Source organism: Nylanderia fulva, unplaced genomic scaffold (assembly GCF_048542155.1).
Source record: "Nylanderia fulva isolate GAGA-0341 unplaced genomic scaffold, ASM4854215v1 Scaffold219, whole genome shotgun sequence".
Lineage (NCBI taxonomy): Eukaryota > Metazoa > Arthropoda > Insecta > Hymenoptera > Formicidae > Nylanderia > Nylanderia fulva.
In genome coordinates, this window is record NW_028190284.1 from 1,930 (window position 1) to 74,018 (window position 72,089).

At 36.5% G+C, this 72,089-nt stretch overlaps 2 protein-coding genes, 1 long non-coding RNA gene and 2 pseudogenes across 3 annotated transcripts; 2 read left to right on the top strand and 3 right to left on the bottom strand.

The window, feature by feature from the left end:
- The first annotated feature begins 15,550 nt into the window (after nucleotides 1–15,550).
- LOC146723220 (uncharacterized) lies at nucleotides 15,551–15,755 on the top strand. The gene is made up of 2 exons (XR_014924679.1): nucleotides 15,551–15,621; nucleotides 15,694–15,755. It is a non-coding gene; the product is annotated as an uncharacterized LOC146723220 (long non-coding RNA).
- A 1,871-nt stretch (nucleotides 15,756–17,626) lies between these two features.
- LOC146723221 (uncharacterized) lies at nucleotides 17,627–18,856 on the bottom strand (annotated as a pseudogene).
- An 80-nt stretch (nucleotides 18,857–18,936) lies between these two features.
- Nucleotides 18,937–20,519, top strand: LOC146723222 (uncharacterized; annotated as a pseudogene).
- Nucleotides 20,520–34,101: 13,582 nt separating this feature from the next.
- LOC114930941 (uncharacterized) lies at nucleotides 34,102–40,081 on the bottom strand. The gene is made up of 4 exons (XM_085482742.1): nucleotides 40,069–40,081; nucleotides 38,642–39,959; nucleotides 36,092–36,219; nucleotides 34,102–34,388 (listed from the first exon to the last, which is right to left on the bottom strand). Exons 1-4 carry the CDS (start codon nucleotides 40,079–40,081, stop codon nucleotides 34,102–34,104), a joined length of 1,746 nt encoding a protein of 581 aa, XP_085338868.1.
- A 13,359-nt stretch (nucleotides 40,082–53,440) lies between these two features.
- Nucleotides 53,441–57,851, bottom strand: LOC114930942 (uncharacterized). Its single transcript, XM_085482743.1, has 2 exons — nucleotides 54,069–57,851; nucleotides 53,441–53,899 (listed from the first exon to the last, which is right to left on the bottom strand). Exons 1-2 carry the CDS (start codon nucleotides 57,849–57,851, stop codon nucleotides 53,441–53,443), a joined length of 4,242 nt encoding a protein of 1,413 aa, XP_085338869.1.
- Nucleotides 57,852–72,089: the final 14,238 nt, after the last annotated feature.

The following is a 72,089-nucleotide window of genomic DNA, read 5'->3' on the forward strand; positions in this document are numbered from 1 at the left end:
CGTAGCGCGTAGTATAACATTCGACTATTATACGCGCTGTCCTTAATGAAGAGATTGAAATAACGCGTCAGCAGTCATGTATAAGATCGAAATTGCATAAAGTGTATACCATCAGCGACACGAAAATTGCTCTAAGTCCCTACGACGACAAGCGGTATGTCGTACCAAACCAGCGACATAAATCATCTGTTTCGGGAAAAAACTCCTCAAAACATCACAATTAACGGTACCACAAAACCGTTCCGCCGAATAATTATTTTCATGAGCATGCGCGGCTTATCCACGGGCGCCTCTTTTTCACCAATAATTATCGCGATCGCCCGCTCGCGCATGCCTTTCTGCCAGCCGTCGTCCGTTAATTTTTGGACAGCGGCCAATTACGCGTAATGCGCTCAGGTCACATCGCGCAACGTTTAAAATCCGCAAAACTATTGGCGCTTCACGCGAAGGTGGGCTCCATCCTACAAATTATAAAAGGAGAGCTCACACCCGGTTTAAGGGCCTTATCGCTTTTCCGCCGTGAACCGCATAACGCAAACCGCATACTTGATAAACCGCTAAAAATTTGTTGACGACCGCCGGCTTATTCCGCACTTTGATTTTTGATTACGATTTCAATGTAAAATAATTAACATTTGTAAGAAGTTTGGTAAAGTGTATTTGTCATTAAGTGTGTTAGAGAATTAAATTCTTTTGACAGAAAAGTGACTCATCCTTTGTGCCGCGCGACCTTTTCTTACGCAGCGCGTTCGCGAACAACTTTTTAAAATGATTAAATCACACTCTTGAATGAATGAAACTATTTGCTTTGGCATATAATTCTCTGGCAATACTTTCACATTTGTTGTCATAAATTGTATATTTATTTTATAAATTTTTTGACCACAATTAAAAATATTAACTTTACAAATGTAATTGTAATTTACAGAAAGGATCTAAGCACATTAGAATTAGTGTCCTCAACTAATCAAAGATGTTTATAGAAAAAACATAAAGAACCAGTTCTTGAGCAGTTTGAGGCTCTTCCAATAAAAACTTTTTGTTGTGTAAAGCAGAATAGACTGCCTGCACTATCAACAAACCAACAGGCTGTAATTAGAAATAAACTAATAGAATGTAATAGCGAAACTGCAGTAGCTAAGCACAGGTAATATACCACATAACTTAATTTAAAATAAAAGTTTATATTATAAGTAGATATATGTATATAAATAAATATAATTTAATTTTTTACATAAATTTATAGAAATCGCAACATAAATGTATCCAGAACTCCATTTCAACAAATCCAAAATCAAATGTCTACTAATGCTTGTAGTGTTAAATCACCGCTAATTTTTCATACAGTTGATAATAACAAAAATACGTGTTCACCAAATGATATGAATGCTAACTGTGCTTCAATTAGCTCGCAGAATGTTGCTCAAGATTTTATACATAATGTGAATAATGCTATCAAGTTAGACATTATTTCATTGGTAAATGATGTAACAGTTGTTTTGGATGATTGTTGTAGAAAAACTTATAATACTGCAATAATATGTGATAATGTATTGCAAATAGCGATCAGTACAAAAGAATCTAAATATAAATGGAAAAAAAAAGAAAATATAGGGTAACAGGAAACAGGTAATATATTTTTATTAAATACAGTTATGAAACAATTTAACGAACAATTTATTAAATACAATTTTTTTTTTAATTACAGATGTTATAATTTGTATACGTATTCAAAGGATAACTGGTCAGAAAAAGCGTGCAAATATTTTTGGTAAAAAGAATTCAAAAATATATATACGATTCATGGCAACAAATATGAAAGTGTAGCTAGGGAATTATATGCCAAAGCAACAGCTTTATTCGTTCAAGAATGTGGCTTAATCGTTTCACAGAGTAAACAGTGGCTAGCACATTCGCTTGATGGCGTAGTTATAAAAAATTTTAGTCTGTGGAGATTACTAGAAATAAAGTGTTCTTTTGAATTACAAGAAACAGAAGAAGAAACATTGGTAAAGAAATGTAAATTTTTATGTTTAATAAAAAATGAGTTAAAGCTCAAAACACGACACCAGTATTATGCTCAGATACAATTTGGCATGGGCTTATTGAACTTAAAATATTGTAATTTTGTAATTTATTCTAATGTTTCACATACCATAAAAATTATAATGGTTGATTTAAGTGAGAAATATGCATGTAATCTGTTAACTACTCTTAAGAACAATTATTTAAAAAAAAATGTTGCATGAAATATGCAAAAATTCAAAAATATTATAGAAAAGTGCAATATCGTTAAGTACAAAGTTTAAGTATTATTAAGTATAAAGTATTGTTACAAAATTTCAAGGTTTTAAAGCAAATTATTTAAGAAATAATAGAAGTATAAATGATTTATTTAATTAATTTATGTATAATTTTTTAATATAAATACAAATTTTTAAGAACTATAAAATAAACTTTGTTTTGTTGGTCATTTATAATTAAAATTTGTCATCAGCAAGAATAGAAGTGCTTAAATTAACCAGTCCACAGCAAATAAATATGTCGTCAATATAGTTATAAGAAACCAAGGAAAATTATTCAAAATTTGAAATTGTTTAATTCGCTGGTTCATCCTTTCAATATCCACTCTTGCACATGCGATTTAGCTATTTTGAAGTGCTTCTTCTTCTGATAATTGTTTATTTTTCAAAAAAAGGCAGTCTGATCAATTTAATCCTTCTTTGCATACACTTATCATCGATTAAAAACCCTCTATCTACCATTACAGCATCTCTTGTACTTTCTAAATTTTTAAGGATTTCACTGTGATTAAATATAGTTTTATTTGAAGCTCTTCCTCCAAATGCTTCACTAACATACACAATTATACCTGCTGAAGTCACTTCAGTCATAAATTTTACCGTCAAATCTCCTTTATAATGAGAGTAAAATTTGATACAACATTTTAAACATTTTGGCTTTTGTATTTTTATTTCCGTACAATCTAACACAGATGTAGTTGCTGGATATTTGTTAAAACATTTCGGCATATTCCGATTAATCTCTTCTTTCGGAACTCTTGAAATAACAGATTGTAAAATAGTTGATAGTTTTTATACTGTGTCATAAAAAATATTTCGAATAGTCACAACACAAACTTGATTAAATAAAACTGCAAGTGCATTAAAAGGTATATCTAATTTCAGCTTTCCAGTTGTTAAAATTATACTTTCACGAGTACTTAATAAACGTTTTTTTTTGAGGATATATTTTATTCATTTTTGTCAATTCATTTAAAATTTAAAAATTTGTTATATTACACATTGTGATTAAGTCTTTCTCATTTTTTATGAAAGCACAAAAGGAAATGTTAAAGTCACCACTAGTGACTTGTACACCTTTATCATTACACACCTTCTCTGCACTATTCTGATCTGGCATTGTATTATTTAAATTTGTTGCGACTTGTTCTAACTTATTATTTACTATTGACATTTCAGAATCACAATCCATGATTTTTAAATCACAATCTGAGTCGTGATGTTCTGGTTCAGTTTCAAATGTATTGGTTTTATTTATCTCTAAATAAGCTGAATTGTTTTGCAATGATTCTTCTTGTGAAAAAGTATCTGAACTTAAAATTGATTCATCAACTTTAAATATTTTTTTTAGCTTTCTCTTCAGTTTTCTACGTTTCTATAACAAAAAGAAATATAATTGTTCAGAAAATAGATTTTATGAGAGGATTTTATTCTTTCTTAATGTGAATTTATTAAATATTTAGACTAGATATATATAAGTACGTGTGTATTAGGCGACGGCTCTAACCCAAGTGCGAGAACCAAGGTGATCCGCAGTTTCGGAGCCACTTGTTTTTGCGTGATATCATCATGCACGATTCACAAACACAAAACAAGGTGGGGAGGCTGTGTGCGTCCCCTCTCATACTTGTTATATATTTACTAATATTGAACTTTTATACAATATAAATGTATCACACATTTCAATAATAATAATTAATAAAAAATAAATATTTTGGTTTATGTAAAATTAATTTAATATGCGTGTACATACAATTTTTTCTTGTCTTTGTAAATTTTCTGCTTGTTTGCATTTTGACATATTTACTGGCGTTGGTACAGCATCTTTTTTTAGGATTCGCAATTTAGCATGCTGATCTATAGAAAAAAATATTATAGTGATTATTATTACTTTATTACTTTATGTTTACTTTATGTACTAACCTGGAAAATAATAGTCCTTTGCAATAAAATGTAATGAACAAACTAATAGCTCCCTGTTATCATCGCAACATTTAATATTCTGAGCCATTTGAACGTTTATCCACAAATTCCACATTGCCAAATAAATTGGTTCTTGCGATTTTAGCACTTCCATATTTTGGAATTTGGTGAAAGCTTAAATTAATCAAAGAAAGGATTATGTTATATCTTTTGGAGCCACACGTTTTTTACGCAGGCAATTTCCAGTGGCTACTTTTTTTTATGCTGAGGAGAAAATTCCATTATCTTCTTAACAAATTTATTTTTTAATTTTTTACAATTTTTTTTCAAAGTGCTTATTTTTCCACAATTTCACTGAATATCGTACAATAAAACTATCGATGCGGTAGCCATATTGATTAGTTCACGCAGCGGCCGCCAGTGTCGCACTAAATATTTAAACTCCCAATACATAATTTTAGTTCTTGAATTTTATTATGTACATAATGGAAATTCACTAATTCTAATTTCTTATGTACATAATAGAAATTCAAGAATTCTAAATTAACTGAATTTCTATATATACAAAATTTGTTTAACAATTTCTATGTTCTTTTTATGGAATTGATCATTTGATAAAAGAATTGGATGGTCCACCAATTAATTATCGTATTGATTCTATGTTTATATGGATGACCCGAAAAATAATTAATGTATCGACCTGAAAAAGTCGGCTTGTGATACCAGTCAGTAATTAGTAGATTTCCGTTTCTAAAAAAAGTGGTGTTTAAAAAACTAATCTTGTTATTACTTTCCATTTTGTGTGTGAATTTTAGTTGTTTATGATAATTATTAAAAGTATTCAAAATCAAATCAATTTTATCACGAGGTATAACCGCGAAGATGTCATCAACATATCTAAAATATCGTCTAACATTAAAATCGAACCTTTCCAAGTAACTAGTTTCCAGGTCATCCATAACCATATCTGCCAATATGTTTGTAATAAAATGTTTTACATAAAAAAAGTTAATAACACGTTAAACACTCAAAAGGATATTGAAAATCTAAATATTATTTATGACAAGGTTATCAAATTAGTTTAAAATTGATTGTATTACATGAACACGCTCTTTTACTGACGAGAAGTCTTTTAAGACACAAAGTTTAATCTCAAAATATGTATATGTATATTTATGAAAAGTTATAAAATTTGCGCACTGCTGTACTTATGTGGTCATCTCCAATATTATGTAAGAATTCTGTGTAATTTTTTGTTGCTGCTTTTTATCTTAATTTATTGTAATAATACATAACTATATATAATTTTTCAGCTCATTTGAAAAGGATCTAAATCACAGGTCGAAACGTCATGACATTTTAATTGAAATAAAGCCTTTTTAGTCCAGTATTAGTCGTTTCTTTAATATTACATACTTTTATTTTTGGTTTTAATTTTATACTGGCGAATTGATTTCTCACACTAAATTAATTAAGACAATTTATATTAATAATTATTAATATAAAAAAGGAAGGAATACTATAGGCAACAAAAACCAACTATGACGAGCAAACCAAATTACGATGTCACATTATTAAAATATTAAAACATTTATTAATCTTAAAAAAACTTAAATAAAATTAAATTTAAATTCTTTCTCGACAGTCTTTCTCAATATAATATAATGTTAATAGATAATATAAATTTACATTAAGCCGCAGATTTGGTCAAAACATATTTAATTTTCTATCGATAAATTAACGCAGATTTCTAATTGCCTATACTCTCGCTTTTACAATTATCATTTTAATTAACATTATATTATATTGAGAAAAACTGCCGTGCAGTCGAAACGTATATGTACATGTAATTTAAATTTAGTTTTATTTAAGTTTTTTTAAGATTAATAAATGTTTTAATATTTTAATAATGTGACATCGTAATTTGGTTTGTTTGTCATAGTTGGCCTTTGTTTCTTATAGTATTCCTTTCTTTTTTATATTTATATTTATACGAGCTTAGTAGTTTTATAAATTTATACATCTTTATATTTAAAAACTTGTAATTTTTATATTTACTTATTCTTCTTAATTAATAATAATAATAATTATTATTATTATTATTAATTATTATTATTATTAATTATTATTATTATTAATTATTATTATTATTATTTATTATTTATATATAATTATATATATAAAAAATTTCTCCCGGGATGTGTGTGTGTGTGCCCTGCGCAATTAGCGGATAAATCGGGTGTAAGATCAAAAGCGAAACGTGTGTATCCTTTGGAATAACATCTCTATTTATGGAATTTTCCTCGTTCAAAAAATGAATATCGTGAAAAAAAAGTTTGATAAGCTTCGACGTAAAGCGGTTCTTCCAACGAGAAATTTGGTTGTAATAATCTATTAGGAATTTACATACCGTTGACGTATGTACAGTGAAAAGAAAATGCCGTAATTTTTAAAATGAAACGGATTTTTCTATTTCCATTAAATGCTTTATTATTAAGAAAACTGACTATTATTATTCGTTTGGATAATTGTCCGATTACGTTATCTAATATTTCACCCATAACACCACTGTGAATTGTGAATGTTTTAATCTCAATTTTCGTAAACGTATAGTTGGCTGTAACAACATTTTAGCATGGGCTAGTAGCATTCCTGCGCATATTTTCGCTCTTCTTACTATCAAGCTGGCGTCGAGGATATTTGATGCGTTGCTACTCTCCACAAGACAGTCTCTAATCTTTAGTCGGTTCAATTCTTATTTTAATTGAAGGATTATTATTATGTTCTGCAATTGTTAAAAAAATATTTACTTTAAACTCTAATTCCTATTTAAGAATTAATATTTTTAAAAATAATACATTAAAAAGTGTATTTATACATATACAATATGTGGCAGTATACGTCAGAAGTGCGGCGCTGCTTAGTTCCGCCGATGCCGCTAGGCGGCGCGCGCTCGGGAGACTAACCCGTAGTTGAAAGTAAGCGTGCGCGGCTACATATATGAGAGGCGTGTAGTACTGGACATGGCAGCATACAAAAATAAATATGTATAATAAAATGTGTAATAAAATATATTTTGAGAAAAAAAGGAATTTTTTATTGTACTAAAATTTAGGGATGTTTGATTCTTCCACAAGAATCGATTCTTGAATCGATCTACTTTAAAAAATCGTTAAATTTTTAAATTATTATTTTAATTTTAGTTATATTTTTTTTAAAACAATTATATTATATTGTATATTAATTTTTGATGGCGAGATAAAAATTGTGGTGTACTACACCGTGTCCTTTTTATTTCGTGAATGATGTAACACGAGTTTTTATAATATTAACATTTTATAATATTAACACATTTTATAATATTAAATATACATTTATATATAAAAAACACATTTCATAATATTAAAAATTCAGTCTTTTAATTGCCACTCTTTGGCTCTCAAAGAATTCAAAAAAAGTAATTGTAATGATCTGGAGAAAGTTGATTTCTGTCCTCAGTTAAAATATTTCTAGCTCGTGAAAATATTCTTTCCAAAGGTACTGATGTTGCAACCACAGGTAAATATTTTTTTTGCAACTTTGCTAAGTGTTGGTAAATCATTTTCTATTGCTTAGATCAATAGAGGACATTGGATTTTCTTTCAACTTTGCTGGTAATTGATATAAGTAATGGTTTAAATTGGTTGGCATTTTATCTTGATTTCTTTCATTTTCATTTGCAACTTGTCCTTCAACAAGATTCTCGTGAAATATCCAGAGATCAGATGCCTCATTTCATGACATTTGGTTCAGTCATCATCGTATCACCATCAGAAATATTTGCTTGGTCAATTTCTTCCATACATTTAGCAATATAATTGACTGATTGCGCACATGCTACAAGTTCGTTCTGTTGAAAATGCAATCGCATAAATCGAGAATCTAATATTGTCGAAATTGCAATAATTCGATTAACTGTTATGTTTCCAAATATTTTCGTGGATTTCAAATTGGAGACGATTTATTAAAGTTTGTGCAGTTGGCGTCTGCAAATGTATGCAAAGCGATTGAATCTTCTTTTTCAGGCAGATCATTAGAATCATTTTGCTGATCATGACATACTTTTCTCCACAAAGTTCTTTCGTTATTTGTTCAATTGATCGCAAAACTTCAAGAATTTCTTTTGCGAGTAGCAGTTCAGCTGCCATCAACATTGGAGGTGAGCTTAGTATTTTCAATAAAATTGATCCAACTGTATCCGCCAATAGAATAAAGCGTTCTAACATATAATATGTAGAATTCCAACGCGTATCAACACACTGAATTACCTTGAGAGCGTTGACCTTTCGTAGTTCACTAGCAGCAATTGAGGATTGTTTAAAGAAGGTCACAATTGTTTTAATCTTTGTCATCAAAACTTTTGCGTCATCAAAGTCCATAGTATGTGTAGCAACCAAATTTAATGTGTGAGCAAAACATAGAAGATGTTTATTACATTCCAATGTATCCTGAACTGCTTTTACAATGTTTGCTTCATTGTCTGTTATCATTACAACAACGTTGTCTATCAATGTTCCACTCATCCATCACATTTTTTATCCACTTATTTAAAACTTCAGCTGTGTGCCGTTCCGTTACTTCAGTTACACCTATCGTTGTGAATTGTAATTCGTCTTCAAACTCATAATGTGCTGTCATTCCTAAGTAACTCACGGTGTTGAATGTATCGGTCTAGAGATCAGATGTGAGCGAAACGTGCTGAACGGTATTTAGTCTATCTTTAGCAATTAATGATAAGTAATTGTATTTCTCTTCATGTATTCAGTAATCTATTTTCTTTCCAGGCATACTGTATAAAGGAACAGTAGTTTTTATAAGGTATTTGAAACCTTCTCTATTTACAATATTAAAGGGGATATTATCTTTGGCGATCATAACCAGTATGGCATTAATTATTTCTCCAGCTTTTGATTCTCCTTCTGAAAAAATCATAAATTTTTAATGTAATATAAAAATAATGTAATGTAATCTTATTTATGTTAAAATATTATAAGAAAGGAAAACAGGTTTTGAAAAAAAATTAATTTTACTTTAAAGAATCGTAATATTATTAATTATTGTATAGTGTAACAAAGAAATAATTGTTACTCTTGAGAAAAAAAGACATACTTTATTATTTAATCAATTTTATTTCTACGTGAAATTTGTTTGTATTGTTTTTTACTAAATTAAAAAAAATAAGATGCTTTTTTTTATAAAAAACTGTTCATATAAAGGGCTATAAAAATAAATTTCATATACAAAGTAGGAATATTTTATATTATATTACCTTTAAACGATTTGATTTGCTTGAAAATATAGTTAATCCTTGGTTGAAAACAAAATGTTTTACTTGAAGAAAATTTTTCAGACACTTCTGATTCTATCATTAAAGCTGTTGGTGAAGCATTGGATGACCTAATGGTCATTGCATCTGATTCCTTCACTGTTGATGACGCTGGTGACAGTGGTAACAGCGTTGATAATGTCGATACCAATAGCATTGATGAAGTCGACGGTTCTAAGATTGAGCATTTAGCTTGATTATTATCACTTGTATGATTCTAACAAAAAGAAAAAGATGAGAGAGTGAGTAAAACCGCAGTGAAAGGACGAGTTTCCTAACAATGTATTATGTATATAAAATCTAAGAAATTGATTTACTGAATTATTTGTCTGTTGCATTTTATCAGCTTTAGCAGTCACTTTTATAAAAGTTTTTTTATATCAGGATTATTTGGATGCTTTCAAATCAAATGATTTTTTTAAATTGGTGTTTCCACCGGATCCACCAGACTTACATCGGTAGAGCAAATTTTACAAATACCACCAGTTGGATGTTTTATAAAGAAATGCCATACTTCCTTTTTAAGTAAAGGTGTTACTAGAAAAAAAAATAAAATATTTTTATTTTCTATAAAATTTCTGGCAAATATAAAAATCAGAAATTGTAAAAAAAATTTAGGGTAGGTGAGGTTATGAATCAACCTTTATAAAAATCATAGTGCAGATTGAAAAATAACTTACTTTTTTCTATACTACTTGCTCACTCGTTAAACCCAACAACCTTCTTTCAATTCAATACCAATTTAGCATTCAAGATTCTTATCATTATTGACAAGCAGGTAATACCAATTAATATTCGAGAATAATTATTAGCAAGCAGGTAACATAAAAAATGGTAGGAGAGGAAATGAATATATGTGCATGACAAAATATTACAATCAATACACATCACACACAATATTTTTGCAGTACAGTATTATAATTCTATACATACCTAATAATTGTAATAAATTTTCATTCCTGAAAATTTACGGACGCACATTGGCACACGCAGTTTAACGGTTCAACGCACAATACAAAGTTAAGTCAGAAGACTCATGGCTCTAGCAGACCAGCGCGATTTTGCGACACGCAACGCGCGATATCCAATAAGCGTACAGCTTTTTTCAAAAAGCAGTACGTTCATTGGATATCGCGTGTCGTGAAATCGCGCTGGTCTGTCAGAACCATGTAATGTCAATGCTTTAAAAGAAAAAATCGGTTCATCGATTCTGAGGGGCTATTCTCGAAATAATGCGTATGCGCAAGTACTGATTTGCGAGCGCTCCGAATTCAAAAGTGTATTCTCGAACCAAAAATGCGTGCGCGGGGACGGTAGCGCATTCGCAAATTTTTACTCGCAATGCAATGAGTGGGTAACAAGCTCTCGCATCTCTAATTGCGCATACGTTCCGTTAAAAAAGACACATATTTATCGTAATGGAGTTAATAAATCAAGCTATTGCATTAAATAATTAGAAGCTGCCGAAATTGCTTGCAGAACAACGGAATCCTCGTCAAATTTTTGATGAACGTGATCCTTTTGAATTAGTGATAATAGGTTTATTAAGATATTTAGGCTATCCAAAAATATTTAGTTACGAATTCATTGATGATGTTCAACCTTGTATGCGGGAACCATCGAGGAATCTTCTTTAGCGTACAAAGAAGGTATAAAAAATTTTATTTTTATAACTGCATATTACACATAATTTAAACTTATTTTAATAATTTATTTATATTGTGTACCTAATAGATATTCTCTGCATTAGTCTGTTTTTGGCAAACGGTAGTTATCAAATGGATATATAGGTAACAATGTGGACATTGCCGTTAGTCAGTCTTCGATATCAAGAAGTATTCACGAAAGTATGTAATGCCGCTAATTAACCTAACGTAATGAATAAGTGGATACGATTTCCTCGCACTAGAGCAGAATTTATAATTATCTACGTAATGGGTAATTCACGCATGAATTACATGTTCTCATTTCTGTTTTCATTTCTTATGAATGTAGGGTGAAATCATAAAAAAATGTTTATAATACAATGAAGAGAGAACAAAATATTTTTTTTAAAAATAGGATAAAAAAAAACGCAAAAATAAAAAGAAACGCGCCCCCAAAAATTTTCAGTCTAGGGGAAATTTTAATTTTTTGAACCTAAATTTTTAATTGGGGGGAAAAAAAATTTAGACGGGGAGTTTTTTTTTGGGAAACTTTTGGATCCGAAATGCCACAAAAACGGCAAGGAAAGTTTAAATTTATAGCGGGGACTGAAAATTAAAAAAGAATTTTGACTGTTAAATAGAAAATTTTTCCCAAAAACTGCTTTTTTTATTATACAAGCCGGTTTTTTTTTTTTTGACCCTTTTCTGGTCCCCTAATTTTAGTTTTTTTTTTTTTATTTTCATATTTTATTTTTAATTTTTTTATTTTTTTTTGCGTATAATTATCGACTGGGTCGAGGTAGAAACCGCCGTCGTTAGAGGATGTTCCCCCTGTAATGTCTTCCTCCCCTTTTTAGGGGGGGGGGGTAGTGTACTTCCCCGGGTTTTTTAATTTTTTTAAATTTTTTTTGGGTTTTTTCGTTTTAACTATACTATGTTTATTATTTGGAAAAAGGGGTCAAAAGCTCTGCTTCCCCTTTTCCGACGTGGTCCCCCCTTAGGGGCCCCTCCACGGCCGGGCGGTTTTAAAGGGAGGAGAATGATATTTAATTTTTTGGGGTTTTTTGTATAAAAGTTTTTAAAAATTTTTTTTTTTTACCCGTTCTTTTTTTTTTGTTTCTTTGTATTTTGCAGCTACTGGGGGAAAACCCCAATGGTTTTAAACGTTTTTGAAAATTTAAAAAAGGTTTAAATTTTAATTATTTAATTTTTTTTAAAAATTTTGGGGGATGTGTCCGCAAGGCCCATTGCCGTTGAATTTTAAAAATTTTTATTGTAACACCAATATTTGGGGCCAGATTTGGGGTTTTTATTTGTTTACCTGGCTGTAATAAGCGCCTTTTAGGAAATTTCCCCCAAATTTTTTTTGGGGCAAGTTTAATGAGCCTTTTTCAAACATTTGAAGGTTGGATTAAATTAAACAAGGGCCCGATTAAAATTAAACTTGGAATAATTTTTTTAAAAATTTTTTTAAAAATTTTTTTTAAAAGGTTAAAAAAAAAAAAAAAAAAAACCGTCTCATCTTATTTTTCCTTTTTTGTTATTTTAAAATTTTTTCATTATAATTCATTAAACCAAAAATTTTTTTAAAAACTATTAAAGACATTTTAAGAAATGAAATTTATGATGCTCATAGACAGAGGCACAAAGTTAGATTGGATATTTATGAAATCGTTCGTTACATCATGATAGATCTCCCAGTGTGTTATTGCGATGGGTTTTTCGGTGAGCAAAGCAGATCGTTACATTATTTTTATAATAAGGAGCGGGTTCGACTGGATGATAAATTTAGATGGCTCTTAGATAAACAAAATAAATTCAATAATAGAAATATTCGTCCTATCCAATATTATTACACATGTACGAAAGAATTTTCTTCAAGGCCATGTGAGTCAGGGCCGTCTCAGTCTCTCAGCGTTTCCTTGAACCCGACTTCCTTTGTTTCTTTAAATCCTGATGTTGCTGACAAAAGAGATAAATGGTTTTTAAATTTATCATCCGTATCGATACCGGTTGAAATTCGAGATTTGTTGCGGTTAGGAGAGAACTTCTGTCTGCCAGTATTTGACAAAGATAAAACCACCATAGAGTTGTTGAAGAATGTAGAACAAAATATTTTTAAACTCCCTGTGGAAAAACGATCTGCAGTCAGAAATAGAGCCTTTCCCATAATAAATAAATTCCATATTTCCATGTCTGAAAAAGCTCACACAAAAAATAGTTTTTGTAAGGCTTACAAATTGACGGGTAAATTCATCCAAGACAATCCCGATATTTTATTTATGAAGGCGGATAAAGGTAACATCACGGTTGCGATGAACAGAGATATGTACATGGACAAAATGTGTGATTTGCTGGCTGACCGGGATACTTATACTGTTGTTAAAAAAGATCCGACTAGGAACCTAATTAATCAATTACACGGAATTTTAATGAGATGGAAAATGAAGAATTACATTTCTTCAACAACATATAAATCCCTGAACTGCACGGACGGGGTTCTACCGAGAGCGTATGGTCTGCCGAAGGTGCATAAACCGAATTGCCCTTTACGTGTCATCGTGTCATCTAGGAATACACCTCTTTATTACTTGGCAAAATTTTTACATAAGATAATATATAAGGCAATTCCGAAACCTGATTCGGCTATTTCTGATAGTTTCCAATTAGTGAACAAATTAAATGGTTTATGTGTGGATAGTGATGTGAAGCTAGTTTCACTAGATGTTGCATCATTGTTCACCAATGTACCATTGGATATGGCTATTGATAGTTTAATTAACAGATGGGGGTATATTGAAAAAGAGTGTATTATTCCACGAGATGAATTTTTATTGGCAATTCGTTTTATTATGAATTCGACTTATTTTATGTTTAATAATGTATGTTATCAACAGACTTTTGGCACGCCTATGGGTTCCCCCCTCTCACCGATCATTGCGGATATTACATTGCAAGATTTGGAGAGTAGAGCGATTGCTGCGATTCCAATGTCATTTCCATTTTATTTTAGATATGTTGACGATATCGCGTTGGCGGCCCCACCCTCCATGCTTAAAATTGTTTTAAACACTTTCAATTCTTTCCATCCTAGATTGCAGTTCACCATGGAGGAGGGGGTTGACAACCGATTGAATTTTTTAGACGTCACCATTATTATAAATAATGGGAGCATTGAGTTTGATTTGTTTCATAAGCCGACGTATTCAGGCAGATATTTAAATTTTGAATCGCAGCATCCTCTCTGTCATAAAAAAGGCACCATTATCAGCCTCATTGATAGAGTTTTTTGGCTATCTCATCCGAAATTCCATAAAGGTAACTTTGAGTCTATGATTGGAGTTCTTTTGTCTAATAATTATCCTCTCAATTTGATATTTCAAACATTACAAGCGCGGTTAAAAAAGTTGTTCTTCCGCTACAATAATAAGTTGCATAACAATAGAGCAAATATATGCAATGACAAGATCCTTACGCAGAAAAAAGTTTCGTACTTTAATATTCCGTATATTAATAATGTATCGAAGAGAATTGAGGACATTACACGTGATTTGGATGTCATTCCATCCTATACAGCAATTAACAGTCTCCGTAAATTCATTAAAGTACACAAGGATAAGTTACCAAGGGAACTCCATAACAATGTAGTTTATAAAATTGATTGTATGGATTGTGATGCGTCGTACGTAGGGCAGACGGGTAGATTGTTGAAAACTAGGATGAAAGAACATCGCAACAACATAAAAAGAAACGCGTCACAATTATCAGTCATATCGGAACATAGATTATTGAACCATGAATTTAATTGGGAGGATGTAAAAGTCTTAGACGAGGAGCCTTTTTTAGGTAAACGTTTGGTATCCGAAATGATCCACATAAAACGGCAGAGGAATAGTTTAAATTTACATAGCGACACTGATAAATTAATCGAGAATTTTGATCTGTTAATAGAAAAATTTACCAAAATCTAGCTTTGTGATTATACATAGCCGGTTTTTTTTTATTATACCTTTGACATGAGTGCCGATAAGTTTTAGTTGTTTTTATTTTTATTTTCATATTTTATTTTTATATTTTTATATTTGTTTTTTGCGTATATATGTATCGACTGGGTCGAGGTAGAATACCGCACAGTCGTTAGAGTGATGTGTCACGTGTAGCATCGTCTTCTCTCTGTTTTTACTGTTGGGGTGAGTGTACTTCCCGGTTTTTAATTTTTAATTTTTGTGGATTTTTCTACGTTTAATCTATACTATGTTGATTAGTGTTGGTAAGGGAGTCACTGCTCTGCTTCCTTCCTGACGATAGTCACCGTTAGGGAGACGCTCCGACGGCCGGACGGTTTGAATAGGGAGGAGAATGATATTTAATTTATTTGCGGATTGTATGTATATGAGTTTTATAATTTTCTGTTTGTACCGATTATCTTTTATTTTTGTTTCTTTGTATTTTGCAGCTACTGAAGAAGACCCGAAGTGGGTCGAAACGTTTAGAATTTAATAAATGAGTTTGATTTGAGATCTCATTTTAATTTATTAATTTTGTGCATGTCGTCCGCACAGGCTCCGATTGCCGTTGAGATTTTATTTTTATTGTAACACAATAATTCGAGCCGAGATTAACTGTTTTTATGTTATTATCATATTTATGATAAATGATAATAACGTTCCTCACTCACTCACTCACTCTCTCTTTCTCTCTCTCTCACTCTCTCCCTCCCTCATTATTATCATTTATTGATTATTTTAAAAAACAAAATTTTGATAGGACGTATTCGAATACTACACAGAAAAAATTTTTTCTTAAAATTTACTCTAAAAATCATGGTAATCGTGGGACAATGGTATTGAAAGAATTTTATAAGAATTTTTCTGATTAATATTTACTATAATAAAAATATTAATAAATAATAATCCTTAAGGTTGCCAGTAATAATTAATAAAAAACCACTCCTCAATGTTTAAAGTCGACCAGACTGGCGATAATTTATTATAAATAATTATTTGAAATACAACGTTTCGGCTGTCATTGCAGCCCTTTTCAAGTACATCTATAAAAAGTTCCATCAAAATAATTATAATTTAATACACTTATTCGCAACAAATAATTATACATTTAAAAACAAAAATGTGTTACATACCAAATTTAAAACAGTAAATCAACTTCTATGCAAACAACCGACAATGTTAACGCTTGTTTTGATGAACAATGCAAGACTGACAGAAGTAAGCACATAATAAATAGATGTTAACTGTTCGCAAGAATCTTAGTCACTAAGCGTTAAGAAAATAGAGACGAAACTAGATGTGTCTTTCGTAATTTAAATCGTCATAATAAAGTCAAATAAATAAAAATAAATAAATAGGTGGATATAAAAATAAAAATAAAAGTAAAAATAAAAACGACTTAAATAACGTCAAGAACACGATCATAAATCCCACTAAAATTCTCCGTATCTTTCTGTAAATTAATACTTTTTCGTTGTTTTTTTATGTAAAACATTTCTGCAATTTCTCTTTTTCTTGTTTGTTTTTCTTCATGCAGAATCACCGGAGAATCCCAACGGAACTCATGATCGTTGCAAATCCGATGCAAACTAACGACAGAATGCAATGTCTTGTCTTTTTTTATGTTATTTCTATGTTCTTTAATGCGTGTTTCTAAATGTCTCTTTGTCTGTCCAATATAAGCCGAATCGCAATTCGCACATTCAATTTTATAAACAACATCAGTTCTTTTTAAGTTTTCGATCCCATCTTTACCTCTTTTTATCAATGTGTCCAATTTTTTTGGGACAGTATATAAAGCATCAATTCCACTTTTATTAATGCAACGCGTAATATTCTCGCTCAGATCTTTAATGTAAGGTAAAACAATGCAATTTCGCGTATCATCTATCAGAATAAAATAAAAAATATACTCGATAAATTTTACTATGTTTATATTAATAATTTTTATTTTTATCATAAATGATAACGTTTCTCTCTCTTTAGCTCTCGCTCTCTCTCTCTCTCTCTCTCTCTTTCTCTCTCCCCCCCTCCCCCCCTCTCCCTTTCCCTCTCTTTCTCTCTCTCGCGGCATAGAAAATATTTGTTATCTTTTCCGCACCACCTTGCGGTAGATAACACGGCGCATTTTTTTTAAAGTGGTATCCCCGGTAGGTCTAATCCACTCTCATATTTTAATTTAATAATTGTTCGAAGTGCCTTCCTCGTTCTTGCGAACAGAATTCAGCCCTTCGAACAATATTACGCGTTGCGCGATACGCGATTTCTGGAGTAATGGTAGTAAAAGCTGCGAGAATTGCTTCCCGTACTTCAGCTTCTGTATCATCACGCCTATGCTCGACTAAATCTTTAATGTGACCTCACACGAAATAATCGAGCACGTTAAGATCTGGCGATCGCGCCGGCCAGATGATCGGGCCGCCTCGACCTATCCATCTCTCTGGATAATGCGCGTTTAAAAAATCGCGCACTTGTCGAGAAAAGTGCGGAGTCCCGTCATGTTGAAAAATGAGTTCCGCTCTATCGCGAAGAGGAACATTTTCGAGAAGAGCAGGTAACTCATTTTGGAGGAAATTAAGATAAATTGCTCCATTTAAACGCGGTGGAAGAAAATATGGCCCGATCTAAAAAAATTTAATATTAAAAAAAAATGATTTGTTAAACTCGCGAAAGAAAATTTTTTTACTAACAAGTAAATTTACTATTTACTATTTGGTTTGCTTTTATTCCTGCCCATACATTTATCGCCCGGCGATATTGATAAGCGCGTTCTCGAACGACATGCGGGTTTTCTTCTGCCCAATGCAGAAAATTGTGTGAATTAAACACCGTTCGGTGTGAACGTGGCTTTGTCAGTCCATAAAATTCGATCGGGAAAAAAAATTATTCCGTCGATACTGCGCAAGAAATCCTGTGTGTTTCACCGACTGTTAATATTTATTAAAAATAACGCGAAAAAAATATGAAATAAAGATAATAAAAATACCTTTACAAAAATAGACGCGCCGTTCGTCATCTCTCGGTAAAAGTTGCTGTACTCGCTGATGATAATACGGATGCAATCTATTCTGACGTAGAACATGATGCACCACGTATCGCGAGACCGAGCATCCGAGATACACGGCGCACACTGGTCCTGGGGTTTTCTTCGAACGCTCGCAGGATTCTCTCTTCTTCTCGTACGTGATAACGTACTGGTGCCCTCGCGTTTCGATTTGGCATCACAACTCCTCTTTCTCTGGCGCGTTGAACACTTTAAAATTGTTTTATAATACGGATGACGCTCACGTTCGGGAAATCGCTCCGCGTAAAGACTACTCTTCTGAAGTATAATCTGCCATTATTTAATAACTTTTTACACGCATTTTACGAGACGTACAACTCGAAAGCTGGGCAGCTACTGTGGAGCAACAAATTACGAGAAAAAGAGAATTGATAATAATTTAAAGAAAATTATTTCAAACGTTTGCCGCAATATCATCTGATATCCTTGCGGTCGATCGCGATCATATCTTTATCTACCAAAAACGCTCCGCGTAAAGGCGTAAAGGAAAGCCGCGGCGCGCAAAGATCGGCGAAGAAAATTATTTCAAACGTTTGCCGCAGTATCATCTGATATCTTTTCAGCCGATCCTTGCGCGCCGCGGCTTTTCTTTACGCCTTTACGCGGAGCGTTTTTGGTAGATAAAGATATGATCCTGCCTAGCTTTCGAGTTGTACGTCTCGTAAAATGCGTGTAAAAAGTTATTAAATAATGGCAGATTATACTTCAGAAGAGTATACGGAGCAGCCGGAGAAAATGCTCGTGCTACGGCTCGTCTTTACGCGGAGCGATTTCCCGAACGTGAGCGTCATCCGTATTATAATACAATTTTGAAGTGTGTTCAACGCGCCAGAGAAAGAGGAGTTGTGATGCCAAATCGAAACGCGAGGGCACTAGTACGTTATCACGTACGAGAAGAGAGAATCCTGCGAGCGTTCGGAGAAAACCCCAGGACCAGTGTGCGCCGTGTATCTCGGATGCTCGGTCTCTCGCGATACGTGATGCATCATGTTCTACGTCAGAATGGATTGCATATCCGTATCATTATCAGCGAGTATCATTACAGCAACTTTTACCGAGAGATGACTGTTCGCGAACGCGCTGCGTGAGAGAGGATCTCGCGACACAACAGGATAAGTCACTTTTTTTTGTATCAAAAGGTTTAATTTTAACACACACTTAAATACAAAATACACTTGAACAAGACTTATTATAACAGTTAATTATTTCAGAGAAAACGTAATCGAGAACAAAGTGCGGAATAAGCGGCGGTTGTCAACGAGATTTTTTGCGGATTAGCTAATATGCGGTTTGCGTTATGCGGTCACTGCGAAAGGCGATAAGGCGGGAGTTTCGAGTGCGAGCTCTCTTTTATGGTTTCCCGAAGAAAACCCACCCTCTCGGGAAGCGCCTATTATTGTGAGCAATTTAAATTGTGCTCGAGGTGACTCGAGGACACAGCTCATAATTGGCCGCTTCCCTAAGATGCGCAAAGGACTCGCGTTTTGCCATGCGCGCGCGGCCGCTCGCTATTTCTAATTGGTGATTGAGGCCGCGTGGCAATTTTGCGCATGCTTTTAGCGCGATACGTATCCGGCGAAAACGGTTGCGATACCGCTAAATGTTTATATGCAAAGAATGTTTTGTGATGATAGGTTTTAATTTATGACATCTTTTTACCTTGACAAACATACAAAAAAGAACGTGACTTTTATTATTGACGCTGATCGATGATTCTAGAATTTACTAAAAATTTACTTTGCATCTCAAACAATGATGAACGGCGGGTCTATTTTTGTGAAGATATTTTTATCTTTATTTCATATTTTTTTCGCGTTATTTTTAATAAATATTAACAGTCGGTGAAACACACAGGATTTCTTGCGCAGTATCGACGGAATAATTTTTTTCCCCGATCGAATTTTATGGACTGACGAAGCCACGTTCACACCGAACGGTGTGTTTAATTCACACAATTTTCTGCATTGGGCAGAAGAAAACCCGCATGTCGTTTGAGAACGCGCTTATCAATATCGCTGGGCGATAAATGTATGGGCAGGAATAAAAGCAAACCAAATAGTAAATAGTAAATTTACTTGTTAGTAAAAAAATTTTCTTTCGCGAGTTTAACAAATCATTCTTTTTAATATTTCATTTTTTTAGATCGGGCCATATTTTCTTCCACCCCGTTTAAGGGGATGCTGGAGCGTTGGCCGAACTCCGACGGGTTAGCGCCCTTATTTGAGTGGAACTAAAATTGTCGATAATTACCGACAATTTTAATTCCGCTATTATCGATAATAATCCATATATGTCAAAAAGCCATTTTAGTGTGTTCAACATATTGAAATCAGACAACATAATATATTTTTACTGTAGAATCATCTCGCACACGCATCTAAGCGTGTCAATGACAGTAAAACATACATATATAAATGTGTCTCTTTATGACATAGTTGAACACAATTTCAATATTGCTCTTTTATATATTTTGATGATATATGCATATTTTCATGTATTTTTCAAAGGAAATATACAGTTTACCATATATATATATATATATATATATATATATATATATGGTAAATTGTATATTTCCTTATATATATATATATATATATAGTATATACAAGGTGGTTCAAAAGTCCGGCAACGGTCAATTATGTTCAAGAAATAGTGGTCTTATGAATAAAATATAAAAATTGCAGGGTTCAACCCGGGAAAAATTTTTTATATATAATTATATAAAATAATTGTATAATTATACATAATTATATGTGAAATATGTTCATTTTATATATAATTAAATTTATTTATATATAAATTATAAAGTTCATGTATAATCTCATGTCAAGTTATATATGAAACATTATATATATATTAGGAGACGCGGTAGTGTCTCCGGCCATGTTCAAACCCTAAAAGACCTTAAAAGACACTACAAGTCTCCTTATCCTGCACCATCAAAGTCCATTTTTTGGGGGTGTAGAACTACTAAAATATAAAAAATTTTGAATTGCACGTAATATAACCTGAAAGGCGGTATCGCCACGAGTAATTTGAGCCAAGAAAAAATAAAATCGGTCAAGCCGTTCTGGAGATACAAGCGGTCAAAAAGTGACGTTTTTCATGAAAAATGAAGTAACGTCGTCTTCTTCTTCTTCTCTGTCCGCTGACGTCATCAGGATTATATATATATATAAATCTCTTCTCACCTTTCACTCACACCTCCCTCAACTTCCACCCACCCCTTTCCCACCCACATCCCGCCCCCCGCCCCCACCCGAACCCCCACCTTACTCCCACCCCCACTCCCACCTCTCTTTCGCCTCTTTCACCCTCTTTCGTCCTCTCTCATCCTCTTTCGTCCTCTCTCACCCTCTTTCACCCTCTTTCGTCCTATTTCACCCTCTTTTGTCCTCTTTCACCCTCTTTCGCCCTTTTTCATTCTCTTTCGTCCTCTTTGACCCTCTTTCGCCCTCTTTCGTCCTCTTTCACCATCTTTCGCCTCTTTCACCCTCTTTCGTCCTTTGTCGTCCTCTTTCACCCTCTTTCGTCCTCTTTTACCATCTTTTGCCTCTTTCACCCTCTTTCGTCCTCTCTCACCCTCTTTCATTCTCTCTCACCCTCTTTCACCCTCTTTCATTCCCTCTCACCCCCTTTTGTCCTCTTTCACCCTCTTTCGTCCTTTCTCACCCTCTTTCACCCTCTTTCGTCCTTTTTCATTCTTTCTCACTCTCTTTCACCCTCTTTCGTCCTCTTTCACCTTCTTTCACTCTCTTTCGTCCTCTCTCACCCTCTTTCATTCTTTCTCACCTTCTTTTGCCCTCTCTCATCCTCTTTCGACCTCTTTCACACTCTTTCGTCCTCTCTCACCCTCTTTCGTCCTCTTTCACCCTCTTTTGTTCTCTCTCACCCTTTTTCGACCTCTTTCGTCCTCTTTTACCCTCTTTCGTCCTCTCTCACCCTCTCTCACCTCTTTTACCCTCGTACGTCCTTTCTCACCCTCTTTCGTTCTCTTTCACTCTCTTTCGCCTATCTCGTCTTCTCTTACCCTCATTCGTCCTCTCTCACCCTATCTCCAAAAAATCATAAAAATGAAAAGGTCAAGCCATGTTCAAAAGAAGGTCCTCAAAAGTTTAAACCTAGTCTGTACAATGAAAAATAATTACTCGTAATTCCAGAGTTCCAATTTGTTAATATCGAATAATGTATTTGTTTCAAGTAATGGCAGTAGAGTCAAATACATACCTACGTATATGCAGTTTTTCGCTGTTAAATGTACTTGAACGAAAAAAATAATTAAATGATTTAAATATAGCACATTTTAAATCAAGAAACTTATATAATCGAACTCTGTTTAGGAAAAGGTAAAACATTTCATTTGCCTCTGCCTTTACAAGAAACATTGGATAAGGTATGTCCTCCGGAAGATCCTATAAATTTGAATCACGAGTTGCACATTCTCGTTCGAGGTATACCCAAGAAATCTAAAGTGGTTTGGGAAAATTTGGTAGATATTAATAAACTGTATAAGGCTTTACAATGGTTGAAAGAAAATAATCCTCATTACTCAAAAATTCGTCTTCCAGCGTCATCTGATGATCTATTAAAGGATAAGTTGCAGGAAACAGAATATAGGACTGTCGATGAGGAAAGCGACAATGACGAAATAAATGAGGTGGTTGAGGAATTACCAGCATTGAATTTGTACAATGTACAGCAAAACAGAAATAATAATGATCAAAACCGTTTTAAAACGTACGGATTTTCTCACACAAATCACTGAACATTCGGATATTAACGATCAGTAATACGATATACCCAATACACGCGAAAAGAATCGATAACGAATCTGCATTGAAGCTTTATCAAATGGTGAAGAAATTGAAGATTTTCCAATGGATAATTGTTATAATACTGGATGTCATGTGTTTCCCTGATTTTATATCCTGATGGTGTCAATGGACAACGAGAAGATAGAAACTTTGCATTGCCGGAATATTTATTTATTAGAACACAACGATGATGTCGAAAACATAGTAGATTCAGGTTGAATCTGCAAGTATCTGTTCTTCCTTTCAATGATGCTAACTACCGACAGTTGAAAAGTGGTATCTATTATACGATGATTGTTACTAACCACATGAGAGAGATACACTGCTGGTAGATACTTGAACGAATTGAAAGGTTATCAATTAGAATCGAATTTAATGAGTATTTTTGCAAAATTGAGAAATACGGATAAATTTTTTTGGGGAAAAAAACCCTCCAAAAAATTTTAAAAAAGGGTTTTACTTTGCATTAGGGTTTTCCCCGACGGGGTTTTTTTTTATTTTTAGTCCAGTAAAAGGAAATGGCCCCTTTGGGGGAATTTTTTCGAGATAAAACCCCCATAAAGAAAATTAGGCATCAGCGAACTAATCCATACGACCCCGTTAAACTTTTAGTTTTATGGGGCATAAAATTCAAACCCCCCCTTTTTTATTTATTTTTTTTTTTCCCTTTAAAAACCAATGGAAAGGTTATTCATTACTTCTGGGGATTGGAATTATCAACTTTTTAAAATATCCAGCACATGATTGTATGTTTTTGGGTAAAAAAATGCTCGTATTAGGAATATCCCCGGTTTTTAAGAATTGCTCCCCTTTTTAAAAAATACGTAAGGGTTTTAAATTTTTCCCGATAAAAAAAGTTTCCCCCCAAAGGGGGTCCCCTTTTTTGGGGAATAATGATCAAATTTTTAAACCCCCCTTTTTTTTCCCGGGTTTTTTTCATGCGTACAAAAAAAAAGGAAACTAAATATAAAGGAAAGTGGGGGGTTTTGATTTTCCTCGGCCAGTTATGAAAATTTTTGTTTTAAGAACTTTATCACTTGATGTCGTAGAAAAAATTCCGTAAGAGCAGTTTTTTACCCCCTTTTGGGGAAGGGGTGGAAAAGGTTTAAAAAAAGATTAAATCCGTCTATAAAATTTCCCCCGAAAGAGAAATATGGACCCCCCAAAAATTTTTTTAAAAGGGAAAAAACAAGTTTTTTAAAATCATTTTTTAAAAAAATACACCAAAGTCAAAAAAAAAAAAGCAATAAAACTTTGAAGTGATGATTCGAATAAGCCCTTTGGGAAAACAAAAATGGGGAAATTTTTGAAATTTTCGTTTATTAAAAAAAAAAAAAATGGGGGGTTTAACCCCCGGGTACACTTTTGGGGGGGAACCCCTTTGGGGCCCGGGAGGGAAAAAATGTTTTCCATGGTCAAATGGACGATTTTAAATGAGGTGAGAAATGAAAAGTTAAAAAATTTAAGAAATTTTTTAAACTCTCGTAAAAATTTTTTACAATATTTTTTTTTTTTTACTCAGATGATTACTATCCAAATAGACCTCGGGAAATTTTTAAAACTTTTTAAAATATGTAGATTTTCCCCGTTTTGGGAAATTACGAAAAAAAGGGGAAAAAAAAGACGAAATTTAAGTTTTTCAAATGGCATCGGGTTTATTTTTAAAAAAAAAAAAAAAAGGTTTTTTTTAAATTAAAACCAAAAATCGTTTAATATAAAAAAATGGGGCCCAAAAAAATTTTTCTCGCTGTTTTTCTGTTCAAACCAAAGAGAAAATTTTTTTGAAACCCCAAAAAGGGGGTTCGGGGCTTTTTAAAAAAATGCCTTTAAAAATTTAGAGTCCCCCTTTTTAAAAAAAAAAAGGGAATGGGTATCCCCGAAAGGCCCCGGGGAAAAAAAACAGAAAGCTTTTTTTAACGTTCTGAAATTTTAAAGGAAAGCGAAAAATTTCTGAAAAAAGCAGACAGAGACAAACCCCCCGACGATGAACTGGATTGTAATCCATGAAGTGACACAAAAAAAGAAAGATCTGGAAGATTTTGGGGGGAAAATTTTTGGACCCATTGTTTTTTGAAATGAGGGGGGGAAATTTTAAAAAAAAAGAAAAAAGGGCTTTGATTAGTAAAAACCCAAAAAATTTTCAAGATAAGAAAAAAAAATTTTTTCGACTGTACGTAAGTTTTGGGGGGGGGGGTTTTTCAGGGAAAAGTTTTCTAAAATTTTTAAAGATTTTAAAATTTTTGGGGGAGAATAAATTTTTTGGAAAAAAAGACGCCCCCTCTTCTCCCCGGGTTTTTTCCCAGCAACAAAAACGATGGCTTTACAAAACCCCCGAATGTTTCCCCCAACCCCCAGTCATGAATTACAAAACCCAAAAAAAACGCAATTTTTAGAATGGTCTTTAAAAAATTTTTAGGGCAAAATTTAAAAAAATTTTTGAATTATTTATAATCAAGGAATTACATGTAAAAAAAATGCAAAAATGGATTTTTTAAAACTGTATTTAGTGAAAGGGGGAAACCTATGTAGGGGGTTTTTGGGGGCGAGTAAGTAAAATTTGGGGAAGGGGCCCCCCCTTTGAAAAAAATTTTAATCCCCATAGTTAAGCAAAAAACCCAGAGGGCCCTTTTAGAAAAAATCGACTGATATCTATTTCAAATCGAAACTGCCCAAAAAAATCAATCCGTCCGAGAAAAAAGGGGTTTTTAAAAAAGGACGATCGTCGATGGGGGGGTCCCTAAATCATTTTTTATGATGTGCAGAATTAGATTGTGAGGGAAAACCCCCAAAAAAAAAGGTTAACCCCCGGGAAAATATATGGCCTTTTTCAATAACGATGGCTGTTTTCGTGTTTTCGGCCCCCTGTAATAAAATTTTTAAGGGTTTGGGGGTTTTATTGCCCTAAGTATTAGGAAAAAAAACTAAAAAAAAGCCTCGAATGCCCTTGATTTATGATCTACGCGCGTATGGGGGAAAAAAAATATTGCAACTTCAAGCGGTTAAAATTGTCGGAAAAAAACCCTTTGAAGAACGAAAACAAAAAAAATGTTTGGGGAATTTTTTTTTTGGGTCTAATGTCGACGTATTCCGCATCAAAAAAAAGTTTTTAAAAAAACCCCCTTAAAGCACTTTTAAAAAAATTTCTCGAATGTCAAATGTAATTTTTAAAGTAAAATAAGCGGAAAGCATTGTTTGTTAATATTACCTAACATTCGACTTTAAAAAAAGGAAAAAAAGGGTCACTCAAAAATTTTTTAAAAATTTTGTAGAATTTTTTTGGGAAAAAAAAATAAACGGAAAATTTTAAAAAGAAGTAAGGGCACCGTGTTGAAAAAAAAAACCAAAAACGACTCAACTTTACCGTCGTAGAAATTTAAACAGCTAAATTTTTATATACTTTTTTTAAGGGTTTCTTCTAAAAAAAATTATCAAAAAGGGTTTTTCCGCCGGGGGCCCACGAGTAAATCACGATTAAAACTGTAAAAAAAGTAAAGCAAAAAAGCGTATTTTTCCCCCGAAGGTAAAAAAAGGGAAACGGGGGCACTACGGGGGTTTTTGAGAGCTGAACAAAATCGGAATGGATTATCTAATGATATGGAAGTGTTAAAAAAAAAATGGCCCAAAGGCACAAGGGGCATAAATATTTTTTTGGGGGAAAAGTTAAAAATGGCGCTGTATAAAGGCTCCCCCCAAAAAACCCCTAATTAAAAAAAAAAATAAAATGTTTTTAAGCTTTTAAAAAAAATTTCCCTAACCCCCCAAAAAAATTTTGGGTTTTTCCCCTGGCGCTTTAAAAAGCGCTGAAAAAAAATTTCTTTAAAAAAGAGTCCCCAAAAATTTCTAATTTGACCGGGCCCCTGACCTTTAAAAAATTTTTACCCCAAAAAAAAATTTTTCAGCAGAAATGGGGAGGGGCGTGTTAAAATCGGGAGACGAAAAAAAAAAAAAATTTTTGCTTTTTTCACGAGAAGGGGGATGGAGGGGCCCTTTTTTTAAATTTTTAATTTTTATACAAAAAAATATAAATTCATTTTTTTAAAATTAAAAAATGTGCAATTTTTTCGAAAAAAATTTTTACAAAAAACAAATTTTTAAAAATATAAAATTTAAAAAAATTTATATTTATACAAAATTTAAAAAATTTATATTTTAATATGTACTATATACCAATATTTAAATTTTTTGGGAATGTTTTTCATAAAATTTTTTACTTATAAAAGTTATGTAAAAAATCGAAAATACATATATTTGTGATACTTATTACTAGAAAGGTCTCTATTAAAAACTGTACTTTTTAAAAAAAAAAATGATATCCTAAAAAAATCATAAAAATGAAAAGGTCAGGCCCCTTTTTCAAAAAAAGGACTCAAAAAATTTTTAAAAAAAAAAAAAAATATCACAAAAAAAAAATGATTTTGTTTTCAAGGGGGGCCAGTTTTTAAAGGGAAAAAAGTTAAAAAATGGATTTTTTTTAAAAATTTTTTTTAAAAAATAGTACCCCCAAAAGTAACTGTGATATTTTTCAAGGGGGCAAGTTTTTCCCCCGAATAAAAAAAAATAAGGGAAAAAGATTACAATTTATTCTAGAAAATAAATGCGATTGTTTTTTTTGTTGGGGGAAAAAAATAATAGTCTTTTTAGAGATTTGATTTGAAATTCATACTAGCCCGTACAAGAAAAAAAAATTCTCGTAAAATTTTTTTTTACCCCAAATTTTTTTAAAAAAAACCCGAAAAAAAACATGGCGGCCTCTCTCAAAAAAAAAATTTGATGGGTAAAGAATTAAAATAAAAAATTTAAATAAGAGTTGTTAAAAGGGTAAAATTAAAAACCTCCCCAATTTTTTTTTATAAAATTTCGAAATTTTTTTTTTCAAAAACCGATTTTTTGGGTTTTTAAAAATATTTTTAGGGAGTAAGTTTTTTTACCGAAACTTTTTCCCATTGTCGAAACGGGGGTATATTAAGTAAAATTTAAAATGTACATTTTTTGGTTTAAAAAAATAAAGTTTTTCTTAAAAAATTTTTTTTTATTATTTGTCGTAAATACAAAAAAAATTTTAAAATTTTAAATTTTTCAAAAATTTTTAAAAAGGGGGTTTTTAAAAATTTTTAAAATTTTTTAAAAAAAAAAAATTTACAATTTGACCCCAAAAATAAGTGACCCCAAAGGTTCTCAAAGTGGGGGGAAAAAGGGTTTTTTTGGGGGTTTCAATTTTTCTTCAGAAACACAGAAGAAAAAAGGTTTTTTGTAATAGTTTTGTATTTCACTTTTTTTTGGTGTGAGCTTTTAAAAATACGTTAATTTTCCTTTTTAATCTAATCTTTTTTTTAATGTAATACTTTTTTTTTTCAAATGTTGTAGTAATTTTTTTTAAGGCTTCCCACATTAAAATTTTTTAAAAGGACATCGAAAACCCCCCCTAGTTTTTTGAGAGCAGGGGCCCCCCTTTTTTTTCTGAGTCATTAAAAAAAATTGGGGGTCTGGGAAAATTTTTAGCAATTTTTTTTATTGTACGGGCTGTTTAAATTTTTTAAAAAAAAACTCTATAAACGATATTATTTTTTTCACTAAGAATAAAATATCGCACTTATTTTTTTAAAACAAATTGTAATCAGTTTTCCCCTTTTTTTATGGATATTCAATTTGAAATTGCACCCCTTTTTTAAAATATAACAGTTACTTTTTTGGTAAAATTTTTTACTAAATTTTTTTTAAATAACTTTACGTATGTTCCCCTTTTAAATGGCAAACCCCTTTTTTAACATTCAGTTTTCTTTTGGGTAATTTAAAATTTTTTGATCGTTTAAATTTTTTTTTACCCCCTTTTTTTTAACATGGCCTGACCTTTTCTTTTTTAAAAAATTTTTTTTTATATATAAAAACAATTTTTTTTTTATATATAATATATATTAAATTTTTATAATTATTGTATATAAAAAGCTCTTTATCTAATTTTTATAGGGCCCCTTTTTTTTTAATTTTTGGGGGTTATAGTGTATAATTTTTATATTTCTTAAAAAAATTTTATTTTTTTAAAAAAAAAATTGTTTCTTTTTAAAAATAAAAAATTTTTGGTGACCTTGACTTTTACGTAGGGGGCAAATTTTTTTGGGGGCCTTTCAAGGTCAAATTTTTTTTAAACAAAAAAAACTTTTTTTATTAATTTTTTTTTAGTTATCTGAGAATTTTCCAAAACCTAAAAAAAAATTTTTTTTGAGGATTTTTTGAAAATTAAAAAAAGGGTTTTAAGTTTTAATAAAAAATTTTTAAAACTTGTAAAAATTCAATTTTCGTTTTTTTATTTATAATTTTTTTTCACAAATTTTAAAAAAAACCCCCAAAAAAAAAGGGGCAAAAAAAAAACAGTTGCAAGTTCTCCTCAGGTCAACTACAATAAAGCTATACGCTTAAAAAGTTTACTGATTATTTGTCGTAATATACAATAAAAAATTACATATTAATTATTCAAGATACAAGTGAGAAATAAATATCATTAAAATATACAAAAAAAATTTATCAATTTGACTCTGAAAAGTAAGTGACATGGTTCTCAAAGTGCAAGGTTTTATTTGACTTGACTTACAATTTTCTTCAGAAACACAGAAGAAAAAGGTATTTGTATATAGTTTTGTATATTCACTTCGTTGTGTGTGTAGAGCTTTTAAAAATACGTTGAATCCTTATTCTAATCTAATCTTCTTCTAATGTAATACTTTTCGTATTTCAAATGTTGTAGTAATTATTCTGTAGAGCTTCGACATTATTTCTAAATGGACATCGAGAAACATCATAGTTTTTTGAGAGCAGGCCGCCATGTTATTTTTCTGAGTCATTAACAAATTGGTACTCTGGAATTACGAGCAATTATTTTTCATTGTACGGGCTAGTATGAATTTCAAATCAAATCTCTATAAACGACTATTATATTTTGTGCACTAAGAATAACATATCGCACTTATTTTCTAGAATCAAATTGTAATCAGTTTTACTTATATGTATGTATATTCAATGTGAACTTGCACCTTGAATAAAATATCACAGTTACTTTTCATGGTAATATATTATTACTAAATTTAAATAATATACACTTTACGTATGTTCACTTTGAACTGGCACCTTGAATAACATATCAGTTACTTTTTGTGATAATTTATTATTAGATCGTTTAAATTTTTGAGTACCTTCTTTTGAACATGGCCTGACCTTTTCATTTTTATGATTTTTTTAGGATATATATATATATACATTATATTTATATATATATATATATATATATAAATTTATATAATTATATGTATATAAAAAGCTCTTTTATCTAATTATATATAGACATATTTTATATATAATTTTGCAATTATATGTGTATAATTTTGTATATTTCTATATAATTTTATATTGTTATATATAAAAATTGTTTCTAGGAAAAATAAGATATTTTATGGTGACCTTGACTTTGACGTAGGGGTCAAATTTAGAGGTCATTTCAAGGTCAACTTTTATTAAACAAAACTCTATTTTTATTAGATATTCTTGTAGCTTATCTCGAGAATTTTACAAAACACTAATAAAATATTTTTTGATGTACTTATTGAATTATAAAGGTTTGAAGTTTTATAAAATTGACAATATCTTGTAAAACATTCAATTTTCGTTATATATTTATACTTTTTATGCACAGAATAATGAGACCAATCAATAGGGGCAAAAAAAACACAGTTGCAAAAGACGTATGTAATTTTCAAGAAGCAACTGCCCAGCAAACAACATTATAATTGCTATATAACACGTAATTAACGTGCATGTAACATGTAACATACACGTTAGTTGTAATTTCCCACTTATGGATTCTATTATTTATTGTAATTATATCCTAGATAGAATAGTGACTTAGCGAAAGATTATCTTTCGGCATCCTATAATATTGATGCTATCTGGGATGTAATTACAATATAAAAATAACATATGTCATATTACAAATGTTACATCTATGAGTGAGAAATTACCGTATATGTTACATGTAACATGCACGTTATATAGTATTATATACATGTAACATAACACAGCAGTTATATTTTGTGTTTGCTGGGTGCATTTTCTTTACACCAAATTGGTCTCATTATTCTGTGCATAAAAATAAAAAGTATGATAACGTAAAACTGAATATTTTACAAAGATATAATTGTATGTCAAACAATTGCTCTGAATCTTTATAATTCAAAAAGTACTTCATGAAAAAATGTTTTATTATAATGCTTTGGAAAGCTGTCGAGATAAGCTACAAGAATATTTAATAAAAAATAAAGGATTTCAATTTAAAAAATTAAGTTGACCTATAAATGATCTCAAAATTTGACACCTAGGTAAAAGTCAACATCTTTAGTATTTTTTCATAAGACCACTTATTTCTGATATAATTGGCCATTGCCAGACTTTTGAATCACCATGTACATATTATATATATGTTTATGCATGGATATATGCATCTATATACATGTATATATATGTATATATTTCTTACATATATAAATGCATGCATAGATGCATACATATATACAAATACATATACACATACATGTATACACATACGTGTATGATACGTATATTGATATTACTTGTAATTTTCTATAAATTACAATGTATGCAGTACGCATAATTCGCTTTTCTCCTTTTATCAATAATTGAGAAAATAGCAAATATATTCAAACAACCAGCTGTATATTTTTATATAATATAACAGAATATTATATAATATACAAAACATTTTTATGCATATATAGAATGAAATGGGCCCCTCCATCGCCCATTCCCGTGAGAACGCAACCATAATATATGTATTTTTTTCGTCTCTCCGATTTTTGCAAATAAGACATTTGTATTAGACACTTTTTTGCAACAATATTTATTACAATTACACATTTTTAGTATAATGATAATTTTTATTAGTTAGGAAAAGGCGACAGTTTATTTTCTGCTATAATTTTCAAGAAATGTTGTCTCATACGTTTAACGTCAGAAGAATGTCTCATCACAAAGATTTCCTCCTAAAGATATAGTTGTAGCAAATGCGGCAGCAAAGATTTCACAACATATACCATCAGGTTGTGTTTGAACGTCTTCAAATATTATATTATTTTTATTTATTTGTGGATAACGGCGATGAATGTAATTTTTTTTTAGCCTTCAATGTTTCGTATGTACAGCCAGATAGACTGTCGTACACACGAAGCTTGGTGCCGTCAAAAGAAATACATCGCTAGTGATTACTGCAATTTCTTCCAATAATTTGTAAACTTTTATCATTACAACTTGCTTTAATTATATGAGGATATTTCAAATATTGCACACTTTGTATCTCAAAACAAAAATTCTCTCTTATGACGCGCAAAAATCGGTCCAATGATTTGTCATTTATTTGACTATCTAAAGGTAATACATTTTCCTTTACTGAATCAAAAAAAGCAACCCAATTATTTAAAAATTTTTTGTGCTTTGCCATATCGCGTTTTGTTAGTTCTGTATTTTTTGAATAACTAACTACAATGCAATCATCTTGTTCTGCATTCAAAGCAGTTATAGTTGCTTCATTGATAAAATATTTGATTCGATACATTTCTTTTTTTTTGGCAATATTTTTATCTTCTACATTACACTGTGGAAGACTCGTTCGTTTTCTTTTTTTAGCTAGTTCTTGTTGAGCTTCTACTATATAGCTTGGATTTCTAAATAGCATATGTCGATTATGCCGACTGTCCAAGACTTCCGGAAGCATGCAATCGTAATAGAAACGTGTTAAAAAGGGCAGCATTTGATTATTCCAAAATACAGTATTTCTATTAACACGTACTATTTTCAAGCTTTTTGGCGTCCACACAGCGAAAATACAATAATCTCGCTACGTTATATTTAACTGGCCTTAAATTTAATAGAAAAATCGGTGATTTTGATTTATGTTATATGGATTTTCCTCATTAAAAATGCCTTTCAAATGGGATAATATTTTTATGGCTTTTTCCGCTGTTAAATGCTCAGCTGATAAAAGACATTTTATTTCTACCAGACCATCTTTATCTATGAGTCCGTCTGGAGAAGCACCCAAACACGGATTTTTAATATCAATAAATAATCCGTAAATTTTTATCTCTTTTAATGTTACGGCCAATTCTTTTCTTGCAATTTTTTCCATTTCGCGACCATATTTCATAGGCGCAGTATCGATAGAGGGAGGAAATAAAATGTTTTTTACGGTTGCGGCGCAAAACTTTGTCGGTCTCATGCGACATACAATTCCAAAATGAGACGCCGTCAACAATTCCTGTCTCAGTGAATGCCACAAATCTGAATCACTTTGCTCTATTGTATTACGTTCAATTTGTCTCCAATTTTTCCCATTTACAAACAACTTTTCCAATTGATTTTGTCGAAGTTGTTCAAAAATCTCGGGTAGAAGATTAGGTTTTTGTAATTGCGGATCGTAATGACAATCTGTTCCTGACTTCCTTTTACATTTTTGCCTTCCATTCATTTTCCGAGATTCTCTAGTTCTTGCAACTTTAATTTGTCGTCGCTTTTCCAGAATCTCGACAGTAGGATGAACATTTTTATCCATGCTTTTATGCATTTCCGTAAGACCTTGTTTCGAATTATATTGCAAAACTGCCCCTGCAACTCTAGCATTGTAAAAGCCTTGGTTACTAAAATTAATGCGCTTATCAGCAATTTCTTTGCAGATTATCAAATTGAACGGCTCTACAGGATTGTTGGTGTATTTGTACAACAAACCGTCGGAATAAGCGCTTAAATATATAATAGCCTTCTCTACTTTTTGGTAAAGATCGTGTAACTTGAGAAACGGTACATAATTTTTCTTCATTTCATCAAGGTCACATATACGACCGCGTTCCTTACATCGTTTATGTTTACCAAATATATGACTAGAAATGTTTAATATATCTTTTTGTAATTCTCTAGTTTTATCATGGTGGGTGAGGTTGCTCTTGTTTATTTCGTAAATTAATTGCTTCTATTACTTCTGTTTGTATGTTCATAATATTGTTCTTTACAACATTTGGTAGCTGGACGAAACCGCGCTTTCTATGCATTTTTGGCTGAGTTGTCCCTGCTACCGTCTGCAGCTTTTTGCAAAAATTGCGAAGCAAATGATTGGTGCATTCTATTTTTTTCACGGTCACTATTTGTTCCCGATATGCTGCTATCAATGATGGCCTGATAGACGCTGCTATCACCATGGGCAATGACTGTTCTAAAAATTAATCCATGCATTTCCAGGCTACTTTTAAAGCCTTCTACAATGGCGTCGCTCTCCATACTTATGGAGCTTGCGTTACGATCGAAATTTTTATAGCATTTATGATTTTTTGGTTCGACTCCGTTTTGTTCCGCTACATCGCATATCGTGCAATATTTATTGCAAATATCGACAAAAAAAACTTTTTTTGTGTAGTAACCAATTAAAGAAAGTACCAACACCGAAAAGAGAATCGTAGGCGTGGCCGTACGATTGTTTACTTCAACTACCATCAGCTATTACAGTTATGTACGGAATATCGTTTATAACATCGTTCCTTTCGAGAGCTAGTTGCTTTTCAGTTTGGCCAGCCATTTTCATATTTTCCATGTTTTCTCAAACTTGTCTACTAACATATCTCGATTTTGAATATAACTTTTATCGGACATACATTAAGTATTCATAGCTGCACACAGCTCTTCCAATTGGGCATAGCTAATTCTCACTGTAATAGTTCTTACTGCAACAGCCATATCAATGCTAAATATTTTCGAATCTTTGGGTTCTGACCAGAATTCGACTTTAGTATTGCACATTTGGCACTTGAAAGTAAAATGCGTCTTAAACCTTTCGGTTTTAAACCACAATCTACACTTTATTCCTCTCGACCAATAGAGCCAAACGCGATGTTATTGCGACAATTAAGAACGAAAGAAAACTAAGGAATTTGAATCCTATGGTTGGGATCTCAGAAACTCCCCTTGTTCTTTCTCTTAACATCCCCTGTAAAGAAATAGGCGAGAAAAATATTGGTCCGAAAATCCCGATTCAGCCGACTTTCGGACCAATATTTTTCTCGCCTATTTCTTTACAGGGGATGTTAAGAGAAGGAACAAGGGGAGTTTCTGAGATCCCAACCATAGGATTCAAATTCCTTAGTTTCCAAATTTTCTGTCGTTCTTAATTGTCGCAATAACATCGCGTTTGGCTCTATTGGCCGAGAGGAATGAAGTGTAGATTGTGGTTTAAAAATTAAAGAGCTGACTTTAAAATATTTTTATTATTTTTTCGGTTTTAGTTTTTATGGGTTTCCAATCTTTAAATTGGCACTCTATTCCTTTCATATGATTATTGAATAATCTCTGAAGTTCTTTCCATACATGAGAAAAGTCGACAATGCGACGGCCTTTAGGCAAGCTTTCCTGGATACGATTTATATCCAGAGGGCCATTCTTGATAATAAAATAATTATCTTTGCAAAGTTTGACATCTTTATTACAAATATCTGTTTCAGAAATTGAATCCAGGCATTGCACTTTCTGAGTACTAACTTTAGAATCTATTGTATCGGAATCCGATTCCACCGATTTTTGAAAATCGATGGATTCATTGCTAGTATTCTTATATGTGCTATTCTTAGAGTCATTTTTCTTTTTGCTTTCGGTTTTAGTTTTTATGAGTTTCCAATCTTTAAATTGGCACTTTATTTTTTTCATATGATTATTGAATGATCTCTGAAGTTCATTCCACATATGAGAAAAGTCGACAATGCAACGCCCTTGAAGCATGCTTACCTGGATATTATTTATATCCAGAGGGCTATTCTCGATAACAAAATAATTGTTATCTTCGCAAAGTTCGACATTTTTACTACACGTACCTGTATTTGAATTTGACTCCAGGCATTGCATCGCGGGTACTAACGATTGGATACTAACTCTCGAATCCATTATTGGATAGTAATTCCGCCGATTTCTGATTATCGATGGATTCATTGTTAGTATCCTTAGATGTGCTATACCTGGAGTCATTTTCCTCTTGTCTTTCTAGCTTCAGCATCCATCGCCTGCAAAAAAGCACAATGTTAAAATATTGTTAAAAAATTAAATGTATCAATTATTATATAATTATCAAAAAAAGATTTTTGAAAAATAAATGCAGTCTCTTATTTATAAATCTATATTTTATTCAAACTATATTATATTATACAATAAAGTTTCAATATAAATGTTTTATTTTTATACTAAACAGAGGATACATAAACCGTATCTGAGGTAAAGAAGCAGTTTACGAATAAATAAGTCTGGCATAAAATATCTTCCAGAACGCAGATGCAAATCGTTCTGGGAGAAGATATTTTAGAAGCAACTAGCAGACGAATAAATCGGCTCTGATATAAAATATCTTTTTTTAATAACCAGAACGCACATGCAAATCGTTCTGGGAGAAGATATTTTTAAAGCAATTAGCAGACGAATAAATTCTCTGATATAAAATATTCTTTTTTTAATAATCAGAACGCACATGCAAATCGTTCTGGGAGAAGATATTTTAGAAGCAACTAGCAGACGAATGGATTGTCTTTGGCATGAAATATCTTTTTTTGTTACTACTGCAACTTTATAACTATTATTACTATTATTGTACTATTGTATTTACTATTTATTATTACTATAATATTTCTACTACTAACAACTATTTAAAATAAGCAAAAGACTGCTTTATTTTTCAGAAAGTGTTACTTTTAGAAAAAAAATATATATATATATTTGATTATGTAAAAAAAATTTATAAAAATTGAACCCCATAAATATTGAATAAAAATGAAGGAGGTGTCATTAAAATATCGCAAAAAATTTATAGATGAAGAAAATCCTGCAAATTTTAAAATTATCTCTATTTTTCGAATGATCTCAAAAATACAAAGTTTTACTGTAGATATCACGTTGCAGGACATCCTGTGTATATATACGCATACATACATTTATATATACATATATATATATATATATATATAAATGTATGTATGTATGCATGTACATATATATATACACAGAATGTCCCGCAACGTGATGTCCACAATAAAACTTTGTATTCTTGAGATTATTCTAAAAATAAAGATAATTTCGAAATTTTCAAGATTTTCTTTATCTATAAATTTTTTGCGATATTTTTGTTGGAATAAGTGAATATTTCAATGAAAGGTTTAGCTAAACGTTTCAGTGGTGCCATCCATTGATGGAATGAGTCGTAAGACACTCACGTTGAGCGAGCGTGATTGAAAAAAATGGAACGCGCGTACAAATACACTTCTTCTCGGTCATCGAAGCTAAACACATTGTACGAAAATATTAAGAGAGAGAAATTCAGTTTTTGTGCTATTGGTTGGTTATAAGAAAAATAAAGTTATTAATTTCAAGTATATAAAAATAAGTGTCTCATTTATTTCACAATAATAAATGTTCGCAAACGCGCTGCGTGAAAGAGGATCGCGCGACACAATAGGATAAGTCACTTTTTCTTTTGTATTAAAAAAGTTTAATTTCAATACACACTTAATTACAAATTACTTGAACAAGACTTATAACATTTAAATATTTCAGTGAAAATCTAATCGAGAACAAAGTGCGGAATAAGCGGCGGTCGTCAACGAGATTTTAGCGGATCAGAATAATATGCGGTTGCGTTATGCGGTCACTACGGAAAGCGATAAGGCCCGGATTTCGGGTGCGAGCTCTCTTTTATGGGTTTCCGAAGAAAACCCACTTTTTCGGGAAGCGCCAATTATTGCGAGCAATTTTAAGTGTGCTCGAGGTGACTCGAGGGCACAGCTCATTATTGGCCGCTGTCAAAATTAACGGAAGACGGCTGGCAGAAAGCATGCGCGCGCGGGCGATCGCGATAATTATTGGTGAAAAGAGGCGCCCGTGGTAAGCCGCGCATGCTCATTGAAAATAATTATTCGGCGGAACGGTTGTGATACCGTTAATTGTTTGTGTGCAAAGAATGTTTATGAGATGACAGGTTTAATTTATGACAACTTTTTTCCGTGACAAACATACAAAAAAGACCGTGACTTTTATTATTGACGCGGATGGAAAATTCTAAAATTTACAAAAATTTTACTTAACATCTCAAACATTCCCGCCCGCTTTATCACAACGTGACAAAGGTTGGTGGTGATTCCGGCGCGGATCACATTCCGATAGCGATCGATGGTGGGGCGGGCGCGCCGGCGCGGCGAAATACACGTGGTGATCGCGTGGTGTGAATCGATCAGCTGAGCCGATGAGGGCACGTGGTGAACGCGTGGTGTGAAATAATCAGCTGATCCGGTGAAAACGCGTGGTTGATGTGAACGGCGAGTGTGTAATGCAGTGAGCGGTGATAACGAAATAATTTTTTTTTGTGCGGTGGTGGATGAGATGAGTGACGTGCGACAGATGCTATGATGCATGATGTGATGATTGTGTAATGAGTGACGTTACGAAGTGTCAGCGTGCGGTGTAGGTGCGTCGTTCACGCCCGGGAGGAAAACAAGCTTGACGAGTGGGCGCACAAGCTCGGACGTGGCCGTTCGGATTGACACCACGCGTACAATCCCATCGTCCCCGGGGTGCAGTCGCGATATGCGAGCCAGTGGCCATCGGCTCGGTGGGGTGAACTCGGAGCGCACGAGACAGAGATCGCCGACGTGGGGTGCAGCTTCGTCCTTGAGCCATTTGGTGCGCGAGGCTAGTCCGTGCAAATATTCGGACGACCATCGCTGCCAGAAGTGATCTCTCATCTGCTGCAAATGACGCCAGCGTGACAAGGTGGATACCGTCTGCCCTGTCAATGACGGTTCCGGCACAGCGAGTAGCGGCGCCCCGACGAGGAAGTGACCGGGAGTCAACGCCGAGACGTCCTCTGGGTCATCTGAGAGTGCCTGCAATGGACGAGAATTAAGATAAGCTTCGATCTGGGCGAGGAGTGTGCTCAGCTCCTCGAACGTGAGGGTCGTCTCGCCGATCACCCGACGGAGGTGGAACTTGGTCGACTTCACTGCAGCCTCCCAAAGACCACCAAAGTGCGGGGCCGCTGGCGGGTTGAAGTGCCAGCGGATTCCTTGAGCGGTGGCGGCGAGGACGATACGATGACCTTCGGCTGTCGCTGCATCGAAGAGACCTCGCAGCGTACGATCTGCCCCGATGAATGTCGTGCCGCAGTCGCTGTAGATCTCAGCACAGAGGCCCCTGCGGGAGACGAAGCGGCGCAGAGCGGCGATGAAAGCCTCGGAGGTGTAGTCGGAGACGACTTCCAAGTGAGTGGCCTTCGACCAGAAACAGACAAAGACTGCGATGTACCCTTTGTGCGCGCGGTGTCCACGTCCCTTGCTGGTCCGAAGGAGGATGGGTCCTGCGTAATCCACGCCGGTGCTGAGGAACGGTCGGGTTGGCGTTACTCGGTCCCGAGGAAGGTTACCCATCTGAGGCTGTGGCGTGGCAGCACGCCATCGAGTGCAGGTAACGCATCGATGTAGCTGCTGCTTGACGGCGGTTCTTCCTCGAGGTACCCAGAAGCGCAGGCGGAGCAGGCCGAGTGTCGGCTGCACACCCCCGTGCAGTGTCCGTCGATGGCAGGAATCGATCACCAGCCGAGTCAGCCAGGATGCCGCCGGGATGATCATCGGATGTTTCTCGTCGAGCGGAAGTTGAGAGTTTTTGAGACGTCCTCCGACGCGCAGTACGCCTTGATCGTCGAGGAACGGACTCAACTTCACCAGGTGGCTTCGCGGTGGAGTAGTGCGTCCAGCAGAGGCCGCGGCTACGTCCGTCGGAAAGTGGAGCGCCTGCACCACTCGCAGCCATCGAAACAGCGCGGAGTCCAGCTCGTCAGGCTGCAATGGACGGCCAGGTCTGGCGTCACGTCTCACCGGGTTGAGCCATCGACGACACCTACGCAGTGACTCGCAGCAGCCGTTGCAGCGTCGGGAATCGCAGAAGAAGGTCCGGTTCGGTAGTGACTGGCGCCTTGACTACCAGGCTGGTGACTCGTTGCTCAGGGAGGTCATCCTCTGGGACGTCGATGTCTGCACCAGGCCAGGCAGCCTCGTCTCCTGACAGCCAGGTAGGTCCTGTCTACCACAGTTTATGATTGCGTAAGTCCTTAGGTGTAACACCACGCGATGCACAATCTGCAGGGTTTTCTCGTCCGGCGACGTGTCTCCAATGAGCGTCTGGAAGCAGGGTCTGGATCTGCGACACTCGGTTGGCAACAAAGGTCTTCCAGCGGGTGCAGTGTCCGCGAATCCAGTGAAGGGTGACCTTAGAATCAGACCACAGGTGCACCGGCGTAGCAGCCAAGCCGAGGGTAGTGCGTACATGCAGCATGAGCGTGGTGAGTAATGCAGCGGCACAAAGTTCCAATCGAGGTAACGACACCTGCTTGACTGGTGCGACCTTCGATTTTGCCATCAGCAGATTAATTGATGTCTTCTCTGTTGCAGCGTTGCGGATGTACACGACGGCGGCGTATCCTCGCTTTGATGCATCGGCAAACCCATGGAGCTGCAATTGCGACTGGTCATCTCCGGTGCTGAGCCAACGATCCACACGGATGTGATCCAGCAACGGAAGTTGATTCAACAGTTGTCTCCAGCGGTGTGCGTCCTGATCAGGCAGCGGAGAGTCCCAATCCAGCCGTTGAAGCCACGTAGACTGGATCAGAATTTTGGCTCGGATGACGACAGGCGCTAGCCAGTCCATCGGATCGAATAGTCGAGCTGTCTCGGCCAAGACTCGTCTCTTCGTGAGGTCGGTGGTTGAACGGTTGTGATACCGTTAATTGTTTGTGTGCAAAGAATGTTTATGAGATGACAGGTTTAATTTATGACAACTTTTTTCCGTGACAAACATACAAGAAAGACCGTGACTTTTATTATTGACGCGGATGGAAAATTCTAAAGTTTACAAAAATTTTACTTAACATCTCAAACAATAAATAAAATAAATAATAAAGATAAGCAGTAATTAAAACATAGTAGCAGAGCGTGGTTGCTGAAAAACATCCGTAATTGGTGAAAATCACGTGATTGACGTGAGGATTGAGTGAGCACATGGAGATTTAGTGGCTAAGCACATGTTCGCGGATCAAAAATCAAAGATAAAAAATTTAATTTCGGGAGATAAAACACAAACTGAAGAACTTGAGCAACAACTAAAAATTCAAGACTTCAAGCTAAACAAAGAAGACAGAAATTTTTTGAGAAAAAGTTTCCTGAAAATATTGATTTTGAAAATTGAAATCGACAAGAATTTGAAAACTAAAGAAGCAGAAGAAATGGCTAGGCAAGCAAAAATCGACGACATAAGTATTCCAGTGTTTGATGGAATAAATTTCGCAAGTTGGAAATTCCGACTCACGACCATTTTAGAATATAAAGATTGTCAAGAACCGGCAAGAAGAGAAAGAGCTGCTACTGATAACGAAGATGCTTGGAAGAAAAGTGATCTCAAAGCAAAAACCATTTTAATCAGTGCTATGTCAGATAAGCAATTGGAATACATTAGCGAATGTAAAACGACGTTTGAGATGATGTCAAAGCTAGAAAAATGTATTCAACAAAATCGACATCTCTGCAAATAATAAACCGAGGAAAATTAGAAGAAGTCAAGTTGAAGAATTACAGTAATGTGGAAGAATTTTTTGTTGAATTTGAAAAGGCATGTAACGAGCTGAAATCAGCTGGTGGACAACTAAGAGAAGAAGAAAAAATGAGATATTTAATTAAAGCTCTACCACCAAATTACTGCTACATTGGAGATTTTATTGATCTAGTACCTGAAGAGCAAAGAACCGTCGAGTATGTCAAAACAAAAATTGAAGAAAAAAACTTGAGCAAAGGTGAGAGTACGACGCAAAGAGGCTATGGTCGAGGCAGAGGACAAGGTCATCAAGCGGCAAAACCATCCAACAAGAATTACAAGAAGAATTCACAAGAGTCATGGGCAACGCAAGTTGTTAAAGTAAATGTAAATGATGTAATGAAAAATGTGAATAGAAATGATAACGAAATTGAGTGGCTGTTAGATAGTGGTTGTACAGACCACATTATCAACAACAAGGAGTATTTTTGTAAGTACGTTGAATTAAAAAGTCCTATTGATGTAAAATTACCTGATGGAAAAAATATGAAAGCAACAAAGTTAGGTACAGTCAAAACTTATTTCAAAAATTATTATAATGAAGTAGAAGTTGATTTGAAAAATGTTTATTTTGTAAAAGGTATAAAAAGGAACTTATTGAGTCTTTCTAAAATAACTGAAAACAATACTATTGTAGCTAGAGAACACATTGCTAAAATTTATAATAAAGATAGAAAATTAACAGCTGTTGCCGATAAGAGTAATCCTAAAAAAATCATAAAAATGAAAAGGTCAGGCCATGTTCAAAAGAAGGTACTCAAAAATTTAAACGATCTAATAATAAATTATCACAAAAAGTAACTGATATGTTATTCAAGGTGCCAGTTCAAAGTGAACGTACGTAAAGTGTATATTATCTAAATTTAGTAATAATATATTACCATGAAAAGTAACTGTGATATTTTATTCAAGGTGCAAGTTCACATTGAATATACATACATATAAGTAAAACTGATTACAATTTGATTCTAGAAAATAAGTGCGATATGTTATTCTTAGTGCACAAAATATAATAGTCGTTTATAGAGATTTGATTTGAAATTTATACTAGCCCGTACAATGAAAAATAATTGCTCGTAATTCCAGAGTACCAATTTGTTAATTACTCAGAAAAATAACATGGCGGCCTGCTCTCAAAAAACTTTCGATGGGTAGAATAAATAATTGAAATAAGAGTTGTGAAAATTGTATAAATTAAAAACCTCCAATCTTTCTTTAGTAAAATTTCGAATTTTCGTATCAACTTCCGATTTGTGTTATACCGTATTTTCAGGGAGTAAGTTATTGATCAGAAAACTTTGCCTTGTTGCTCGAAACGGGTGTATATTAAGTAAAATTTATAAATGTACAGTTCTCAGGTCAAGTACAATAAAGCTATACGCTTAAAAAGTTTACTGATTATTTGTCGTAAGATACAATAAAAAATTACATATTAATTAAGTGAATAATATCGAAAATTATAAGTCAAATGAAACCTTGCTATTTAAAACCTATTCTTCATGATCGCAAGACACTATTTTCTATTTAAAAGATTTTTTTCAGAAACACAGAAGAAAAAGGTATTTGTATATAGTTTTGTATATTCACTTCGTTGTGTGTAGAGCTTTTAAAAATACGTTGAATCCTTATTCTAATCTAATCTTCTTCTAATGTAATACTTTTCGTACTTCAAATGTTGTAGTAATTATTCTGTAAGAGCTTCGACATTATTTCTAAATGGACATCGAGAAACATCATAATTTTTTGAGAGCAGGCCGCCATGTTATTTTTCTGAGTAATTAACAAATTGGTACTCTGGAATTACGAGCAATTATTTTTCATTGTACGGGCTAGTATAAATTTCAAATCAAATCTCTATAAACGACTATTATATTTTGTGCACTAAGAATAACATATCGCACTTATTTTCTAGAATCAAATTGTAATCAGTTTTACTTATATGTATGTATATTCAATGTGAACTTGCACCTTGAATAAAATATCACAGTTACTTTTCATGGTAATATATTATTACTAAATTTAGATAATATACACTTTACGTACGTTCACTTTGAACTGGCACCTTGAATAACATATCAGTTACTTTTCGTGATAATTTATTATTAGATCGTTTAAATTTTTGAGTACCTTCTTTTGAACATGGCCTGACCTTTTCATTTTTATGATTTTTTTAGGATATCACTTACTTTTTAAAGTACAGATATATAGAGCAGCTTTCTAGTAATTCAAGTATCACAAATATATGTATTTTCGATTCTTATCACATAACTTTGTATAAGTAACAATTTATGCAATACAGTTCAAAATAATTGAATTATATATGGTATATATGTACATATATAAAATATATAATTATATTATAGTATACATATATATTTTATTTAATCATATATGTAAATGTTTGTAAAATTGTAATAACTTTTAACGATACATTGCACATTTATTTTAATTGCAACAGAATGAATTTATATTCTTGTATGAATATTGAAAATAAAGAATGGGCCCCTCCATCGCCCATTCTCGTGAGAACGCAACCATATATTTTTCTTCGTCTCTCCGATTTTAACACGACATACATATTTCTGTCTGATAATTTTTTTCTTGATGATACTTTTTGAAATGTCATGAAGCCTAGGTCAAATTAGAAACTTATTGCACTCGTTTTAATGCAGCGCTTACAGCAGCTTTTATAAAGCGCCAGAGCAACCGATATTTTATTTTGGCGCTTACGGCAACTTTTATACAGCGCTAGAACAGTTGATGTTTTAATGTAGCGTTTACGGCAGCCTTTATACAGCGACATTATTTAATCTGTTCTAAGAACAATATGTATGCCCCTTGTGCTCCTTTGGGCCATTTTTTCTTGAACACTTCCATATCATTAGAGTAATACCATTCCAATTTTGTGTCAGCTCTCAACATACACGTGTAGTGACCACGATTCATTTCTTCACCTTCGTGAAATATAGCGCTTATTAGCTTGTACTTTTTTTTAATAATCGTGATATTACTCGTCGGCACGGCGGTAATCCGATTGTTGATAATTTTTTTAGAAGCACCGTTTACAAAAGTATATAAATTGAACTGTATTACTACGACGGATAAAGTTGATTCGATTACGGTTTTCTTTTTCAACACGGTGCTCTTACATTTGTTACAATTGCCGTTTATCGTTTCCCATTTAGAAAATTCTACATTAATCAAACTTTGTAGAGTGACACATTTTTTCCTTTTTAATGTCGAATGTATAGGTAATATTAACAAACTACTGCTTTCCAGCTTAGTTACATTGTAATTACATTTGATATTCGAGCAACATGTTACGTGCTTTAATTCGAGTTTTAATACATCATTGATGTCGGAATACGTCGATATTAGAGCCGTAAAAAATTCCGAAACATCTTGTTGTGTTCGTTCTTCGAAGCGTTTTCCGACAGATCTTCTAACCGCTTGAATGTTGCAATATTTACGTTCACCATACGCGCAGATAGCATCAATCAATACATTCGATGCTTTATTTTTTAGTATTTGTTGCCTAATACGTACGCAATGAAACGCACATTGTAATATTACATTAGCGTAACACGAAACAGCATCGTTATTGCAAAGGCCATATATTTTCCACGTAACTATACTTTCTGGTTCCTCACAATCATAATTCTGCACATCATCAATGATATTAGGGATAGCCCATCGACGATCGTACATTTTCACAACCTTTTTCTCGGACGGATTGATTTGTGGCAGTTCAGATTTGAATATAGATCTTAGTCGATTATATTCTACAATGGCTCTCGAGTTTGCTTTAACTGATGCTGGATTGAAATTTATCAAATGTAGGCCTTCCAATTTACTTACTCGTGACAAACCTACATAGGCTTGACCATCACTGAATACAGTCGTTCCTAAATCCATCATTGCATTGTTACATGTAATTCCTTCGATTATAAATAATTCGACATTCTTTAATTTGTTTCTCAAAGTTTTCAAGACCATGTCTGACAATTGCGTATATTTTGGTGTAGATTCATGACTAACCGGCAATTGAAACATTCTATGGATTGTCAAGCCATCGATATTGAATACTGCGATACCCGTGGGAGCAGATATGGCAGTCGTTTTTTCCAAATTTATTCTGATCCAATGTTTAATCGTTTCAATTAGAAAACTTTTCCCTGTACCACCCTCTCCACTTACGTACAGTCGCAGAATCTGATTCTTATCTTGTAAAACTTGGCATACTCCATCAAAGACTCTTTTCTGGTCTTCGTTCAATTGCGACATCATTTGCGATAAATCAATCGGGTCGTCAATCTTACCAAAATCTTCCAGATCTTTCATCGCGTTGTCAGCTTTTATCGGATTACAATCCAGTTCATCGTCATCGGATTTGTCTCTGTCTGCTGTTTTCAGATCATTTTCGCGCTTCTCAATTAATTCAGCAACGTTCTCAAAAGCTTTCTGTATTTCTTCGAGCCTTTCGTGATATTTCATTGCCTTCGTTAAAACAGACTCTGAATTCTTAAAGGCATCCGTGTAAGTCTCGAATGTACCTTTGAGTTCACTCAAATCTCTCCATGGTTTGAACAGAAGAAGCAGCGAGTAAAAGTATTTTTCGGGCTCAATTTTTATATTAAATCGATAATGGTTAATTAAATAACCCTTTTTTCGTTTTTTTAAAAATAAACCCGATGCCAGTTTGTAACACTTGACTTCGTCATTATTTGACATCTGTTTCGTAATTTCCCAGAATCTGGCAAAATCGTACAAATTCAATGATTCTAATTCCTGAGGTCTATTTGGATAGTAATCATCGATGAGTGACGAACAGTAAATATTCGTAGAATTTTCATCGAGAGCTTAAATTTCATTAAATGTTTTAACTTTTCTATTTCTCACCTCATTAACATCGATCCATTTGACCATGGTATCATTATCCGTACCGTACAAGGGATTCCCTAATAGTGTATCCGCAGCTTCTAAAGCACCGCATTCTCTGTTATTTAATGAACGCATTGCAAAATTCCACAGTTTCGATGCCAAGGACTTATTCGAATCTATCACTTCAAAGTCTGTATTGCATTTTTCCGACTTTGTCGTGTATTTTGTTAAATATGAGTTTAAAAACTCTGATTTTTCTCTAATAAATTGTATGTCCATATTTCCCTCCCAGGCTAATTTGATAGACGGATTATAATCATTTATAAACCTTTCCGACTCCTTGCGAGGAAGATCGTACAATCTGCTCTTACTGCGTAAATTTTTTCTACCGACTATCGAAGTGATAACGTCTCTTAAAACGAAATTCTCAGTAACTGGCCGAGGAAAATCGAACCGACACTTTCTGTATATATTAGTTTCCGTTTTTTTCGTACGCATGCAATACGAGTTATGTTTATGATTCTGATCACTTATTACCGTATCGTACAACATTGGCGAAACATTTTCATCTGAAATTTCACACGTTTCGTATTTTTGAATAAACGTAGCAACTTCTTCATCCGGCGATTTTCCTAATACTGGAGCATCTTTTATCCAAATCATACAATGCATGTGCTGGATACTTCTACGTTGATATTCCAGTCACCAGAAGTAATGAATAACCTTTCCTATTGGATTATCGGACAAACAAATAAAATCAATCATGGCTTTGAATTTTATACACATGAATCTAGAAGTACTTACAAGATCGTATGCGATTAGTTCGCTTAACTTCTCTTTATCGGGATTCATATCTCGTAACTATTCACCCAAATCGGACCATTTCCATTCATTAGGACTCAAAGTCAAAAACCACGTCGCTGGACCGTAATGCAAAGTCATGCATTTTACATTATTGGACGGTTGTCGCCAAAATTGATCCGTATTTCTCAATTTTGCGAAAATACTCATTAAATTCGATTCTAATTGGTAACCTTTCAATTCGTTCAAGTATCTACCAGCAGTGTATCTCTCTCGTGGGTTAGTAACCATCATCGTATAATAGATACCACTTTTCAACTGTCGGTAGTTAGCATCATTGAGAAGGAAGAACAGATACTGCAGATTCAACCTGAATCTACTATGTTTCGACATCAATCGTGTTCTAATAAATAAATATTCCGGCAATGCAAAGTTTCTATCTTCTCGTTGTCCATTGACACCATCAGGATATAAATCAGGGAAACACATGACATCCAGATATTTATAACGATTATCCATTGGAAAATCTTCAATTTTCACCATTTGATAAAGCTTCAATGCAGATTCGTTATCGATTTTTTTCGCGTGTATTGGGTATATTGTATACTGATCGTTAATATCCGAATGTTCAGTAATTTGTGTGAGAAAAGCCGTACGTTTTAAAACGGTTTGATCATTATTATTTCTGTTTTGCTGTACATTGTACAAATTCAATGCTGGTAATTCCTCAACCACCTCATTTATTTCGTCATTGTCGCTTTCCTCATCGACAATCCGATATTTTGTTTCCTGCAACTTATTCTTTAATAGATCATCAGATGACGCTGGAAGACGAATTTTTGAATAATGAGGATTATTTTCTTTCAACCATTGTAAAGCCTTATACATTTTATTAATATCTACCAAATTTTCCCAAACCACTTTAGATTTCTTGGGTATACCTCGAACGAGAATGTGCAACTCGTGATTCAAATTTATAGGATCTTCCGGAGGACATACCTTATCCAATGTTTCTTGTAAAGGCAGAGGCAAATGAAATGTTCTACTTTTGCTTAAACAGAGTTCGATTATATAAGTTTCTTGATTTAAAATGTGCTATATTTAAATCATTTAATTATTTTTTTCGTTTAAGTACAATTAACAGCAAAAACTGCATATACGTAGGTATGTATTTGACTCTACTGCCATTACTTGAAACAAATACATTATTCGATATTAACAAATTGGAACTCTGGAATTACGAGTAATTATTTTTCATTGTACAGACTAGGTTTAAATTTTTGAGGACCTTCTTTTGAACATGGCTTGACCTTTTCATTTTTATGATTTTTTGGAGATAGGGTGAGAGAGGACGAATGAGGGTAAGAGAAGACGAGATAGGCGAAAGAGGGTGAAAGAGAAAGAAAAAGGGTGAGAAAAGACGTACGAGAGTGAAAGAGGTGAGAGAGGGTGAAAGAGGACGAAAGAGGGTGAGAGAGGACGAAAGAGTGTGAAAGAGGTCGAAAGAGGATGAGAGAGGGCGAAAGAGGGTGAGAAAGAATGAAAGAGGGTGAGAGAGGACGAAAGAGAGTGAAAGAAGGTGAAAGAGGACAAAAGAGGGTGAGAAAGAATGAAATAGGGTGAGAGAGGACGAAAGAGAGTGAAAGAAGGTGAAAGAGGACGAAAGAGGGTAAAAGAGGGTGAGAAAGAATGAAAGAGGGTGAGAGAGGACGAAAGAGAGTGAAGAGCGACGAAAGAGGGTGAAAGAGGACGGAAAGAGGGTGAGAGGGAATAAAAGAGGGTGAAGAAGACGAAACAGGGTGAAAGAGGGTGAGAGAGAATGAAAGGGGTGAGGAGAGGACGAAAGAGGGTGAGAGAGAATGAAAGAGGGTGAAAGAGGACGAAAGAGGACGAAAGAGGATGAGGTAGGACGAAAGAGGGTGAAAGAGGACGAAAGAGGTGAAAGAGGACGAAGGCGGTGAGAGGGAATGAAAGAGGGTGAATAGAGGATGAGAGAGAATGAAAGAGAGTGAAAGAGGACGAAAGAGGGTGAGAGAGGGCGAAAGAGGGTGAAAGAGGGTGAGAGAGGACGAAAGAGGGTGAAAAAGGCGAAAGAGGGGTGGGAGTGGGGTTGGGAGTGGTGGTGGGGGTGGGATGGGGGTGGGGTGGGGGCGGAATGTGGGAGGGAAAAGAGTGGGTGGAAGTTGAGGGAGGTGTGAGTGAAAGGTGAGAAGAGATTTATACGCGGACAGAGAAGAAGAAGAAGAAGAAGAAGAAGAAGACGACGTTTCTTAATTTTTCATGAAAAACGTCACTTTTTGACCGCTTGTATCTCCGGAACGGCTTGACCGATTTTATTTTTTCTTGGCTCAAATTACTCGTGGCGATGCCGCCTTTCAGGTTATGTTACGTGCAATTCAAAATTTTTTATATTTTAGTAGTTCTACAGCCCCAAAAAATGGACTTTGATGGTGCAGGATAAGGAGACTTGTAGTGTCTTTTAAGGTCTTTTAGGGTTTGAACATGGCCGGAGACACTACCGCGTCTCCTGATGGTTTGTACATCATGAAAAGTTTTTTTTTACGATAATGAAAAAAATGATATATATGCAAATGCAGTGAAACTGACAGATAAAGAAATATGACATAGAGCGTTAGGTCCTGTAAATTTTCAATATTCAAATAAATTGGTTAATGGTAAATTAGTAGAAGGCTTACCAGATAAATTAGAAAATAATATCATGAAATGTGCAAACTGTATCCAAAGTAAAATGGCTAATGTACTGTTTAAAAATAAGAAGACTCACAAGGAGATGACGCCAATTAGAAAATTGCTTTTCCAACGAGTCATAGTGCGTTCGATAGTTTACATGTAGCTAATAAAAACCCTAAAGGCGTTTGTGCCAATGGGCCTTCGTTTAGGAGAAATTACAAAACAAAGTTAGGGTCACGCAACTATGTCCCATGTAAAGAAGAACATTAAAACCTTTTTCGAGTAAGCGGCGTAGTTGAGCCGACTAAGGCTCCCGTCCATACATTTTTGCGCCGGCGTTGTGCGTTCGAGTCCCGCCGACGACTGCTTCGCTTTTTTTTTTTTTCAATTTTGGATATATAAAAGACACTACATTAATCATTATTTATTTTTTTAAATTTATTTTGTTTTTCTATGTAAAAATAAGGACATTTCGGGATATTTGAACGCAATACGAAATAAAAAACAGTTTTAAAGTCATGAACTGATTATATTTCTCATGCAATGTACATGTGTTATTTTGTCAAGAATATTTTGTACAATATAAACTTTCTTTTATAATTATATATTTATTTACATACGATAAAAGGTTTCCATCGCTTCGCAATGTTGTGGATGAAAGTTGATGTAAAAACATTGGAAACATAAAATTTTTTCGCACCACGAACATTTAATAAATGAATTATGTTGTCCACATACACATGTTTTATTATAAATGTTTGAAGGAAAGCATAATTGATTCACATTTAAAAATATTTCTCTATCGTCAGCTAATTTGGATGCATACCATGCATATTGAAGCATACATTTAAATTTCGGCGCTGATAACAGATAATGAGTTAAAGATTGTATACGAATCGCATCAGCACGAGTATTTAATTGTTTGCTTTCGTCATCTGATTGTGAAATTACATCTGGACAGTTTTGTATTTTCTTAATTATAATTTTCACTTGTCGATAAAAATAAACGTCGCACGGCTGACATATCGGAGTACATTTTGGCAATATAATTTGTAAATTACATGTTGGTTTATTATTTTTGTCGCGAAATATTTCGTTATACATTTGGATGTTTTTTTGTTCTCCCCAAGAATCAACAATAAATAAAAAATTATCCCCGACATACGGCTTAACAACATTTTCTAAATACTGTGCGTATAATGATGTTGTTAATTTGCCCGATTTAGAACATGTAATAACATTTTTACATAATTCTAATAATTTATCTACATCTTTTTGTACGCGTACTCCAAAATTATCAGAAAATTCTTGCAAACAAACAAATACTTTATTTAATAACTTCCCGGATTTCGTCAGCGAATACTGGGCGGTGTATGAATGCGAAACTTTATTTAAATCGCCTATGTACAATTGAACTAATTTTTCTCCAGTGTACGTGTAAGTTCGCGAAACATTAACTCCATGCTCACATCCTGTTTGGTCTGTATTAATTACAAAATCGGGATCGTAATCTGGCGAAATTGCTTGAATTAATGTTTGAAATTGTTCCGCTGATTTTATGACAACTTTTGGTGTAATTGCTTCTTTTTTGGAAACATATCGAACAACGCGACGATTTGATATCCTATAATCGTGTAAAAAATTGGTTAACCATTTGCTGGATGCTACGAAATAAAAAACATTTGTATGTTCTTCGCTGTCTTGTTCTTCTTTTGGCTTGTTATATTGTGCGGCTGCAGCAATAGCCCACTGTTGAAGCAAACGTCGCGTAACTAATTGATTCTTATTTCTTGCTTCTGTGAAGCGATCGTACACATTAGTTTTTATTGTATTTAATTTGTCTCTAAAAGTACCGCCTGACAAAACAGCTTTTTTATATTTCGTAACATCAGAAGGATTGTTTAAATATTTTCTAAAATGATGCTTTAATGTTTTGAAAGATCACTGTGGATGTTCTTGAGCTGTCAGTACGATCTTTAATTTTGTATCGTATGGCACTACTTTATGCGTAGAAATTTTTTTTTGGATTTTTTGGATATATGTTAGTAAGTAAGAAACAAAATAATGTATGCGGAAATTAAAAAAATTGATTATATGATTTAATGCAAGAAAACGAAAATTGCCACAATACTACTATGTAATTGCTACAATTTCTTCTGCCGCTCTCTCAGGCCGTCTTTGTCGCTCTCCCTATGAATCGTGTTGCACGCGCATCGACAGGCCGACGCTGCGTGCAACTGCGATTCTCGCAAAAAATACGATAATAAAAACGAAATAACGTAACCGGATCGCACCTCCCCGAAATGAGGGGCGCTCCAGATCCCCGCGTCCTACCCGATCGGGCTTTTTGCCCTTGTGACGGCGCTCCAAAAGCGCACGTCACAAAATAAATGATTTATATGTGTTCGCGAACGCGCTGCGTAAGAAAGGGTCGCGCGGCACAAATGAGCCACTTTTCTGTCAAAAAAAAGAGTTTAATTCTCTAACACAATTCAAAAACTTAACTTAACAAAAACATAAAAAACTTCATACAAATGTTAATTATTTTACACTGAAATCGTAATCAAAATCAAAGTGCGGAATAAGCGGCGGTCGTCAACGAAATTTTAGCGGTTTTACAAGCATGCGGTTTGCGTTATGCGGTTCACGGCGGAAAAGCGATAAGGCTGCTAAGCCGGGTGTGAGCTCGTCTTTTATAATCTTTAGGATGGAGCTCACCTTCGCGTGAAGCGCCAATGATTTTGCGGTTTTCGAACGGTGCGCGAGGTGACCTGAGAACATTACGTGTAATTGGCCGCTGTCAAAATTAACGGAAGACGGCTGGCAGAAAGCATGCGCGCGCGGGCGATCGCGATAATTATTGGTTAAAAGAAGCGCCCGTGGTAAGCCGCGCATGCTCCCTGAAAATAATTATTCGGCGGAACGGTTGTGGTACCGTTAATTGTTGATGTTTTGAGGAATGTTTTTTCGAGACAGATTGATTTATGTCGCTGTGTTTTCTCCTCGAAAAACATACAAAAACGATTTGCTGTAAATATCGATTACTCTAGAATCTTATAAAATATTATTCGAACAGAATATTTTATTTTATTATACTGCTAATATTTTCTGATGCGTTTTGAACATTCCCGCCCGCCTTGTCGCGTAGTGACAACAAGTTGTCGAATTTCGGCTGCGGAGTCTCAAGTCGATTATGCGATGAATGAGTGTCGCGAGATGAGAGATGATTTACGCGCCGGCAGGCGGCGTGTCCGCGTCATTCATGCCCGGAATATGATCCGCGCCCGGAAGCATGACCAATTTGACGATCGGGCGCACGAGTTCTGATGTGGCGGTGCGGACTGAGACCACGTGGACGATACCGTCGTCCCCGGGATGCAGTTTCGTGATCCGCGCAAGAGGCCATCGGGTCGGAGGGGTGAGCTCCGAGCGGATGATGCAGAGGTCCCCGACGTGAGGTACGGACTCGGCCTTGAACCATTTGGTGCGGGGGTTGAGACCGTGCACATACTCCGCCGACCACCGCTGCCAAAAATGGTCTCGCATCAGCTGCAGGTAACGCCAGCGTGACAGCGTGGAGGTTGTTTGACCCGTCAACGATGGCTCAGGTACCGCGAGTAACGGTGCTCCGATGATGAAGTGGCCTGGTGTGAGCGCCGAAGTGTCGTCTGGATCGTCTGACAGAGCCTGTAACGGACGAGAATTAAGACACGCTTCTATTTGTGTGAGGAGTGTACTGAGCTTCTCAAACGTAAGAGTAGTTTCGCCGATTACTCGACGAAGATGAAATTTTGTAGATTTTACGGCAGCCTCCCAAAGATCACCGAAGAGAGGGGCCGCTGGCGGATTAAAATGCCAGCGGATCCCTTGTGCTGGCGGCGTGGGCGATGTGATGGCCCTCGGAGGTCGACGCCTTGAAGAGCTCACGTAGCGTCCAATCGGCGCCAATAAATGTTGTGCCGCAGTTGCTGTAGATGTCCGTGCATAGACCTCTGCGCGACACGAAGCGACGTAAGGCGGCGATGAAGGCCTCGGAGCTGTAATCCGAGACGACCTCGAGGTGGATAGCCTTTGACCAAAAACATATGAAGACTGCGATGTATCCCTTCTGTGAGCGATGTCCGCGCCCCTTGCTGGTCCGGATAGAAATGGGTCCCGCGTAGTCCAGGCCAGTACTCAAGAATGGCCGAGTCGGCGTCACTCGGTCACGAGGAAGATTGCCCATAGGAGGTTGTGGAGTGGCAGCTCGCCAGCGCGTGCAAGTGACGCACCGATGCAACTGCTGCTTGACGACGGTCCTTCCACGTGGCACCCAGAATCGAAGGCGAAGTAAACTGAGAGTCATCTGGACGCCGCCATGCAGAGACCGACGATGGCAGGACTCGATCAGCAGTCTCGTCATCCAGGAGGCCGGTGGGACGATCACCGGGTGCTTTTCGTCGTAGGGCAGCAGAGCGTGTTTAAGGCGTCCTCCGACGCGAAGCACACCTTGGTCGTCGAGAAATGGGTTCAGCTTGACCAGTGAACTGCGTGGTGGACCGGGCCGTCCTGCGGTGGTAGCAGCTACCTCGTCAGGGAAGTGGAGCGCCTGCACCACTCGAAGCCACTGGAGTAGAGCGGCGTCCAGCTCGTCAGGATGCAGCGTGCGGCCAGATGTGACCTCCCGGTTCGCCAGGTTGAACCATCGACGACACCAAGCCGTAACGCGCAGCAGCCGATGAAGTGCGGAGAACCGAAGAAGGAGGTCCGGTTCGATGATGACGGAGCTCCTGGTTATCATGCTGGTGGTGCGTTGTTCTGGAAGGTCGTCCTCTGAGATGTCGACCTCTGAGTTGGGCCACGCCACTTTGTCCAGTGCTAACCAGGTAGGTCCTGTCCACCATAATGCGTGGTTGATTAACTCCTCAGGAGTGATTCCTCTCGATGCGCAATCTGCAGGATTGTCTTTCCCGGCGACGTGCCTCCACTGAGCGTCCGGGAGCTGTGTTTGGATATGAGCTACCCGGTTGGCGACGAAAGTTTTCCAGCGGGTGGCGTGTCCCTGGATCCAATGGAGGGTGACCTTGGAATCGGACCACAAGTACACTGGAGTGGACGTCAAGCCGAGCATGCTGCGGACATGCAACATGAGCGTGGTGAGTAAATCGGCAGCGCACAACTCCAGGCGAGGCAGTGAAATTTGCTTGACGGGTGCAACCTTGGATTTCGCCATGAGCAAATTCGCTGATGTTGTCCTTTTTTTAGAGTTGCGGAGGTAAACCGCTGCGGCGTATCCTCGTTCGGAAGCGTCAGCGAAGCCGTGGAGCTGCAGCCTTGAGTGATCGTCGTCGGTGCTGAGCCAGCGGTTAACTCGTAAGGTGCTGAGCAGAGGTAGCTGGTTCAGCAGCTGTTGCCAACGGTGAACATCCTTGACAGACAGTGGAGCGTCCCAGTCCAGCTGCTGAAGCCATGTGGTCTGGATCAGGATCTTCGCCCGAATCACGACAGGCGAGAGCCAGCTCATCGGGTCGAATAGCCGTGCAGTCTCGGCGAGGACTCGTAGCTTCGTGAACTCTGTGACTGAACGTGGCTGTATTGCGAAGGCAAACCAGTCATCTTTAGGATGCCATCGCAGGCCCAAGGTCGAATGGCTCTCTCCGTCCCATGAATGCGGTCCTTGTTGCAGCCGATGCTCTTGAGGGACTCCTGCAAGGACCTTGGAGTTGTTTGAGGCCCACTTCCTCAGTGGAAATCCGCCCGCCGTGCACAGGTGGCGTAGCTCTGTCTGGAGGTTGATGGCATCGTCGAGGTCGTCTGCGCCGGTGACCACGTCGTCGACGTAGCAGTCTCGCCGAAGTGCTGCGGCCCCTAGAGGAAATTGCGTCCCCTCGTCTGCACAGAGTTGTCGCAGCGTCCGTATGGCCAGGAACGGTGCACAAGCCATGCCGTAGGTCACTGTCCGCAGCTCGTATTCTTGGATTTCGTCCGTCTTGTTGTGACGCCACAGGATTGTTTGAAGACGGCAATCCTCAGGATGTACGAGGATTTGGCGGTACATTTTTTCTACGTCGGTGACAAATACGTACCGGTGCCAACGCCATCGCAGCAACACGTCGTTGAGCGCTGGTAGAAGATTCGCCCCTGTCAGCAGATGAGAGTTCAACGAAGTACCGGCCCGTGTGCGTTGAGAGCCGTTGAAGACGACTCGGAGTTTTGTCGTCGTGCTCGACTCCTTCAGGACCCCGTGATGCGGTAAGTAACATCTGCGATCATCCGCTGTCGTTGCAATGTTGACTCTCTTCATGTGTTGTAGGTCTTCGAACTCCTGCATGAAGTTACGATAGAGGTCGCCAAATCGAGGATCTCGGCTGCCTTTGACCTCCATGGCTCTCAGGAGGCGCTCCGCTGGTCGGCGAGTCTCGTGAAGATTCGTCGGCGGTGACGAAAGTGGCAGCCTCACCATGTACCTCCCTGTGGACGTGCGTGTGACGGTGCGCACATATAATTCCTCGCACGTAGCTTCCTCGGGAGTAAGTGGGGCCCGAGTTATTGGCTCGTTCTCCTGCTCCCAAAAGCGCCGAACGAGGTCGGCGAGGTCGTGATCGGCGGTGCACCGGAATGTGCGGCGATGTCCGTTGATTGTTGTTGCGTCGTAGCCGCCGGACAGGATCCATCCCAGGCTGGTCTGCTGGGCGATCGGCATCCTTGAGTCACCCTTGCGGAGACCTTCCTCGAGGATCAAAGAGTAGACCTCGGCTCCCAGCAGTAGCTCAGCTGGGTCGTCGTCCAGGAAGCGAGGATCGGCCAGCTGGAGTCCGTTGAGATGAGGCCAGCTGCGTTCTTCTCGCGAGACTGAGCCTTGCTGCAATGAAATGCGTGGCAGCACAAAAGCCACCACCCGGAGCTCGGCGTTGGTCACGTCTGACGTGACGTGCAGCGTGACCTTGCCACGAGCTGATCCTGAGCGGGTCCCTCCGATGCCGAAGATCGAGAGATCCGTCGAGACTCGAGGCAGGCGGAGACGTTGCGCCAAGGCCTCAGAAATGATCGACACCTCAGAGCATTGGTCGATCAAGGCGCGTACGACGTGTGGTGAGCCATACCGATCGGCGATGTTAAGTCGAGCTGTAGCAAGAAGAACAGCCTTATGATCTCGATCTTGAAGAGTCGTGGTCAGTGTAGTGGCGCGTGTGGTGACCTCGGCTGCCGGTGAAGACGTGGTCGCTTCGTGCAACGTAGTGTGGTGTCGTGCGTCGCACGTAAGGCAATTCTTCTTTGACTGACAGCGAGATACGAGGTGGTTTCCTAAGCAGTTGTAGCAGAGCTTGTTCGTCTCTACAAATGCTTTACGCTCGTTGACGGTCTTGGCCTTGAAGTCTCGGCAGGTCATCAAGGTGTGCCTTTCACGACACAGTGTACAGTGCGGCGGCTCAGCTCCTTGCTGTTTAGTGAAGTGAGTTTTGGCAATCCGTGAAGTCTCTCCGGGCGGTTTGCTGATGCTCTTCGGTCGTGCGGCATTGAGCGTCAGGATCCGTCGGCTGATAAAATCCACGAATGCCTCGTTTTGTGCCGGCTCTGATGAATCTGACGTGGACGACTCCCATTCCAGCCGCGTGCGTGCGTCAAACAATTCGGTGACTAAGAAGTTGAAGAGGTCCATTCCGTGGGTGTTAATTGGACGTCCAATGCTCTCCTGACCATTGACGGCGGCAGTAACGGCGTTGTGAATGCGTCTCAACTCCTCTGCGGTATCCCTTCATCTTTGGCACGGCGATGAATGTGGCAAAGTTGGAGCGGATCAATTCCTTTTTATTGTTGTAATGTTTGTCCAGGATCGCCCAAGCGCGATCATAATTGTCACTGGTGACAGGTAACGACTTGATTAATTTTTCAGCCGGCCCTGTCAAGCATGAGCGGAGGTGATGAAAGCGTTCGATGTTGGAGATCGCATTGCCACTCACGACGGAGAGGAAGAGATCCCTGAACGACGGCCAATCTGCGTAGGCACCAGAGAATGGCGGTACTTTGATGCGCGGCAGTGACGACCTTGGCGCGACGTCGGCAGAAGGAGGTACGCTCGATGCACGAAAGTGTTCAGCGTAGCCGTCAAGTATGCTTCTTTGATTAACGTACAGATTCTCCGTATCAGCGTGCAGTTCTGACTTAAAATAATCGCTCTCGCTGAACTTTTCTTTTAAGGATGCTCGGATAAGATCATGCTGCGCTTCGAACTTCGTCCACAGCTGATCCAAAATTCTGGTGCGTGTGGCGATAGCACTGGTAGTGATATTGGAACTGCCCAGCTTCTTCAAGTACTCCACGGAACGTGAGATGCGGATTTGAATCTCACGCTGACAGTCGACCAGCGTGGGTACATCCATGATGGCTGCACACACAGATGCTCACTTTCTTCACTAACACGAAGAGTCACGCTCGCGAACTTGCGGTTGCCGGTGCGAGGGATCCGGCTCGAAGGACCAGAAATATGTTCGCGAACGCGCTGCGTAAGAAAGGGTCGCGCGGCACAAATGAGCCACTTTTCTGTCAAAAAAAAAGAGTTTAATTCTCTAACACAATTAATAACAAATACACGTTAACAACTTCATACAAATGTTAATTATTTTACACTGAAATCGTAATCAAAATCAAAGTGCGGAATAAGCGGCGGTCGTCAACGAAATTTTAGCGGTTTTACAAGCATGCGGTTTGCGTTATGCGGTTCACGGCGGAAAAGCGATAAGGCTGCTAAGCCGGGTGTGAGCTCGTCTTTTATAATCTTTAGGATGGAGCCCACCTTCGCGTGAAGCGCCAATGATTTTGCGGATTTCGAACGGTGCGCGAGGTGACCTGAGAACATTACGTGTAATTGGCCGCTGTCAAAATTAACGGAAGACGGCTGGCAGAAAGCATGCGCGCGCGGGCGATCGCGATAATTATTGGTGAAAAGAGGCGCCCGTGGTAAGCCGCGCATGCTCCCTGAAAATAATTATTCGGCGGAACGGTTGTGGTACCGTTAATTGTTGATGTTTTGAGGAATGTTTTTTCGAGACAGATTGATTTATGTCGCTGTGTTTTCTCCTCGAAAAACATACAAAAACGATTTGCTGTAAATATCGATTATTCTAGAATCTTATAAAATATTATTCGAACAGAATATTTTATTTTATTATACTGCTAATATTTTCTGATGCGTTTTGAACAATATGAAAGTATTTTTGAAATTGAGCAGATAATAATACTATCATTATCGGAATAGATCAGTAGTTAGATAAGATTGTATTAAAAGAGATAGATTTTATTTTTGATTATATAGATATTGTTAGTATTTATATGTATATATAAAATTTATATATTTATATATATTTGTCTACTATATGCGCACAATAAACATATATAATTTCTATAAAAGCAGGCTATCTCGAGTGGACATAAAACAGATAAAAATAATCTTGTAAGTTCCTATACAATTTTTTTTATAGCGCAAAAAACGGATTTTACGACCGATATTGCTCTTTTTCTATTTTTCTAAAATCCGCGGACACGCCCGCTTCCACACGCGGTCAAAACAAAACTACGAGTCCGATTCGGCTGAAATTTTGACAGTAGCCGTCTACGAGAATGTACTTACACGATAGTAAAAAACTCTCTTGCAATACTGGCACCATCGGGCGATGAGGCTAAGTACTTATCGGACTGCCCTCGTATATATATAATATATATATATATATATATACATATATATATATATATATATATATACATATCTACCTATCAATCTATCTATTTAGCTATTTGTCTATTGAACTGCTTTTCGTATTGCATATATATATATATATATATATATATGTGTGTGTGTATGTATGTATTGTAACCGTAATTCTTTTTATTCGGTCAGATAACTAGTTATCCAAAAAGTAGGGCCGATGTAATTGGCCGACGGCACACCTTCGGCGCGGAAAGCGGAAAATTCGCGAAGGCACAATAAATTTTCGTTTGCTTGGGCGCCAGGCGCGAGATTCACGCTACTCTAAAAATTCATAATTAGAAAAAGATATTTTGTAAATCTTGAAACATCCTGAAAGTCCGCGACGGCAATACGCGACTCGCTCAGAGCGCCAAGAGGTAGAGGGGGGAGCTCGGACGGGAGAAAGAACGGAGTTCGAGAGTGGCTATTTAGAATCACTCAAATGTAATAGTCATGGAATATATTTTAACAGTAAGGTAAACAAAAAACAAAAAAAAAATATAAAAGTTTGAGTGATAGGGTGTACAAAAAAATAATATTTTTTAGATAAGTTACGAATTGAGATCCGCGCACTTGTCGTTTGTGGCGGGCAGAGAGTTTTATGTGACGCCGAAAAACAAAGAAAGCGAAGTCGTATTTTACATTCGGAACGATACTGTACGGCGCATGTACGGCCGAGACGCGGCGCGTTGTTATGATCCCGCGCCTTTGAGACGACCCGACGCGGAGATATCAGGTGACACGCGGGACCCGAAAGTAAACTTGCCCGCATACGTGGCGAATAATTATTAACGCACGAGACTTAATAAGGTCCGTGCGAAGTAATTGATTCTAGTAATCTTGGCAATACGAAACCTTCCATAAACTATAGTAGATCCTGCGCGAGTTCCCCTGAGATTTATCACGCTATCTTTTGCACAATTTCACAAAAGATAGAAAGGATACTCGAATAATCGTATGCGCGAGAAAGAATACGCTATATATCTCATACGCGACTATAGACATGATTACATTCTAAAATTTATAAACTCTAACAGACGAGAGACAGCACAATAACTACGGGACGAGACTTCATTTCTAACATTGGTATAATGAAATCGCGGCGATTGTTGGCGTATCCGCGGGAGAGAGAGCCTCTCTTAATATGCGCGCGGGAGAGAACACGCGGTCGGTCGGGCGCCGGGACAAAGTTCTACGCGTAATACCTTTAAAGGTTTTTGTAACCTCTTGAAAAGACTAATGCGACTTGGCAACCGGCCACGGACACGACACGCGTCTCTCCCGAACAATTACTCGAAAATTAGCGACTTTACAATCAGGGGTCCGTTCGTCTCACCGGTATCTGCGTGTGCGCCGCTGCTTCGGCATCCGAGATCGGGAACCTCTGCACTCTGCCACGTTCCGCCCGACAGTGACAAGCGAGAGGCCCGCCGGAATCACGCCAATAATAAATTGGGCATTTTCCACTCGTGGCGCTCCTTATCCTGGCAGGGCCGCCGGGCGTTTCGCGGGGCCCCGCTCGATGATAATTTCTTTTGCCGTTCCTCTGTTCTTCCGCCTCGAGTTCCGCTGTTCCTTTACATATTTCTCGTCGGGAAGAAGCCTACAAGCGCGCTTCTTTGCTGTTCCTCCAAAAATCCAGATCGATTAATTGATCGATTACGAATTTTTATAGCAGGATAGGTTGTGACCGAACAAACCCTACACGCCCCGTTTTTTTAATGGAAACGTTACGCATGCAAGGCTTACCCAGCCAGCAGGCCGCAGTGCTTTCGCCTTTGATCCGGTCGCCACGTACTTTGACCTAGATAAGCACGAAGGTAGGTATGTTGATGGAATCAGGTAGCCTGTTATCCCAGGTAAGTATCTCCCCCGGTTGCTCCTTCGTTCCTAATGATCCTCCTCGTCCCGGTTTAATGCCTCTCTTTTCTGTTTCAGGTCGCCTCACGATGTTACTGGATCGCCTGGATCCTCGTGGATGAAACTTTAAGGAAGCTGGGTTGCTGACAGGTAGGTATCACGAATAAATTACAGCATTTGTGTGAACACTTCAATGCTTTGTTTATTATAACATTATCCCTTTATATCCAGGATATATATACATTTCACTTATCACTATACGGCGTTGTACACGTGTTATTCGACTTCGCGTCGCGTTACGCGGCCGTTTGACTCGTACGATTTTATTTTGTCCGAATGCGTGATATGCCCAAAGACAATTATCCGCGGAGAACTACTTATACACGTCGCCTTCAGTTCCAGGTTTTTATCGACGTAGTCCCGCGCTATCAGTTAATCGATTGAGTCTGTTATGCACTCGCGTTACAATTACGAGGTATTACTGGTGTATACGCGATCTACTAAAAACCGGATTCGAGTTTACTCGAGACTCACTATCAGCTTTTCGATCGACGTAATTATCCGGGCCGTTTTATGAGAACTAATTTCGATTCGCGTAGCCTCACGGTGCTGATACGTTCGAGTGAGTCTCGAGTAATCTCGACGCCCGCCTTTATACTGTGTATCCCTACTACGGGTACTTTGGCCAATCGCATGCCGGTGCTTGATTTGGCCAATCGCAGCGCCGGGTTTTGTTGGTCACTCTCCATGGTCCGCGCTCGCGCATTGCATGGGCCCTTCCATCTGGTCCGCGCCTCGGATTTACACCGGTCTCTCTCCATGGTCCGCGCTTCGGACTCTACCCCTTATCTCGTTACGAGTCAAACAATCATGTACTTAAATATATTTTAACCTAGGTTATACGTAATTGTATCATATTGCAATAATTAAATTATTTTTGAGGTTTTTATGTTTATTTGTTGTTTTTGTTTTATATCTTATAATTATTTATTAATCTATTTTAAATTAAGTTACATTAACTTCAATTAAATCAAATTATTCTATGTAGGATTAGAATTAAAATAAAATATAATAACCTTGTTTTGGTTTTATCAATCATGTGACTTAATTGGTTAAACTCGTTTACATCACTATATATTGTAAAACATAATAAATAGTATTATTAAAATTAACGTAAAATACATGAAGTTGTTTTGCTTATTTTATAATTAAATAAATTATGCTGAAGTATAATTTCAATAGATATAAACTAAACAAATTTTGTTCACATACATTGCATGATATTATCCATTAATTAGGATCGTAATCAAATACAACTATAATCAATAAATCAAAACAACTTTAATCGCATACTTTGTTTATCTTAATCATATTTGTAAATCACTTAATATGCGTATTTGTCAAATCAAATAAAATCTCTTTGTGTTTATAATCTTATCATTTTTCTCGTGTAATTCAATTATAAGTATAAATTATTTTAATCGTTTGCGCCTTTTGTAAAATAAAATCCTTATCGCGTTTCTCGCGTAATTCAATTATAAGTATGAATTATTTTAATCGTTTGCGCTTTTTGTAAACTAAACTTCTTATTGCGTTTTTCGCGTATTTCAATTATACATATAACTTAAATTTATCTCTTTGCACGTTAAATTAAAATGAATAAATAATCAACATAAAGTTATCACCAGATAAATCCTCGTTGCGTTTATTGCGCTATCTCATTATAAACTTTTCGTTTGCGCTTTTAATATATAACTCAATATCATCACTTTTGTTGCGTAACTTAAAACCTTAAAATTTAAACGCCACGATAAATGTTTTTGTTTTTGTACGAATCGATGTAATCTTTCACCAGAATTGTATTTCAATTTCTACCTTGGTTGATTTATTCGTACTTTTGTTCGTCTGCTCGGTGTCTGCCTTGTGCTGCTATTTCGACGGCTGTCCAGCTGTTTTCGTTATGGCTGTCTTCCTTAGGCAACATTGGCGTGTCTGCGACTTGGGAAGAGGGCCCGGCCAACGGGACCTCAACCGTCGGTCGCATACCCCCTTCTTCAGGACGAGCGAAACCTTCAGGTTCCGATTGGTCTGAACTATTATTCACGTCTTCGTTGTCTTGTGTTTTGCTGTCTTTGTTGCCTCCCCATATGCCTTTTAAGCCTTTCTGTCTGTGTCCTCTTCTTTTTTGGCTTACAAAACGGCATACTGCATCGTCTTCTTTGTCTGATGGTTCTTCTTGGTATGATACGTCTTTTCTTGTCCGCCTTGATCTTTCTCGCGAAAATTGGACGTTTTCAACCGATCGTAGGATTTCTCTTACCTCTCTGGGTATTATATTTACTGTTTCGATATTTTTGATTCTCGGTTTTTGTTTTTTGGGTGTGTCTTTTCGAGGTTCGTCTTCATTCGTCCATTCACGTTTGTGTTCGTTTCGTTTGTGTTGTTCGCGAATTTTATTTGTATTTTCGTTTTTCTTTTTATTTTCTTTGTTCTCCTCGCTTTTTGGACTTGAACTAGTGAATCGTCCGCTTGTATCTCTGTTTCTATAGTCACGTTTTCTTTGTTCTTCTGTAATTCCTTGTTTGTCCTTTACTCTGATGGTTTTCGCTTCGTTGTCTTCTGTTACTTCCGATATTGGTGAGTATTCGCGTGATGTGCCGGGTGCATATATATCACGTCGTTGTTGTCTCGTGACTTCTTCTCTATTGAGAAATTGTTCATCGTTTGGGTTTGTTCTTAAGCATTTAATAATTTTTGTAGGCCAAATCGCACAACATTTACTTTCCATTCGATCTCCTTGAATGTCTCGAGTTATTCGGATTTCTTTATTCCGCAAATGTTCTATTGGTTTGTTGACTTGTAGCGAAGTTGTGGTGGTTACCTTTATTTCCGTTTGATCATTTTCATCGATTAAAATGAATCTGTCTGTATATGCGAATGCGTTCACCGTATTCTCTTCAAATTTATGTTGGATGTTGTTCAATAGTTCTTCACCGTCACTGTCGCTGATTTCTGGTGCGTCTTCTAAAATCCGAATGTAATTTTCGTATTGTTTAATGCGTTCTTGTTTTCTATTAATACTGCGAAAAGCACGAGTTTTTGTTTTCATTAATTCACCTACTCGGTAGCGTAGTTCGCGTTCGCGTTGGTCTAGTTCGCGTAATGTTCCTTCCATTTTGGCGAGGTCCGCTGTTGCTTGCTCGAATGATACTGCGTCAGACTCGTCTGCCGGTTCACGTTTTATCGTGTTCTCCCCACTCTCGGTTTTTACCGCGACGCTCACGTCGTCGTTGGGGCAGGTGTGCGGTGTTGCCGCGTCCTTCGGTTCTTGTTTGATCGTGTTTGTTGTTGTCGGTGTCCTTTGATCTATGCCGAATTCATTGTTCGCGCGTAATAACACGTGTAGCTCTGTTATTGCTTCGACTTTCTCACTTATATTTTCGTATTTTAGTAAATCGGGTGATCCGTTTCTCTGGTATCCGTCTGTATATTTTACTAATTTATTTTTTCTTTCTTCTAGGTTCGTCAGCTTTGATCTCCTCTTCGCGTGATGTCCATATGGTAAGTATTTTTTTGTTTTTTCTTTTTTATTTACAGGGTTGCGTTTTACTGAATAACTTATTTGTAGGGTGTTATTCTTCTCGTGTTGTTTGCTGTTTTGTTGTGTGACCTGGTTATTTTTGGTCACGCCCCCTTCTATTTTTGATTTATTCTTCGTGTGATATTCTTCGGATTTTTCAGTGACTTTTTGATGATCGGTCACGTTCCCTTCTAAACTTGGATTTCTTGCGATTTCTTTCAGTCTAGCGGTTGGTATAACTGAAATTACGTTAATTTGAATTTCTTCGTCTTCTTCTTCCTCTGGAATGGTTTTCAATAATGCTTCTCGATGTGGTCTTAATTGTCTTGTGTTGTAGACTCCTATTGTTTGTCCCTCGAGTGTCCCGATGAGATACGCGTTTTTTCGTATTATCTCCTTGATTTTGTACGGTCCCTGGTATACGAGGTGTATCTTCCTTGTTGTTTTTCTATTCGCATCCGATCTTCTGTGCAGTTTTACCCAGACTTTGTCTCCTTGTACAAATTCTTTCGCCGCTTCATGTTTGTCGGTTTGCTTTTTTCTATCCTGGGCTTTTTTCCGAAGATATTCCCTGACTTTTTGGATTTGTTGTTGTCTGTTGATTTGTTGATTGGATTCTGGTAGAATTCTTTGATCTATTTGTAATTCGGTTTGTATATCTGGATATAATTCGTTTGGTGACTCGCCTGTGCTAAAATGTTGTGTGGCGTTGATCGTGTTCCGGAATCTCTCTATTATTTCGTCCCACCTTGTGTGTTTGTCGTGGTAGTATGTTCGAATTACTCTACCAAGTTCTCTCATTACTCGCTCCACTGGGTTAGACTGTGGGTTGTACGGTGATGTTTTCCGTACTTCACAGCCTTTTTCTTCTCCGTAACGCTTCCATTTATCGGTTATAAATTGCCCGCCGTTATCAGTTAATATGACTTCCGGTATTTTCATTGTCTCGAAATATTTTTCGTTTAATGTACGTGTTATTGTTTCGATGTTTTGATTTGTTACTGGATAACAATTTACCAATTTCGAAAACTGATCCATGGTTACTATAATATATCTGTTTCCGTTTCTAGTTCTAGGTAACGGTCCGAACATGTCTAATGATATAATTTTATCGCAACCTTCCGGTAATTCATAATATTCGGGTCCTCGTGTTGGTCGAGTATAATATTTACTTGCGATACAGTCATGACATGACGCTGCTACGTCTCGCGCTATTCTATCGATATTTTTAATTTCGAAATATTTTTTCGCGAATCCTATAACTTTATCAGTTCCGAAGTGTAACAGGAATTTGTGTATTGAATCTAAAAGGTCCCAAGCGATTTCTTTCGGTACTACGATTCTTTCATTTTCGTTATTACCTTTTCTAATTAGTTCATCTCTAATTTTATATCCTTTTTCGTTTTGTGCGACTTTATTTTGTAATTCCGCATTATTGTCTTGCGCATTTTTGATCATATTGGTCCATTTTTCGGAATTGTGTTCTATTTCTGTTTCGCGTATTGGACATATTTGGAATTCAATTTCTCGCGTATTTCGGTTAGCGTTATCTGCAAATTGTCTTGATAGCGTGTCTGCCATTATATTCTCTTTTCCTGGAATATGATTTATTTCTAAGTCAAATTCCATGAGAAATGACATCCAACGTGCTATTCTTTCGCTTGCTGTCGCGCATGATCCTACGAATTGTATTGCCCTGTGATCCGTATTTACTTTTATTTTTCTTCCCATGAGCATTACATGCCATTTTTTAAGGGCAAACACTAATGCTAAGCATTCTAATTCGGTGATCGTATAATTACGTTCGGCTGCTTTAAGACTTCGGCTTGCGTACGCTATTGTGTATTTCGCGTTGGTGTTTTTATGGTCGTATTGGTATAATCTAGCTCCTAATCCTGTTTTTGACGCGTCTACGTCAATCCCGAATCCTAGCTTTTCGTTTACAATATATAACGTAGGTGCTTCGTCAAACGCTGTTTTTATTTCTTTAAATGCTCGTTGTTCGTTTTCCCCCCACGAAAATTTTACGTCTTTTTTTAGCATATTTTCGAGTGGTTTGGTAAGTCTTGCGAGATTTTTAATAAATCTTCGATCCCAATTTACGAGCCCTAGGAATGCTTGTATTCCCTTTTTGTTTTTGGGTTGCGGAAAGTTTTTAACCGATAGTCGCGTTTCGTTATTTATGCTTGCGTTAACTTCGTCAAAGGTATGTCCCAAGAATTTTATTTCATTGCGCATAAATTCGCATTTTTCTTTGTTGATCGTGAATCCTACTTTTTCGAGTTTATTTAGTACGTTGTCTATATGCCGCAAGTGTTCTTCTTCTGTATTTGACGCGATTAAAATATCGTCCAAGTATACGATCATATAATCTGCCGCGTCGTCATTCAGAGCTTTATTCATTGCGCGAGTAAATGATGCTCCCGCTGTTTTTAAACCGAACGGCATTCTTTTAAATACGTACGTTTGGTTCTGAAATAGGAATCCCGTGAATTTACGGCTCTCGCGCTCTAATGGGACTTGCCAAAACGCTTGTGTAATGTCTAATGTCGAGAAAAACTTTCGGTTTCCTATTCTGTTAAAAACTTGATCGATTGTAGGTGGTTGTGTGTAATCACCGATCATTTTTTTGTTTAATTCTCTCGCGTCTAGGCACAATCTAATGTCGCCGGATTTTTTTACGACTGTTACGAGGGGACTGACGTATTGCGTGGCCGCTTTAGCTACTATACCTTGTTTTTCCCACTCGTCTATTAACTGTTTGACTTTGTCGCGATGTATTTCCGGTATCGGGTATGTTTTACGCTTAAATGGTTTATCATCGGAGAGCTCGATTCGATGTTTATAGTGGTTGACTTTACCTATGCCTTCCCTAAATACTTTTTTATGTTTTTCTAGTATTGTCTCGAGATCTACGCCCCCTTCTAAACCTGACTTTCCGATTGCGTTAATGGTTTGTGTTTTCGCAGTCAATTTTGTTTGGTCTGTTCTACATTTGTTAAATTTTACTTTAAATTTATTTTCCGACCATTTTATTAACGCTTCGTATTTCTTTAATATATCACGGCCTATTACCATCGGGTACGATAATCTTTCGACCGCGAAGAATTCTCCTATTAATACTTGCGTCATAATTTCGATCGATATTTGAATTCTGCACGCAATAGTTGTTTCCTGTTCTCCGAACGCGCCTCGTAATTTACATTTACGAATTGGGATTTTATCCATTGGTACCTTTGCTTTTGTTAATCTCGCGAGTGTTTCGCGCGTGATTACCGAAACTTCCGCGCCGGTGTCTATTAGCGTGTCTAGTATGATTTTTCCGATTTTAACTGGTACTATCGGACAATCTTGTTTATTAATTGTCGATTCGGTCTCGTTAGTTGTTTCGTCTAGGTCATTTAATATTTCTTTTGTACGCATAATTGTTATTTGTTTAATTTCCTCTTCGGATTCGTTTTCCGATTCGGTTTCTGTTTCGATCGCGTCGATTGTTTTTTCATTTTCATCCTCGGATTCGTTTTCAGATTCAGTTTCTGTTTCGAACGCGTCTATGGTATTTTTCGTTTTTGATTTGTTTTTAACCCCGTTGTTTTTCACGTTAATCGCGTTGACGCTCTTTTTTCCGGTTTTTATCGCGTTTTTAGTATTCTTTCCGATTCCGCTTGACCCGGGTTTTGCGTTCGCGTATTTTTTACTCGCTGATTTATCGCGGTATTCTTCATCGTCCTCGCTTTCGTCTTGTTTAAACGAGTTTTTACGACTTTCTTCGAGGTTGTCGTGCCACGGAAGTGCTTTTAGCTTATTGGAATTTACATCTTTTCGGATTTTATTTGTATTCCAATTTGTATTTTTCGCGTACTTATGGGTTTTATATGTTCCCTTAGTTGTGTTACTTTTCGTCACGGTTTTTTCTTTGGTTTTTGTTTCGGCGTATAATTCGCGTTCATCGTGAATCTCTTCTAACAGGAATGTAAAATCTGCTACCGTTTTTACGTTTGTCATCCTAACTTCTTTCGCAGTATCTCTTTCAAATGTCTTCTGAGACATCTAATTATTTCGACATCGTTCATCGGTGGTTCTAACATTTTTGCTCTACGGGCTAAGTCTAACGCGTAATCGGACATCCTGAGATTTTTATTAGGTTTATACTTGCCTGTGTATAACCTTTCTCGGAATTTCGCCTGTTGCGTATCGCCCCAATAACATTTTATAAATTCGGTTCGCGCTTCTTCTATGCTATCGAAATCGTGTATTTCATACCATGCCGATGCTTGATCTCGCATGCATTTACCGAAAAAGTATAACTGATCCTCCGCGTCTATTCTTTCATATTTCGCGATATTATCGAATTTCTTTAAAAAACGCATTGGATTTATGTCATCGGTTTTTCCCGTGAATTTTAATTCGTCAAATGGGCTTTTAAGCCATCCACCTCGGGGTAATCTTAATCCTTGTAGGACGTTTAATTGGTTTTCATTCTGTCTTGCCGCTGGCGTATTATCAGACTCATCGTCTGAACTTACTCGCGATGTTTTTCTTTTTATCGATCGCGTTTCGCGTGTTTCGCGGTATGGAATGTATATTTCGTCGCTTTCATCTGATTCCGACGTTTCTTTATTTTCTGTTTGTTTAATTTTAAGTTCGCGTATTGTATGGAGTAATTGATCGAATTTTTGTTCTAGTTTGTTAATTCTAGATTCGTCTGTACTCGTCGCGTTGTCTTGGTCGCTTTGTGTTGTTTCGGATTTTTTATTCTCGGTGTTGCTACGTATCGTGCCCGATCTAAGTGTCGTTATCGGTGAGTGTGTCACCTTTCCGACGTTGCTGCCTTTGTTTCCGTTATTCATTTTGAATCGCGTTTTTCGTCTAAGCTAGTACTAGTTTACCGCTTTATTAGTCCGTTTGGATCTTTTTCCTCCGTTTTTCGGGTATGCCGTTTTTCACTCGTATAGTGCTTACTTTATATTGTCACCGCACACTGCTACTTATTTTCGCTTTTGTCGGCTTGTAATTTCAGGGCTTGAGTTACTTGACTTATCAATCTACGGGTCTAACGTATTTTTCATCGCGGTTTAAGTTTTCGCTTTTGTTTGGTCGACTACTTGCGATATTTTTATTTTTATTTAATCCTATGGATCAGTCTTCGGATTGGCTAGCTTTTGCTATCCGAATTTTGTACTAAAACTTTAAATTATTTGTAAGTCACGATTGTTATCGCGTTTTCTTACTATTGATGATTTTATTTTATTCCTATTTCGTCCGTATATCACGGTTGTTACATGTAACGCTTGTCACCTTTTGCTGCTTATGGTGTCGCGTTATTCTATTTCTAATTTACTGTTCGTTCTTACGTAACGACAGTTTTTACGGTCGCCATTGTATTTGTTTAAGCCAACGGTGCCGTTTTTGTAAATATTTGAGTTTTTGAAATTATGTTATACCGTGTATGGATTCTTTGCCAGAAATTATTGAGGTCCGTATGTCACGGTCGCCATTGGGTTGTCAAACTAACCGGCTATATGAGTCTCACGGCTACATGTGACTTTCGCCTAACGAGACACCACGTCAGCTTGAAGGCCCCGTATCGACAATACTAACACCGCCATTTTACTGTGACCGAACAAACCCTACACGCCCCGTTTTTTTAATGGAAACGTTACGCATGCAAGGCTTACCCAGCCAGCAGGCCGCAGTGCTTTCGCCTTTGATCCGGTCGCCACGTACTTTGACCTAGATAAGCACGAAGGTAGGTATGTTGATGGAATCAGGTAGCCTGTTATCCCAGGTAAGTATCTCCCCCGGTTGCTCCTTCGTTCCTAATGATCCTCCTCGTCCCGGTTTAATGCCTCTCTTTTCTGTTTCAGGTCGCCTCACGATGTTACTGGATCGCCTGGATCCTCGTGGATGAAACTTTAAGGAAGCTGGGTTGCTGACAGGTAGGTATCACGAATAAATTACAGCATTTGTGTGAACACTTCAATGCTTTGTTTATTATAACATTATCCCTTTATATCCAGGATATATATACATTTCACTTATCACTATACGGCGTTGTACACGTGTTATTCGACTTCGCGTCGCGTTACGCGGCCGTTTGACTCGTACGATTTTATTTTGTCCGAATGCGTGATATGCCCAAAGACAATTATCCGCGGAGAACTACTTATACACGTCGCCTTCAGTTCCAGGTTTTTATCGACGTAGTCCCGCGCTATCAGTTAATCGATTGAGTCTGTTATGCACTCGCGTTACAATTACGAGGTATTACTGGTGTATACGCGATCTACTAAAAACCGGATTCGAGTTTACTCGAGACTCACTATCAGCTTTTCGATCGACGTAATTATCCGGGCCGTTTTATGAGAACTAATTTCGATTCGCGTAGCCTCACGGTGCTGATACGTTCGAGTGAGTCTCGAGTAATCTCGACGCCCGCCTTTATACTGTGTATCCCTACTACGGGTACTTTGGCCAATCGCATGCCGGTGCTTGATTTGGCCAATCGCAGCGCCGGGTTTTGTTGGTCACTCTCCATGGTCCGCGCTCGCGCATTGCATGGGCCCTTCCATCTGGTCCGCGCCTCGGATTTACACCGGTCTCTCTCCATGGTCCGCGCTTCGGACTCTACCCCTTATCTCGTTACGAGTCAAACAATCATGTACTTAAATATATTTTAACCTAGGTTATACGTAATTGTATCATATTGCAAT

Coding starts and splice junctions, on each gene's coding strand:
- LOC114930941 (XM_085482742.1), bottom strand. Junction 36,220..38,641: donor ACACCGCACGCTGACACTTC/GTAACGTCACTC, acceptor GCTTTTTTGCAG/GCGATGGATGCTGAAGCTAG. Junction 34,389..36,091: donor ATCCAATAATGGATTCGAGA/GTTAGTATCCAA, acceptor ATTAATTTTTAG/AACAGTCATTGCCCATGGTG.
- LOC114930942 (XM_085482743.1), bottom strand. CDS start 57,851: ATGGACCTCTTCAACTTCTTAGTCACCGAATTGTTTGACGCACGCACG. Junction 53,900..54,068: donor CCAGCACAAGGGATCCGCTG/GCATTTTAATCC, acceptor CGTCCGTTACAG/GCTCTGTCAGACGATCCAGA.